General features: G+C 37.4%; 1 pseudogene; it reads right to left on the bottom strand.

Moving 5' to 3' along the window:
* Positions 1-34,556: 34,556 nt before the first annotated feature.
* On the bottom strand, positions 34,557-34,944 carry LOC128587336 (NADH dehydrogenase [ubiquinone] 1 beta subcomplex subunit 4-like; annotated as a pseudogene).
* Positions 34,945-72,089: the final 37,145 nt, after the last annotated feature.

The raw sequence follows: 72,089 nt of genomic DNA on the forward strand, positions 1-72,089 counted from the left end.
TCCACATGCTATGGACCTGGGACCTCAGAGTGGCATCAGCTGCATTTCCCTGGGAATAGACACCGATGGGTCCCTGCTGAGCCTGTTCTTCAGTGCAACTTTACAGGCTCCAAGCAGTTCCCTGATCAATATGGAAACACACAGCAGTAGTTGGTGCAGGGGAGGCTCATAGCTCAAATTGCAGTGTCTTCATGTAGAGGATGAGGCCTTGGGGTTGTCTCTTTTATCCTTTTCTTATGAGTAGGCATTTCCCCAAGGTACCTTCCAGTCTTGGTGAGTGGATCTCCCTGTCCTCCTCTCCCTTATTCTGAGTGCCTCTTACGGCTTCTCTGATGATTTACAGTGCTCTCTCCAAGAGGGTCCATCCATAGGTAGGCACCCACTTGCTAATTTTTTTTTTTTTTGGTTTTTGGCCGGGGCTGGGTTTGAACCCACCACCTCCGGCATATGGGACCGGCGCCCTACTCCTTGAGCCACAGGTGCCGCCCTCCACTTGCTAATTTTTACCTTCTTGAGAATCATGTGTGCAGCCTGCCTCTAATCTGCCACCCTGGCCCCCAGAGTCCTCTAAAACAATTTAGTTTTGCTCTGATCTTTGTTATTTTTTTTTTCTTCTGCTAATTTTGGGTTTAGTTTGTTCTTGCTTTTTTAGTGGTTCCTTGAGGTGAGTTATTAGATTGTGAATTTGTACTTTACTATGCTTTTGATGTAGGCATTTGATGGCATAAACTTTACTCTTTGCACTGCTTTTGCTATATCTTACAGGTTTGGTGTGTTGTGTTTATAGTTTTTTTTTTTTTTTTTAATATTTCTTTCTCTTTTCCTTTGTTGGCCCACCTGTGATTCAGAAGCAGGTTGTTTAATTTCCATGTGTTTGTATAGTTTCCAATTTTTTTTGTTATTTCTTCTTCCTTCTTTTTTTTTTTTAATTGCCGATTACTGTAAGTATGCATACAATTAGGTCACAATGATTGCGTTTGTTAAGGAAAGTCCAAATTGTAGTTGAGCCCTTACCCAAGGGGAGTGCCATATACTCCTACACAATTTTTTTTTTCAATAGTTATTTCCAGTGCTGTCCACTGTGGTTGGAGAAGATAAAATTTGATTTTTGACATTTTGTTGAGACTTGTTTCATGGCCTAACATAGGATCTGTCTTGGAGAATGTTCCACGTGCTGATGAGAATAATGTACATTCTGTATTTGTTGGGTAGAACATTCTATAAATGTCTGTTACGTCTATCTGTTCTATGATGCAGTTTTAGTCCAAGGTTTCTGTGTTGATTTTCTGTCTAGATCTGTTGAGTGCTGAGAGTGAATTTTGAAGTCCCTCACTATTATTATGTTGTAGTCAATCTCTCTCTTCAGGTCTAGTAATATTTTTTCTGAATCTAGGGGCTGCAGTATTGGGTGCATATATATTTGCACTCAGAATCACATATAAAATTGACTTTTATGCCCCTCCATATCGTATTTTATAATGTCGATGTCAAAACTTACATATTTTTTCTACTAAGATGTTTTCCTTTGTTATTATAATAACAAATGATTTAATTTTAGATTGCACATTTAGTATACTAGTCTTTTGTCATATTTAACTAAATCTTTTTTTCAACTTTTTATTTGCTTATGAATTTTATTTCTTAGGTTTCTCCCATACAGAATTCTCATAGTTACAGGTTAAAAATATGTATATTTTCTTGTTGATTATTCTTATTTCTATTTCATATTTATAAAAAGTCCCTCACCTTGAGATAAGTTAGATGTTCTCTCACATTTTCTTCATTTTTTTGGTCTTTTTTACATTGAATTCATTTTGTATTTATTTTATTTTAGAATCCTCTTTTCAAATCATCCAACATAGCATTTCTTATATTCACAGAGTACAATGATCTACTGAAAGGTTTTGAAATCTGAGACATTCTCTAAGTGATTTCACTGTAGTGACCCATTTACTCACTAGGTAACTTCTTTAGTTGATCCAAATTCTAGCCCTGAAGACACTCTTAGTACAAATGTTGAGCACGGATGTGCAGGAAAGAAAATATAAACTTTGTAAAATAAATGTTTTATCTTGTTAGCAATCATTCCACTTCAGGGAAGTGTGATTATTTTCTTTGCACTTACAGAAAATTCAATCAAATGTTTTTCTAAAGTGTTATTTCCTCCATCTCTTTGTGGGGAGCTATAAAGCAATATATTTTACAAATAATTAATACAAAAGACCATGTAATGAATCAGGAATAATGAAAAAATACCAATTGACTATCAATTATCACTGTATGCTACTAGCAAAAAAAATGTGACTTTGCAAAAAATCTGAGGTGTTACTTTGTTCAATAGGCTGCATATACTGACTTGGTGCTAGAACAATCTCATTAATCATTCTTTCTGTAACTTTCCAGCAAATTGGAGTTGTCATCTCACCCGGCACTTTGATGACAAGAAAAAATGCTTTTGGAAATGCACATTTTCAAAATCATTCTTATGGGTGCAAGCCAAACTTTGAATTTTGCTCTTTCTACTGTAAAGAATGAAGTTTTAGAAGTGAATATATATGCTGACTGACCAAAAATCAGCATGTGCTTTGAGCTGTGTTCTGGACAGTGTGATTTACATTGATTCATAGCGTTTTCTGGCCTATTTCCCTGCATGTAGCAATATACACTGTGACTTGGATCATGCAGGGAGTTCAAATCATAGACTTCAACCTTTTGAGTGGAGTTATGGATGAATTTCTCCCTTTTTGCTTAAAAAACAAGTTTAAAAAAATCTTTGTTTTTTTGTAGTGTATATGCACACTAATTAATGAGTATATGTTTTCAATGTGAAGCATTTATATTAGGTAGAACCTTATAGAATTAACATTTTTATAAATTAAAAAGTCTAAGCATTATCAATTTTATCAAGTTTAACATATTTAGCAAGGTTAGTGGCTAAAAAGTGATTATAGTTTTATAGAGCAAAAAATATTCTGAGTATATTCATAAGTGAGCTGCCTCTTTATTTTATTGTCACATGACAGATAAAAATTGTTCTAGCTTAAAGAAAACATGCTACTTGCCTATCCAAAAATACTTACTATTAGATTCCTGTTTTTTTTTTTTTTTTTGTTGTTGTTGTTTGTTTGTTTGTTTTTTGAGACAGTGTCTTGCTCTGTCACCTGGGCTGAGTGCTGTGATATCAGCCTAGCTCACAGCAACCTCAGCTCCTGGGTTCAATTGATCTACCCACCTCAGCCTCAAAGGTAGCTAAGACTACAGGTGCCCACCTCTTCTCCCAGCTAATTTTTCTATTTTTAGTCGAGTCAGGGTTCTTGCTCTTGCTTAGGCTAGTCTTGAACTTCTGAGCTCAAGGGATCCTCCAGCCTTGGCTTCTGCCTCCCAGAGTGCTACAATTACAGGCATGAGCCACCACATCCCACCAGGTTCTTGTTTTGGCAGAAGTCAATGCAGTATCCAGCTAGAAAACAGTCTTTGCAGCTGTTTATAATTATTATTTTTTTTTTTTCCCATTTTTTTTTTTTATTGTTGGGGATTCATTGAGGGTACAATAAGCCAGTTACACTGATTACAATTGTTAGGTAAAGTCCCTCTTGCAATCATGTCTTGCCCCCATAAGCTGTTTATAATTATATAGCATAGTTTTGTGATGTAAGTAGAATCTAACAAGTGGGCTTCTAGGAAAAGTTAGTTTCCTTGATAAAAGAAAAAGACAACTGACATATAGTAATTTATTGAACATAAAGATGAATATTAAACAGTAAGAATTATGGGTTAAAAGGCTACATAGGACTTAGATCATTAATAAGGTCTTTAAGCTGCTGTACCTCCCTTAGGCTGCTTGCCCTCACACTTGCTGCCTGCCTTCACACTTTATGTTATGTAATCAAAATACATCCCATTGGAGTAAGCTATTATCTGAGCTGCTGTCATTTGTAGCTCAGCTGATATTCCTGATTTATTGCCTAAAGTAGTAATTCTCAAACTTTAATGAGCCTTAGAATCACCTGGAAAGTGTTTGTAGCTCTTTTCTCCTCTATTGCTGTCTTCTGCTATTATCCGATGTTTTTGTTTTTGTTTTATTTCTGCAGTGGTATACCTTGAATCTTTTCTTTTTATGTCTTGTGCAATTGCTATAGGTTTTTGTTTGTGGCTACATAAACATTTTATACTTATAGCTCAATATTTTAAACTGATACATTAACTTTAATTTCATACAAAAACTATACATTTACTACCCTCTCTGCCTTATATTTTATGATCTTGATGTGAAAACAAATCTTTTGTAGTTTGTAATCTTTAATAACTTATTGCACCTATCTTTGCTTTTCACAGTTGTGTCTGCTAACTCTCATAAATATTTTTTCTTTTTTGCTCCTGTGACTGGATAATTATAAGACACTCAAATACCAAAGTAATCCTGGAGAGACAAAACAAAGCTAGAGGTTAGACTCTTTACACTACCTGATTTAAAAATATATTATACAGCTATTGTGCTCAGAATTGCATGGCATAGAAACAAACAATGAAAACAAATAAATAATAAACAAATCACTGAAATAAACCCACACATTTACAAACACTTGATTTTGATAGAAGTTCTAAAAATACACGATGGGAAACACTCAGTCTCTTCATTAAATGGTGCTGGAAAAACTTTATATGTAGAAAAATAAACTTAGATGCTTATTTCACACTATGTACAAAAATCAACTCAAAATAGACTAAAGACTTAACTATAACACCTGAAACCATAAAATAACAGAAAAAAAAAAAAACAGAGGAAAAGGTTTTCAACACTGGTCTGGGCAATAATATTTTAGATATGACACCAAAGGTTCAGGTAATAGAAGCAGATATAGACAAGTGGGACTACATCAAACTAAGAAAGTTGCAATACGAAGAAAACATTTATTTATTTATTTATTTTTTGGCTGGGGCTGGGTTTGAACCCACCACCTCCGGCATATGGGACCGGCGCCCTACTCCTTGAGCCACAGGTACCGCCTGCGAAGAAAACATTTAATAAGGTGAAAAAAACCTGTTGAATGGGTGAAAATATTTGAAAATCATGTATCAGATAAAGGGTTCATATGCAAAATATGTAAGAAATCAATGTGACTTAAAGCAAAAAAAAAAAAATGCAATTGAAAAAATGGGCAAAGAAACTGAGTAGAGCATTTTTCCAAAGAAGACAAACAAATGGCTGATGGGTGTATGAAAAGATGCTCAACATCACTAACAGGGAAATGCAAATTAAAACCACAGTGAGATAACCTCACACCTGTCAGAATATTCAAATGATGGAAGACAAGTGTTGAGGATGTAAAGAAAAAGGGACCCTGGTACACTGCTGGTAGGAATGTAAGTCAGTACAACCATTATGGAAAACAGCAAAGAGTTTCCTTAGGAAGCTAAGAATATAACTACCATATGACCCAGAAATGCCACTTCTGAGTATATTTTCAAAGGAAAATAAACAAACATGCCAAAGAGATATGTGTGCTCCCACGTGCGTTACTGTGTTATTCACAATAGCTGAGTTCTGGAAGTAACCTAAGGGTCCATCATCTGATAAATGGATAGAGATAATGTGGTGTATATACTACATATGTATGGGAGAATCATTCAGTGCTAACAAGGGGGAGAAATCCTATCATTTGAGACAAGTTCAATGAGTCTAGGAGATATATTATACCAGGATAAATACCACATGATTCTACTTTTATGTGTGATCTAAAATAGTCAAGCTTATAGAAATAAAGAGTAGAATGGTGGTTGCCAAAGGATGGAGAGGGGTGGGCGGGGTGAGGAAAGAGGGAGAGATTGATCAAATGCTGCAAAATTTCAGTTTTTGAGACTTGTACAGCAAGCTGGCTGTAGTTAATAATGCATTATATAGTTCAAAACAGTAAATTATATAGTTCTAACAGTAAATTCCCAGCATCTTATCACTTAAGAAATGAAAAATAAGTGAGGTGATGAATATGTTAATTTTCTCGATGTAATCATTTCACAGTTTGTGTGTGTATGTGTGTACGAATTTATATATAGATATGTATTTCAAAACATCACGTTGTACCCTGTGAATGTATACAATTATTATCTTTCAATTAATACAGTATTAATAGCATTAATAAACAACCACCTGGAGGGCTTGTTAAAGCAGCTTGTTGGAAACCACTCTCCAATAGATCTGGAAGTGATCCTGAAGTTTGTATTCTAATAAGTTTCCAGGGATGTTGATACTGTTGGTCCAAGGACCATATTTAGAGAAGGATTTAGCAGGTTAGCAGATATGTAAACAATTATAAGGAAATATGAAAAAGGCTTTAATTGAGTTTAGTATCAAGAGATAAAAAAGGAAATCTTCACTAGCCAATTCTTCCTGAGGAAGTCAGAGGAGTCCATGGAGAAAAGATTTGAGTAGAGGAGAGTGAACGTGTGGGCACAGACTCAGCAATGTGCAGATGCCGTCCTGTGAGGAGAAAGTAATGAGAGACGATGTGGAAACAGATAAAATCAGGGCATTTCCTGGGAACTATTGGAGATGCTCATCTGCAAGCTAGATGTGTGTGTGTGTGTGTGTGTGTGTGTAGTTCGGGCAATCGGGGGGATTCTGTCAGTGTATTACTGCAGCCAGACCATTAAAAGCTTTGTATACAAAGCTTTTCATCAAGGAGTTTATACTCTGAGTGTAATAGGAAAGTCATTAAAAAAATCCACGTTTGGGACATATTTGGTATAAAGGATAAAAAAGATGATGGTAGTGGAGTGGAAGAGGAATGTGAACACAAAAGCAGGTGACCAGTGCAGGGCCATTGCCATTGTTTAGTTTGTGTCCATTTTTAGATTCATGGCTTGACTGTAACAGGAAGGTATGGATGCTCAGCGAGAGTATCATCTGATCAAGAAAGATGGATTTGTGAAAAATACCAGTTCTTTGTCAAGTTCCACCTCTCTCTCCCAGGTGCTGTCTTTCAGGCCAAGGCTGGCTTCTTTTTTTTTTTTTTGAGACAATCTCACTTGTCACCCTTGGTAGAGTGTCAAGGCATCACAGCTCACAACTTCAATTCTCTTGCCTCAGCCTCTCAAGTAGCTGGGACTATAGGCACCTGCCACAATGCCCGGCTATTTTTTTTTTTGTTGTTGTTGTTCTTGCAGTTGTCATTGTTGCTTAGTTGGCCCCGGCTGTGCTTGAACCCTCTAGCTTTGGTGTATGTGGCCAGCACCCTACTCACTGAGCTACCAGCGCTGAGCCCAAGGCTAGCTTCTTAATGGTTTCCTTTCTCCAGTATTGGAAACAGAGGCAGAGAATGTGTCTCTTTAATGATTAAGATGTTGCAATCCGGCTGGGCCTGGTGGCTCATGCCTGTAATCCTAGCACTCTGAGAGTCGAGGCAAGTGAATTGCCTGAGCTCACAGGTTCAAGACCAGTCTGAGCTAGAGTGTGACCCCTGTCTCTAAAAATAGCTGGGCGTTGTGGCAGGTGCCTATAGTTCTAGCTACTTGGGAGTCTGAGGCAAAGAATTGCTGGAGCCCAAGAGTTTGAGATTGCTGTGAGCTATGATGCCACAGCACTCCACCAGGGATGACAATGTCTACTCTGTCTCAACAACAAAAACATGGCAATTCTAGGAATCAGGACATTTCTATAAGACCTCTTTAATTTAGTATACATTTAATCCAAAACATACATATTATTTCTTATGGTTTAAATGTTCCCCCTAAAGACTTGTTTTGAAAACTTAAAAACTTAATCCTCAATGCAACAGTCTTAGTGGGAGGTCACCAGGAGCTCATCTTCTTGAATGGATTAATGTTACCTGTGAAAGGGCACGAGGCTGCAAGTGAAACCTCCTGTCCTCTCTTGGCCCTTTCTCTCATGGGATGATGTAGTAGGAAGGCCCTTGGTCTTAAACTTGATCAGCCTCTATAACTATGAGTCAGTAAATTTCTGTTCATTGTACATTACCCAGCCTGTAGTATTCTGTTACAGCAGCACAAAGCAATTTAAGAGAGTATACTACATATCTACATAAGCATTTATAAATCCTTGGTTGTTTTTTCAGTAAGGATAAGTAGGTTCATAATGATATGCCTGAGGGAAGGCCTCCTCTATCCAGATTCATCATCACACCCAAGAAACTCACACATAGAGCCTCAAGAAATATCTTTTATTTATTTTATCCAACACTGAATTTATAAACATTTATTCTACCTGAATCTATATCCATGCAATTTTTACAGTTGTCATTGGTCAAATCAAGTGGCAAGCAGGCCCCAGAAAACATACTAAAGTATCAGGGGTTTGTTTTAGTTGAAATGTCTAGAGATATTGGTAGAAGAGAAGTCAGGAGGCTGGCTTCCCAGGGAAGATTTATTGGTATAAGTTGGTAATTACACCCTAGGTGGTTAGTTTCTCTGGTTTTAAAGCCTTTTTATTCCCCACTGTTCACTTCCGGATAATCAGAACACAGAGAATAATTTCAAGGAACCAAAAAATGAAAAGTAAAAATCAAAATAAAACACTCCCCCCCCAAAACAAACAACCAACAACAACAAAAAAAAGCAAGGAAATGATTTATGTGTGCATGCCGTGTTTAAATTTGTAACTGGAGCAAGTGTGGTGGCAGCTCCAAGGCTCTCTTATCTCCTGGGCCCACGTTTTCTTCCATCAAGATACTGGTGCAATCAAATGATTAACCAGAAGTGTGCTTGGTGAGCAGAGACCCTTGTGTAGTTTTGTAGGACATTAATCTGGACTGGCTGATGTGGAGGGTGATGACTTTCCTCCCAGGTCATCCACTTTCCTGTTGCCTGAAACACAACAGCCTCTTAGATACTTGTGTTGTGCACAGCCCTGGAGAATAACTGATAACATTGTCATCTCTGGCTCTCTTTGCTCCCCAGCTTTATATAAGCTGCCATGTTCCATTATGAAAACATCTTCTGGACAAATATATGCAGGATATTATATTGATATTTGATGCCATTTAAAAGACAAACTTATTTAAGAATTACGCTTTGTTGTTAGAAAAAAATTACAAATAATTTCTTCATACGTAATTGGATCATTTTAAAACTATTAACTTTTCTCCCATTACAATGAAAACATGATAGATACATAAACACAGAGAAACAAAGAACTAAAAATTAAAAAATTTCTAGAATATAATTGAAAATATTTTCTTGCAAATTTTCTTATAAAAATTGCAATAATGTTGATCATGTCATTTTATGTGTTAAATTTTAATCATACATACTGTATTTTCTTAAGGCAATACATAATCTAAAATGGTTTTTAGTCGACGTGTGATTATGCTATATGGAGATATCATAATTTATTAGATGCTATTGATAGAAATTTAGATTCTTCCCCAATTTTTAATATTGTAGATAAAGCTTTAATAAAAGATTATTTTAAAATGTCTCTTAGGTATGGCTTTGGTTCTTTCCTTGCCATCTATTTGTAGAAGAGTTTTGTCCTCTGTGTCAGTATGGAGGATGTATCATTTTTTCCACAGGGCTTGTTTCATTGTAAGTCTGTAGGGTGATATTTTCTGATTATGATCTCAGAATTTGGTTGTTTTGTGAATTTTCAGCCTGTAGTTCCCTATAGGGCACCTTAGTACAAGCAAATCATTAGTTCTATTTAAAAATCCTTCGTGTTATTTTTGTTGTGTTTTGAATGAACTTCAATTTAAGTACCTTGTGTGTGTGTGTTTTATACATGACAAATATATATGTATATATATAAACTAAGAAATAAAGTATATACATAATACATAGTATAAAGTACAGATGGTCCCAAGTTAGGATGACTCAGCTTACAACTTTTCAACTTTGCAATGGTGAGAAAGCTATATTTATTTACTCAGCAGAAACTGTTCTTTGAGTACTCATACAACCACTGTGTTTTTCACTTTTAGTATAATATTCAATAAAGTACATGAACTATTCAATACTTCATTATAAAATAGGATTTGTTTTAGATAATCTTGCCCAATTGTAGGCTAATTGTAGGCTAAGTGTTCTGAGCATGTTTAAGACAGGCTAGGTGAAGCTATGATGTTTGATAGGTTAGGTGCATTACACACACTTTTGACTTATAATATTTTTAACCTACAATGGATTTATCTGGACACAACCCCATTGTAAATTAAAAAGCATCTGTTTACATTTCATTTAGATACATTTGTCATTGGTTTCCTTATTACCCTGTTTCCCCCAAAATAAGACAGTGTCTTATTTTAAGGTGTGCCCCCAAAGATGCGCGAGGTCTTATTTTCAGGGGACGTCTTATCTTTCCTGTAAGTAGGTCTTATTTTTGGAGGATGTCTTATTTTCGGGGAATCAGGGTAGTTCCAGTTTAAACTTTCTAAGTCTTAGTTAAGGGGACCATATTTGAAAAAACTCATATAATTTATACTGAGTTTCATTTTGGGAATGTGATTCTCATTTTTTTTTTTTTTGAGCTCTGCATTTATTTATTTTATTTTTTTTTTTTTTATTAAATCATAGCTGTGTACATTGATATGGTCATGGGGCATTTTTTTTGGACCAAAAATGTGTAATATATTGGGAAATAAATCATGCTAAAAATTCTTTTATTCTCAGCTTGCGATTCTGTTTATTGTTTAAAGGTCTTTGGCTACAAAAAATAGAGATTCTAGAGCAGAATATACACATAGTTCTCCAGATCAAGGTGTGCGTATTTCAGTATATGCATATGTGTACACATGCACCTGTGTCTATCATGGAATTTCCTATACTTTGCATGTGTTTGCAATATTCATAACTAACACCTTAACATTGTAACATGTAATATACAGTTCTCGTGGTATAAGGAGATGGGCATTTCTAACCTGGCCAGCAAGATGAGAGGGTAGAAAACGTTTCAGAACTGCCTATTTTCTTTAGGTGCTTTAAAAATTGTCCAGTCCATTACCTTAATTAAATAGTATGTTCTAACAATAACAAAAAAATAGATTAATGATTAGAAATCTAATTAACTTGTCCTACCTTTAAGATAAGAGTTTTTGACTTGGGAATTGTGATCCCTCTGGAGTTTGTGAATAGGCTTTGTGATGTGTGTGAATGCACCAAGATTACAAAGTCTGAATGTTAAATTTATGTGCATTTATGCATTGTTTTTCCTCTGGTGAGCAGCGTTAGTTTTAAAATCATATTCTTCAAGGAGTCTGTGATACGCAAAAAGGCAAGTTAGTTATACATCAGAAAATGTAAATAGATTATAAATTGAAGATTCAGCAATTTTAGGATATTCACTAACACGATGTATCTTTAAATATGATTTTCTCTGTTATAGTACAATTCAAGTTTTATTATGCTACACAAATTGGGTAGTTGAACAGACTATATTTGTCACACAAAGTGTTTTTTTAAATTGATAAATAATTATATGTATTCATGGAAGGTGATTTATTTTTATTTTTTTATTGTTTGGGATTCATTGAGGGTACAAAGAATTAGCTTACACTGATTTCAGTTGTTAGGTAATGTCCCTCTTGTAATTATGTACCACCCCCGAGAGGTGCCATAGACTCCAACCCCCATGCCCCACTCTCCTTCCCTCTCTCCATCCTTCATTCTCCTCTCCCTTTTGTATTAGATCATCTATTGCCTTCATATTAGAATTGAGTACATTGGATTCTTGCTTCTCCATTCTTGTGATGCTTTACTAAGAAGAATGTGTTCCATCTCCATCTAGGTTAATACACAAGATGTAAAGTCTCCATCTTTTTTAATGGCTGAACAGTATTCTATAGTATATATATACACCACAGCTTGTTAATCCATTCCTGGGTTGGTGGCATTTAGGCTGTTTCCACGTTTTGGCAATTGTAAACTGAGCTGTGATGAACAGTCTAGTGCAAATGTTCTTATGATAAGAGGATTCTTTTTCTTTGGGGTAGATGCCTAGTAATAGGATTACAAGATTGAATGGGATGTCTAATTTGAGTTCCTTGAAGATTCTCCATACTTCCTTCCAAAAAGGTTATATTAGTTTGCAGTCCCACCAGCAGTGTGAAAGTGTTCCCTTCTTTCCATATCCACACCAGCATTTGCAGGTTTTGGGATGTGGGCTATTCTCGTGGGGGTTAAGTGATATCTCAGGGTTGTTTTGATTTGCATTTCTCTGATGATCAAGGACGATGAGCATTTTTTCAAATGTTTGTTAGCCATTTGTCTGTCTTTGTCAGAGAAGGTTCTGTTCATCTCTTGCCCACACGTAGATGGGTTTGTTTACTCTTTTTCAGTTGATTAATTTGAGTTCTCTGTAGATTCTAGTTATCAACCCTTCATCGGATTGATACCCTGCAATATCATTTCCCATTCTGAAGGTTGTCTTTTAGCTTTAGGTGTGTCCTTAGCTGTGCAGAAGCTTTTCAGCTTAATTAAGTCCCATTTGTTAATTTTTGTTGTTGCCGTGGCTGCTGAAGTCTTTGTCATAAAATCTTTCCCCAGTCAAACATCATTAAGAGTTTCCCCACATATTCTTCTAAGCTTTTAATCATTTTGTGTCTTAGATTTAAGTCTCTTATCCATCTTGAGTCAATTTTTATAAGGGGTGAAAGGTGCAGGTCCAGTTTCAGTCTTCTTTATGTGCCTTTCCAGTCCTCCCAGCACCATTTATTGAATAGGGATTCTTTTCCCCACTGAATGCTTTTGTTTGGTTTATTGAAGATCAATCAGATGGCAAGTAGAGACTGGTTTCATCTCTTGGTTTTCTATTCTGTTCCATCTGATCCTTTCACACCAATCCCATGCTGTTTTGATTACTGTGGACTTGTAATATAGGCTGAAATCTGGTGGAGTGATGCTTCCAACTTTGTTTTTATTGGTAAAGTAGCCTTAACTCTTTGGATTTTTTTCTGGTTCCATACAAAATGAAGTACCGTTTTTACCAGTTCTTCAAAATATGATGTTGCTATTTTAATGGGGGTTACATTGAATCTGTGGATTGCTTTGTAGATAGACATGTTGACAATGCTGATTCTTCTCAGCCAAGAGCATGATATGTTCTTTCATTTGTTAGTGTTTTCTGCAATTTCCTTTCTTAGGGTTTCATAATTCTCTTTGTAAAGATCCTTCACCTTTTTCATTAGGTGTATTCCTAAGTATTTCATTTTCTTTGAAGCTACTGGAGTGAATTTTGTCCTTGATTTGCTTCTCAACTTGGCTGTTATTGGCATATACAGAGACTATTGATTTGTGGACATAGATTTTATACCTTGAGACATTACTGTATGTCTTGATGGCTTCCAGGAGTTTTGTGGTTGAGTCTGTGGGGTTTTCTAAGTATAAAATCATATCATCAGCAAAGAGGGACTGTTTGACCTCCTCTGTTCCCATTTGGATGCCCTTCACATCCTTCTCTTGCAGGATTTCTAGAACTATGTTGAATAATAGTGGCAATAGTGGACATCCTTGTCTGATTCCAGTTCTGAGTGGAAAAGTTTTTTTATACCATTCAGTATGATGTTACCTATGGGTTTGTCATAGATGGCTTCAATAAGTTTAAGAAATGTGCCATCTATGCCTATTTTCTTAAGTGTTCTTATTAGAAAAGGCTACTGAATCTTGTCAAATGCTTTTTCTGCATCTATTGAAAGGATCATATGGTCTTTCTTTTTGCTTCTATTTATATATTACCATATCATACCATAAATGTGATTTTTTTTTTAAAGGAAAGATATTGTAGAAAAAAATTTAATCATTATACTGTTTTGGTGGTTTTGCAATCAATCCCAATTTAGATAATTGCCTGTGGTCAAATCTTGGTTCATCTTTTCTTTTTCTTTTAGTAAATGAGGGAGTCAGGATTAAAAGAAATCAAGTACATCAGTGTAACTGGTAGTTATATAATTTGTTTGGCTAAGTAGTTTATATTTAGTCTTATCCATTTGAACCTGTAATGTGAAGGTTACTTTATTTACTGATCATTTGTGGATCTACAAAGACATAAGAAATGGCCCAATTTTCCAAAAACTTATAATCTAGAATGAAAATAAAATTTAAAAGACCATCCCAAATCAAAGGCAATGTATTTTCTGGGCCAGGTACCTCAAAAGCAAGATTATATAATGTCAGGAAGAATTAGGTAGGCCACGATGCTTATCTGCAAATTTGACAAGAGGCTACATTTCAAAATGCAGGTTTTATTATCATTCAGAGATGGTGAGGCCTAATCAGGAGATAATTGTCATTTAAAAGGTAGTTTGTTACTGTTACTTACAGTTTCAAGGGAGAGGGTGCACCCCACCACACAGAGCCATGCAAGGAAGCACTAAGGTCCTACAGGAGGCAGAGGGAACGAGAGAATAATGTGTGCAAGAGCCTTAATTGTGGTTTTCATGGGAAAGAATGGGTGAGGCAGGAAAAGCAGGCTCAGCAGGCTTAAGATGGATTAGCTTGAATACTTTCATGTGGCTCTAGGTTGCCCCTACTTGTCTGCTACCTGACTGGTGTGATTAGGACAGGTGGATGGTGGCCTAGCGGGTTAGAGCTCAGTAGAGGAGGTTAGGGGGCAGGTGGGCTCTGGATTGGTGAGTCCGCATAAGCATGGAATGTTCCTAGGTTGGTTGTTTGAAATCTCTGGGGATTTGCTAACCCCAGGAGGGGCAGTTTCTCCAGGATCAGCCAGGCCCTAGAAGTCAAAACATCAGAAAATACAGAAGACAAAGAAACATGTTTCATACAAATTGTTAACAGACGTGAGGCCTGCTAGGTGTTGTGCATTTGTGTCTCCTCCAAATCCTTATGTTGTAACCCTAATGCGATAGGCCTGGGAGATGGGGCCTTTGGGATGTAATTAGATCATGGGAGTGGATTGCCTATAATAGGATTAGCATCCACATAAGAAGAGAAGAGAGCTAGCCTTCCCTCTGTGCTCTCTGCTATGTGAGAACATGAGGGAATGGCCATCTGGAAACCAGGATGTGAATTTCTCCAGACACGGCATCGTTCAGCATGTTGTCTTGGACTTCCCAGCTTCCATAACTGAAAAAGACATGTTTGTCGTTTAAGTCACCCAGTTAATGGTATTTTGACCCAGCAGCCAAACCTGCCTAAGGAATGACCGTTGAAGCCATTTCCCTCTCCATACTAGTTTAAAGCCATAATGAAGTAGTGGTTCTGTCTACTAAACAATAAATGTTGGGGAAAATAGTGAGAGAAACAGGCCTTTCAGTAGTCTAGGGATTTGTTAACTTATAGTGGGATTAGGTCTTAAAATCTTTCCATTATAAATTAATACTATATATCATATTACCCAAATATGTGAGGAAAACTTTCATTAATTCTGATATTTCTCACCATTTCTCCAACCCACAGTTTTGCTTCAGGAAAGCCAGTGCAAGGATGAAAATACTGGTGAACTCTTAATCTGAGGCAGTGCTGTCAGACTAAAATATAACACTAGCTACACATTTCATCTAAAATTTTTTACTAGCCAAATGCAAATTTTAAAAAGAGTAAAATTAATTTTAATATATTATTTACATATTTAATATATACTTTTAAATTTGTATTTTATTTTCATATGTCTAAAATATCACTTCAACAAGTAACCAATACAAAAATTACTAATGAGCTTTTATTTTTTAATGCTAAATTTTGAAATTTGGTATGTATTCTATTCTTGTTGCACATCTCAGTGTGGATGCTAAATTTTCATTGTAATACATGATCTGTATTTCAATTTCATAAAGCTTATGGTTTAACAAGTAGATTTATATACTGGAGATTATTTAAAATGCACTTTGAACTTTTTCAGTAAGTGAATTGAGTCTTAATTTTGAAAATTTAAATGAAATAAAAAGTTAACTTTCAAGGAACTATTACAGTTTTCTACATAGGTTCTTTTAGGCTGCTAAGTGTATGGGAATTTGTTACACAAAAATCATAAAACAAATTCATCTTTAAAAAAAAAAAAGTTAAAATCCACTTCCTCAGTGGCACTAGCTGCCTGTGGCTAATAGTTACTGTGGTAGATAGCCCAGGTCTAGCACAATGATTGTCAAACTAATCTTTGCATTAGACTTGACCATAGATTGTACAAAAAATGTAGTTGAGCACTCTCCACCTTAGATCTACTGGCTCAGAATCTATGGAATGTTTTATAGTCTACGAAAAATTTGAGGGCCACTAAATCAAACACTCTAAATAAAAATGTCTAGATATAGTGTCATTAGAATAGAAGGAAGTGGAGCATACATTTGTACTTGGGGAGGTAATTCTGACTCTCCGGTGTCACTTCCCACCAATTTCCCCCTTAACTGCTCTGTTCTACCACACTGAATTCCACAGCACGGAGGGAGGTTGTCTTGTGCCCCTCCTCCCCCTACCCAGGAGACCCTGTGTCTCTAGATCACTGAACTGGTAACAGCAGGCAGCCCAGGTGTGCCCCTCCCTGCTTGCCCCGGATTGAATAGGACCAGCATTGACATCAGAGGAGCCCAACACTACCTCCAGGGGATCAGTTAGAAGCTCCACCAGAAAAAATGGTAAGAGAAACTTTCTCCCTCTGTGAAACTGAAAGTCCCTTTCTGCAGAGAAAACCTAAGGGGGCAGGTAAAGCTGGCAGGAGAGAGGTTAAGTTACAGCAGGTAGCCTGGTCCAAAAATCCCTCCTAGAGACATGGAGTAGCCAGGGGCCACTGTTACAGGTTTATGATCCTCTCCCATTAAAACCTCCAGTGACCTTCTTGAGCCTTCAATCAGCTTCCTTAAGTAGCACCAGTAGGGACAAGAGAGAGCCCCGGTGGCACCAGGTAGCTCAAGCAGACAAAGGGACACCCCCAAAGCTGTTAAAATTCAATTGCCAATGGAACCAGAGCCGGTAGATATACTTGCCTGCTAACTCTAAGCAAGGTGACTGTCTGCTAAAACAAAAGATGCAAATGAGACCCAGATCTTCTAACATGGTGCATAAAATGACCAGCATACAACGAAAAATCACAGCTTGAATTAAGAAACGACAACTGACTGATTTCTCTATCCAGTGGAGCCAGATTTGAAATTTCCTGACAAGGAAAATTTTCCTATTCACTAAATAAAAACTTAGTGAATAGACTCAATAGTTAATTAAACATAGACAATTGATACAGAATTTTGCATTCATTTAAGAATTTTTTTTTATTTTAGAATAGAGGAGACAGGTATGAAATCAATCCCCACAGAAACAATTATATTTGTGACAAGAACCATAAAGGAAATACTTTGCATTATAAGTACAGTCATTTTCCATATAAAATGAAGTACTAATTTTCCCAGATCTATAAAGTGTGACAGAGGTGCTTCCATAGGGATTGCATTAAATCTGTAGATTGCTTTGGGTAGTATAGACATTTTAACAATGTTGATTCTTCCCAGCCATGAGGATGTTATATTTTTCCATTTGTTAACATCTTCAGCTATTTATTTTTTCAGAGTTTCATAGTCCTCTTTATAGAGATCTTGCACATCCTTCGTTAGGTACACTCCCAGATATTTCATCTTCTTTGGCACTATTGTAAAGGGAACACTTCTTCACTGCTGGTAGGAATGCAAGCTAGTACGTTCCTTTTGGAAAGAAGTTTGGAGAACACTCAGGGATCTAAATGTAGACCTGCCATTTGATCCTGCAATTCCTCTGCTAGGTGTATATCCAAAAGACCAAAAATCATTTGGCAACAAAGATATTTGCACCAGATTGTTCATTGCAGCTCAATTCATAATTGCCAAGTTATGGAAGAAGCCCAAGTGCCCATCAACCCATGAATGGATTAATAAATTGTGTTGTATGTACACCATGGAATACTATGCAGCATTAAAAAGGTGGAGACTTTACCTCTTTTATGTTTACATGGTTGGAGCTGGAAAATATTCTTCTTAGTAAAGTATCTCAGGAATGGAAAAAAAATCCAATGTACTCAGTATTAGTATGAAACCAATTTATAATCACTCACATTTTCATATGAAAGATGAATCACAACCATAGCCCAGAATGAAGGAGGGAAGGGGAGGGAGTTGAGAAAGGAGGGGATGGTTTCATAGAGAGAGGGTTAATGGTGGGACCACACCTATGGAGCATATTGCAAGGGTACAAGTCAAATCTATCAAGTATAGAACACAACTGTCTTAATACTGTGATTAAGTAAATGAGGTGAAAGCTATGTTAATTAGTAGGATGTAAGCACTCCAATTTGTACAAATAATCAACACATTGAATCCCAAAAAGGCATAAATGTATTATAGGGCTTAATAAAAAAAAGAAGTACAGTCATGGACGGCGCCTGTGGCTCAAAGAGGTCGGGTGCTGGCCCCATATGCCAGAGGTGGAGGGTTCAAACCCAGCCCCGCCAAAAACTGCAAAAAAAAAAAAAAACCTAATAAAAAATAAAGTACAGTCATTCTCAAAGGCATGGAATCTGAAGGAAAGCTGAGAGAAGAGAAGGATATATGAAATCAAAGTTTTCTATTACAGGGAGTTTGCTAATTTTCCTGCACAGTTATTTACAATTTCATTTGGAAGTTGGGTCTGTTGCCAGCTCCCTTCATAAAGTGCATATTATCTAAAATTCTTAAGCCACCTCTGAACATTGAAAGGGGCACAGTCTGTGAAATCCATAGTGCAGGATTATATGAGGTAAGTCAAGGGTAACTTGCAGGTTTCTGGTATGAATGGGTGACTAAGGAACCAATACTGGGGTTGGTTATAGAGGAAGTAGAATGGGTTTGGAACTGGAAGAAAATGAGGCCACTTTTGAATATGCTGAGCTCAGGTGTACCCGCTGTGTCCTATGGGCAGGTGAGTTGGGGGTGTGCAGCTCAGTTGTGATCAGTTAGTGGTATGTATTTTCCAGTCTTTATGATAGATCAAAGTTGATGCATGGACGAAACAAAGTCACGAGAAAGGAGGATGTAGGAGGGGGAAGAGGGTCTGGTACAATTGTAGTGACGGAGGGAGAAGGAGAGCCTGCAAGGGAGACTGGAGGTGGAGAAACAGAGACGGGGAAACTAACGGAAGCCAGACAGTGTCAGAGGAGGAAAGGACGGCCCATGTCTAGTGCTGCATAGATGTTAAGGAGGCAGGAGGTCAAAATAGTTCACAACGAGAATGTGGTGGTGCTGTTGGCAGGAGCAGCTTCACTCATTTTTGAACAGAAAAAATAGACATAGCTCGTGTATACTATATTTCTGGAAATTTGTTGGGAGGTCCAAGATAAAAGTTTTTGTTTTTCATTTTGTTATGATGGTAGTAATTTTATAGGTTCAGCAGAAAGGGAAGACAAAGGAAGAGGTGGGAGCCCGGTAGGGAAGGGCATAACAGATGAATCAAGGTTCCCGAGGGGGTGGGGACGGACATTGAGGACAGGGAGGAAGGGGCACTTAACGTGGTGGGTGAGAGGGACTCCTTTTCCAATGAGGGGAGGATAATTTAAAAAGGGGGCAAATTCGAAGCGTTATTCCCTGGCCCACTTGAATTTCCTTGCTGTGTAAAAGCTTGCTAGAAATAAAATGGAGAAATGATGGATGGTGAAAGTTTGAGCAAAATATTGATTCAAATATTAAGAGAAGCAGAGGAAGAGAAAATTGTCAAGTTTCAGGTAAGCTTTGAAGTACTAGTTGAGGTTAGCATCATCTATCTGATGGACTTATTTGTCTAATTTTTCATTATGAGTATCAGCTTGCATCTGCTAAATCAGTTGACCAATGTTGGGGTGGGAGTTTAAGGAAATACAGGTACTTATCAAAGTTTTCACAACTGAGGCTGTGAGTTTTGCAGCACTGTTACTCAGCATTCACCTTATGGCAAAGCTTATCGGTTTGGTAAAAACATCACTTATTGGTTATTTAAAACGTGTTTTCCTTTCATTTGTTATTCTGTAGCCACCCATCCATTGGCTGTGTTACACACAGTACTTTATACATTTCCTGCCTGCCACCAATTACCCATTTATTTGACAGAAAATGATAAATAGCACAACAATCAGTGAAGAACGAAGATGAAAAGACAAGGATTATTTGTGTCAATGTCTGTGATGTGTTATACACTAGACTAGGTGTTTTATAAATGTTATCAAAGAGGCAGTGTTGGGTAATGATTAAGAACGTGGTCTCTGGAGCCAGATAGTGCCTCATACATGATAGCAATTATGTCATTCAGCTGATTTTCGCAACACACAGGGGATAGCCATGGCTACTCCCATTGCATAAACAAGGAACGTTTAGTTAGAAGAGTTAAATATCTTGTACAAGGTCTCACAATCGAGTAGATTAAGATTCTGGTATCTGATTGCACAGCCTGCATCTTGTTTTATTTAATTTTTTTGCTTGACTCTGCTGCTTCTCGCCTAATGTACAATGTTGTGTAAATTACATTTGCCTTACTACTTATACTTGCAAAGTAGGGGGTATGCTCAGCATGCGGTCACATTAATCACAGAAACTATCCTGATGAAAATGAGTCTTACGGAAGGAGTTGAATGAAGGAGTAGGCCTTAATGAGAGTAACAGCAGTGGAAAGTCTTCACTGAGAGAATAACGTAAGTCAAGCAACAGCCATGGAACTGCCCTTAAAAAAATCTGGGAGATGATAAGGAGGTAATTGTGCTGGAGCTGACATCTGTTCGTGCATTGTGAGTTGAGAGGTTGTGTAAGCGTGGCCTTCCTAATAATTTCATTTGATTGGATTTGAAGCTTTTTGATTTTACCTGCCTTTTTGATATAATAGCATTAAAAAAATTGGAAATAATAATTTCTTTTCAATTTAAAGCCATTTAAACAGGTCTACCTAGCTACACGACCTTTCTTTGCAAAGCACAAATGCATCACATTACACTATTTGTACACAGCAAAAAGTGTAAATTAAATTTGGTTAAATAAATATTACTTTATCACTAACTGCCTCTTATAGGCTAGCTGCATCCTTGTTGAATGATTTTTGTTTGTTTCTGAAGTTTCCCTATTGTTTCCATCTAAGCCCCCCTGCTGACCCACCCTAAAGGCTCCTTTGATAGCTATCATGATTTTCTGAAAATCTTAAGTCAGTCAGGTTACTCTTCTGCTTAAACTTTCTAATGATTTTCCTACTCACTCAAAATAAAATCCAGTGCTAATACTACTGCCTATAGGGTTCTACAGATTTTGTCTTCTATTGGCAAGTTCTCTAACCTTCTGCTTCTCTCTCTCTCTCCTTATTTTTAAAATCTTCCAGAAGGAATGCTGCTTTCTCTTTCTCTTCATGTGGCTTGCTTCCTCACCTTCTTTATATTTCTGCTCAAATGTCATCTAATCACTGGGGATTTTGCTTACTACCTACAACAGTTGAATACTTGTGTCCCTATTTCAACAAACTTCCTATGTTGAAATCCTAGTCCCAATATGCTGACATTAGAAGGTGAAGGCTTTGGGAAGGGATTAGCTCATGAGTGTGGAGCCCTCATGAATGTGATGACTGTCCTTACAAAAGAGGCCCCCAAGAGCTCTCTCGACTTCTTTTCACCACATGAGGATATAATGAAAACTCAGCAGTCTGTACCCTGGAAGAGGGTTCTGGTGAGAACCCTGCTGGCAGCCTGATCTAGAACTTCTAGCCTCCAGAGTGGGGAGGAATAAATTTCTGTTGTTTATAAGCCACCCATTCTATGGTACTTCATCAGAGCAGCCCAAAGTGACTCAGAAACTACCTTATCTAAATAAATGCTACGTTATTTTAACCCGTTTCCAACTGTGTTATAGTTGGAACTCTCCATTTTTACCTTAATTTTGTTCATCTTACTTAGCAACACCTGAGATATCACATATTTATTTGTTTATTACCTCTTTTCTCCCTCTAGGATGTAAGCCCGCCAAGGGTGGGGATTTTATTTTACTCACTGCTCTAACATTGAGAACATTGGCACATAATAAATTCTCAAAAATATTTACTGAAGGGATGAGTAAGTAAAATCATTCTGAATAATGCTAATATCTTTAGCATTTTTAATTTTTGGTGGAAGAATAGTGAGTCTAATGTGGAAGCTGTGCTTCACAGAATTCCTCGCAGAAGAAAGTAATTGAAGAAATCTTGACCTGCGGTGCCAGGTTGCTTTTCTTGTCTGTGCCCTACTCAGTAGAGTGACAGCATTTCCTAGCACAGACACAGACGCCTTCTGCAAAAATAGGAAGCTGTTAATATGTAGTGATCAGGGCTAACAACACAGGTGTGGAAACAAATCAACAACATCAACTAAAATTATCTGCATTTTTCTTTTTTAAAAGTTCCAGAATAATGTGAGGGTACAAACCCTTAGGTTACAATGTTTGCATTTGTTATGTAGAGTCCCTGCTGCAGTTCTGTCCCACCCCCAGGAGGCGTGCCATAGACCCTTACACTGTGCCCATTAGGTGGGAACTCACCAATCCCCCTCCTCCCTTCTCTCTTCTCCCTCTTTCCCTCTTCCCCATCTTGAATTGAGTTTTTCTCTTGTGTGGGTGTGTATTAGATCATCCGCTGACTTCATGTTAGTATTGAGTACATTGGCTACTTTTCCATTTGTACGATACTAAGAACTCCATGTGGAAAGAAGGGAACTTTTACACTGTTGGTAGGGCTGCAAATTAACATAGCCTCTTTGGAAAGAAGTATGGAGAATCCTCAAAGAACTCAAATTAGACTCCCATTTGATCCTGCATTCCCATTACTAGGCATCTACCCAGAAGGAAAAAAAAAATCATTTTATCATAAAGACATTTGCACTCGTTTGTTTATTGCAGCTCAATTTGCACTTTTCTTTTGGTGGCATTGGTATGGAAAATCTGGATGAGTTTATAAATCACAAATCCCACATGAAAATGAGTTGGATTGTGAGCTGTTGCTGGGGAGACTCTGAGGAAGGGAAATAGGGAAAAATGCACTCATAATTAGCCTCCAGTGAAAAGGGATGAGGGCAAAGACTAATAGAGCAATAGCTTTCCCGAATTCCTGTGCTAAATTGTGATCTGTTTACCTTCTTTTTTTCTCAGCATATTATAGCTCTCATTTTATGCTTTTTAAATTGTAAAATGCATCAGATAAGCCATCATTTGTGGGGTCAGCTCTACATAAACTCTATACTTACAAAAGTATGTTATATCTAGTAAGGGGCTCACTTTAACCCTAAATTTTACTGATATGGACACTGTAGGCAGGGTTAATGTGATTTCATGCTTCTTAACCAGCACCAAAGGCTTTGGAAGAAGTGCCAAGAAGTGAGCTGGCAAAGTGGAAGAGGAGGAAAATGTCAGATTCACGTGTTAACAGCAGGACCAGTTCACAAATACAAGTGAGAACACCCCAGTGTCTCAGATAATTCAAGATTTTTTATAGGGAGCTGAAGCTGCTATAGTGATAACACTTGAATAGCAAGATTAGCAAAATCCAGTCATTACTCTTAATATGATCACTTTTTAAACACCCAAATGATATGATCACTTTTTAAACACCCAAATGTGGCTTAGGTAAACCCAGCTTACACAGCATTGGAGCCTGGAGAATAATCCACTTCATCTTATTTAACCAAGAGGTAGAATTGCTGTGTATTTTCACATAGGTCTTTGTCTTTCACTCCAATATCTTTCCTTTGTTTGATTTAAACTGATAATTACTCCTTAATATGTATGTTCATGACCATCTCATTAGATTCTTGGAGAGTATGATTTTACAAAGCACATATGCTCACTTTACTGAGAGAAAAGAATTTTTAGTTACTCACCGTCAACAACTGCCGTGCTCATTTATAAGGAGGCAAAAGCATTTTCTCTGTTCCTGCTACTGTCTTCCTGATGTATCCAGCAGACCTTGACAGGTACAGCACATAAAGCTCATCTCTGTAGTGAAGGGAGTAGTGCTTCACTTCTGCCTAAGAAACCTTTATGGGAAAAACTTCAGTTCCACAAAAATGAGGCGAGACCATCTTACAGCTTGTTCAAAACATGACTCGCTATCTGTGCTTCATTTCCCTGGGATTCTGAACGCAGCACTGAACTACTTGTTGCTTCCAGCTGTCACAGTCCATCCATCGATTAGGGGAATGGTTTTTTGTGGAACACTAGATTCCTTAGGGACCAAGAGAGAAGAATTTGAAGTCAGAGTCTTTCATGCTTGGGGAGAGGTTATTCGTGCTTTTCCTATCCATAAACTTACAATTTATATTTATTTAGGGTGTGTTCATTTTTTATTAAAAAAGAACAGATTTTCTGCAGTTGTTGAGAACCATGAACAGGAGTGTGAATTTTTGCTGGGTTTATCACTAACCTGTTGAGTGACCGTGAGCATCCTTGAAGCAAACACTGTAAGGTTAGGAATGTGATGTGATCTTCAGGCCAATAGAGTATTGTTTGGGTTCTGGAAAGACAGGATTTGTTTCATTTGGCTTGGTAGCTGGTATTGCATCTGACAGATAGTTAAAGTTAGAAAAAAAATACAGTTTCCCCTCTTTCTCTGTCTCTCTCTCTCAAGGCGGGGGGCAGGGGGGACAGAAGAATGAAAAATTTAAAATAATAGTAAAATAATAAATATTAAATAATACCTTTTCCTTCAGATATATTGAATTACAAACGAGGATGTTAGTTCCATTTGGCATTTTAAAATGGATTTGGACATTCATAACTTTACTAAATTGATGCTGAGTAGGGGTTCCCGATGTGTTCTGATCAGCCCCACTCAGAAATGCAAATTTTCAAGCCTGACCTCAAATCTATGGAATCAAAAACTCTGGAGTAAATAGATGCCCAGCCATCTGTTTTAACAAATCCTCCTGATAATTCTTTCTATTGCAGGCTAAAGTTTGAGAATCACTGGTGTAGGATGTGAATCTGTTTTAAAGCCCTTGCAGCTGATTGATTCTTAGAAAAATCAAAAAGGTATTATTCTGTTTCACATATGACCGTAATGGAGTGTGTTTTAAGGGCAGGTCATAGAGATAATCCTGTAACTAATTAATTCCTGTTTCAGAGGTAGACCCCATACATGCGAAAATTGCCTGATTTTGTAGAAAGGTGGATCAGAGAGGAATCTATTGTATGGAAAGAGGGGTATGTGCTAGTTTTAGCTAATACGGACTATATGGACACCTCCTGACTTATGACTTTTTGACTTTAAGATGGTAGGTGAGTGATGCATACTCAGTAGGAATGGTGGTTTGAATTTTGAATTCTGACTTTTTTCTGTGCTGGCGATATGTGACACACACCTTTCATAAGGCTGGTCAGCCAGCTTCAGTTCCCCGTGAGCCATGCGATTGGTCACAACAGGGAATAACCTGTACCCTGCAGAGTGCCCTAAAGGGGCTAATGATAAGAGTTCCAAGCACATTTAATGTAGGCCTGGCTAAGCTGTGATGTTCAATAAATTAGGTGAATTAAATGCACATTTGATTTACATCTTCAACTTATGATGGGTTTACTGGGATATGAACCTATTGTAAGTTGAGGAGCATCCGTACATGTTTACTTAGGGAATTGAGGTGTGCCGTTGTGAGCAACAGTAAAGATTAAAAACAAACACGGGCAATGCTTTTCCTGCAATGTCGCTTCTTCAGTGAAGCCTAATGTGTCACCTTGTTGTGACATGTAAAGGCTCTGCCGCCTCATCCATTTCTTACCCCTTTTTATCAATCTTTCTTTTTCTCCTCCAGAGCATTTATGACTTCTTAAATGATCTCCTCATTTATTATTTTTGATGTTTATTGTCTGTCTTCTTCCAAAAGAACATGATCTTCTCAATGGATGGCATAGTTTTTACTCTCTTGATCATTCCAAGAAGTTACAAAACTGTTTGATAATAAGCATTTAATAAATATTTGTTGAGTTAATAAATATATAATTTATAATCTTGCCATTATAAGAGTGGGGAAATCCAAGGGCATGGTGAGATTTTCTTTTTTTTAACCAAATGGTTAGCTGTTTCGTTATGGTATGAACTGATCAAATTGGAAAATCAGGGTATTTCCCTTTCCTTCTTAAATTCTCATTACCTCTCTATATAGAAGTTACACCTTTGTCCCATTAATAATTGTTATAAGGAGTATATATTTTTCATGTTATTTCCAAATGTATTCTTTACTAAAAAGAATGCGAATGGTTGAAGGGATATATTCGACTTAGTAATGATCTCACTTGTAGCCCAAGGTGAATTTCCTTCAATAGTTAAAGATAACTGTTAAAATTCATCATAGTAGATTCTGAAAAATTAAAAGAAGAGCAGGCTTCTGTTTCTTTGAAGCTAGTTTATGATGTTTTATCCCCGGGCTTTTCCTGATCACAGCCCAGTAATAAGAAACAAAACCATTTTCTCTAAGCCCTGGCTATTCATTTTAGCGCCCTCATCACCCACTCTGGTAAACAAAGATGCAAATGAAAAGAGCCATGTTGGCTTCTGTTGTTTAGCGACTCTAGAGAAAACCTGGCATCTGGCAGATGGAAAATAAAAATAGTGGGTTTATGTTTTGCTAATTATAGATTTCTAAAACAATAGATGTGTCAGGAAAACACATGTTTAAAAAATGCAAATCAAAGCACAGCTATCCACGAGTTATTTCAGAGAAACATTCTCTCCATTCTAGGTGTTAAGCCTAGATGCTTGCTAGAGACATCTATTTTTAGCAGAAGCAACGTGTCTGTGAGTGAAACAAAGAAGAAAAAGAGGGAGGGAAGAGGAAAGAAGAGGAAGAGAAAATGAGGGAGGAGGAAATAAGGGAAAAGGAGGAAGAGAGAAAATAAAAAGAGTCACACTCATGCACACAGCACATGCACAGGGTGGGGGGAGGGAGGGAAGGAGGAGGATGGGTGGGAGGAGGGAGGGTAGAGAGAGATACGTAGATATTGAGATTTCCTTTCTAGGAGATTTGCTTTAATCTCCCTAATGCTCAGGAGATTTTTCCCTGAATGGAGAAGCTCATCTTGGGGAGCAAAGGTTTAGGATTCAGTAGGTCCTGAATCAAGGTTTTGTAGTCTGAGAGGCGAAGTCCCACCTTCCTTTTCTGGGAGAAAAAAGTGAAAATGAGAAGCTTGTGTGTGTCTTGACTATTTCTGTACTGGAAATTTTCCATCCTGTGTCGAGCTTTCTAACAGTAGTAGTGAGTAGGAACAGAGCTCCAGAGTTTGGCTGTCAAAGAGAGAAGTCACTCAGACATCTTTGACAGGTTTGATTAGATCTTTGCGAGATTTGGTCTTGAAGCAAAGTAAAATAAGATGCTCTCTAATTCTTCTCCATAATTAGGCCTGATGGTCTAGCCAACCACCAATGAATAAATGGAAGTATGTGAATTCTGAGCACAAAATGTATGACCTTATCAAAAATGGGGCATTTAATATCCTTGGGAGTATGACCATCAGGGATTCCTCTAAGAGATGTTTAATGAAGCCTTGACTATACGAGTATAAGCTAAATGTTTAAGTGGAGAATTTTGAGCCTAGGCAAGTAAGTCCGGGAGTTGGTAGTGTGTGGGGAACTGAGTAATAATGGGATGACAGGACGCTAAACAAGTCCCATGAAGTGTAATGAACTCTGAGTTAAGTACAGATCTGCTCCTATAACCTGAGATCAGGCCCCAAGAACAGGATGTGGATGGAGGGTCTTTGGATTTGGAATAGGGGATGTCGGATGAGGTCCATCCAGAACTCCAGGACCTGGCTGAGTTTGGAAGTTCCACTTAGACAAAAGGAAGATGGGGTTCCCGCTAACGTGGGAAGAGCCAGGCCTGAGACTAATTGTGGGTCTAATGCACATGGGAATCTTTCTCTGTTGTGTCAGCTAAATTTCTTTTCCATTTTCTACAACTGGTAACTTTTTCCTCCTGGTATTATTGCCATTTTCCTTGGAATATTCCTTAATTTCCGGTGATCATAGAAGCCACAGGTGGAAATCCCTTCAACTTTATACCAGTAAACATACAGACTTGGTTAAATTTGTACTCATTTTCTATTTCTTCTCCCCTGTTACAATAAAATACACCTAGGGATTTCCTGAGATAATCTTCACAGTTTGGCTCTAGATTTCATCTCTTCCCTCGGCAGGGCGCTTATTCTACTGATTATTTGCTCTCTTGACTGTGTCTTCAATATCTCCCTCCTTCCTCCCATGTGGATTTACACAGACCAAAATCTCTTACATCCTGAAAACACAAAATATAAAACTCTACTTCCCTTACTACCTGAAACATTTTTCCAAGCTGTTACTGTCTGGCTTCTGTGTCTATAACTACTGAAATTATTTTCACTGATGTCATAAAGTACATCCTTGCTGGTAGATCTAATGGATACTTTCACACTTTCCTCTCCACTGAACCACTGTTGTTTACTTTGTCCTTTAAAAACCTTCCTTGTTTTCTATGTTATGCACTGTCCTGGTGTTTCATAAATTTTCCTAATAGTCACTAAACATCTGGATTGCAAGGTCCTGTTCTGCCAGGAAGGCCACTTTCTTCCCATTCCCCTCTTCACTGCTCTCTTTATCTGTATAACTCTTCTCCTTCTAGAATCTCAGTTCTGTTCTTATACCCTCTAAAAATTCTATAGAATTTTTTCCTGAATTTTCAAATATGCATTATGTCTAAGTTTATTTGCTTCAAAACCACATTTCCTTGAAATAGCACCCACCACTGCTGGATTGTTACGATGTCTATATTTTACTCACAAACCGCTCACAATCAGCACTACCTAGGCATTCCTTAGAAATGGAGCCTCTCAGGCCAGCGTGGTGGCTCAAGCCTATAGTCCTAGCACTCTGGGAGGCCAATGCAGGAGGATTGCTTGAGGTCAGGAGTTTGAGACCAGCCTGAGCAAGAGTGAGATTGTGTCTGTACTAAAAAAGAAAAATTAGCTGGGCATTGTGGCAGGTGCCTGTAGTCCCAGCTACTCAGGAGGCTGAGGCAAGAGGGTAACTTGAACCCAGGAGTCGGTGGTTGCTGTGAGTGAGGCTGATGCCACTGCACTCTAGCCTGGGCAACAAAGGGAGACTCTGTCTCAAAACAAAACAACATCAAAAAAAAAAAAAAAAAGAAATGCTGGGTCTTGTGCCCCAACTCAAACCGAATAAATCAGAATCTACATTTTAACAACATCCCAGGGTCATCAGAATCCACATTAAAACTGAAAAACTTACTGTCATTATATTAGGTACTTGCTAAATATTTTATCATATTAAATAGAAAAATCCTTAACCAACAAATCTGGACAGAAGAAAGCAGATAGGCTAGATTGCCTTACATAGACATATCTTAAAAATATCACCAAATTGAGAAAGTTCTTTTTCCTCATAGAAGCACTGGCCAGTGCTTCTATGATTAAGCTTGAATTCCATTCATAAAAGTTGAATGCTCATGATTTAGTCACTTCCCAAATGGCCCCACCTCTTAATACTCTCACTCTGGGCCTTAGGTTCCGACATGTGAATTTTGGAGGGAAATAGTCACTGAAACTGTAGTACGAATAGCCAGAAGGAAGTCACATGAAACAAGAAACAGAGATGGGAACACATGGAAGGTGTTAGATCAGTGGTTCTCAGCCTTCCTAATGCTGCAGTGTATTTTCATGTTACAACGGGGTCGCGACCCACAGGTTGAGAACTGCTGTGTTAGATGAATTGTGAGTATTTTGGATTGAATGCGATATGAGGTACACATAGAGAGAATATGGGAAGGTGAGTATTTAACATCAGAATTAGCAAAAAGATAAGTAATTTAGGAGTATATCATCAAATCTATGGCACTGTCAATGTACTCTATGATAAAGTATTTAAGCAAAATCTTCAATTAAATTGACAGTGAAAATTATGTAACCACTTTAGGTAAATTGTTCTAGGTTTAAAAAGACATAATTAATCAAGTAAGTTCCTTAGGTTATATGCAAAATTGCTTCAGACCTAGGAGACATAACTTTGATAATCCTTTTAGCAAACAGTAAAATTCTCTCTTGTATTAATTAGCTTTACCTTTTTCGAATGGAATAAGCTTAGATATTTTTATATCCTCTCAAAGTTAAAATTATTTCAGTAATTTGTGAAATAATTTATTTTCTTCCTTCTCCTTAAACCATAAAAATATTGGGTAATTTAATTTTTAATATATCTTAAAATATTTCTTGATTGTTACCATAGTTCATCAAGAGGGATGTGGTCCAAGACCTCCAGTGGAACTGAGGATAGTACCAAACCCTGTGTTTTTTTCCTTTTCACAACTATATGAAGTTTAACTTATGTTGGGCACTGTGAGAGATTAATAACAATAACTAATAATAAACTAGAATCATTATAATATGCCAGCATCACTACTCCTGTGCTTTGGGGCCATTATTCAGTAAAATAAGGATTAGTAGTTGAACACCAGTACTGAGATACCACAGCTATAGATATGAGAACTGAGCAGGTTTCTAAGTAACTAACAGTGGGTAGTGTATACAGCCAACTAGACAAAGGGATGATTCAGGTGACAGAGTCGGATAATTGAGATTTCATCATGCTATTCACAATGGCATGCAATGTAAAACTTTAAACTTAAATTCACAAATTGTTTATTTCTGGTATTTTCCATTAATGTTTAGACTACAGTTTACCATGGGTAACTGAAATTGCATACGGTGAAACTACAGAGAAGGGGGAGCCAAGGTACTTTTTTAGGCACTATTACACAAGTTACCTTGAACACTTGGGTTGAGGCTTCAAAAAAATACTTCAAAATAATACTTTCAAAATACAGAAAATAATACTTCAAAGTGAAGTCCTTAGAAGAAGCCCCCAAGACAAAGTTTCTCACCTTCTCCTTTGGTCCCTTACTTTCCCCGAGACAAGCCATAGAAAGTAGACCCACTTTCCCCCAAGTAAGGTCACAAAACTCAGAACCCCCAAAGCCAGCCATAATGTAAAAGTATTGCTCTAACATTCTCCTGCCTTTGTGTATAAGAATAAGCCAGGAAGAAATTTTCCAACCTACCTTGTTTGATTAATATGTCTACCTTGTTTGTTAGCAGGTCATAAGACCCCTATTTCCAGGAAGGATCTTTCCCTGTACCAGGAAAAAGAAATGTAGCGCAGAGGTCAAGGAGAACCTGAACAGACAGCCCTTGCTGAGTTTCCTCACTCAGTCTGTCCCCATTAGGTCAGACCCTTCTTGTCCAATCACAATTCCACACAGCTGTCCATGCTTCATTAGACTTCAGCGAAACAATGGCTAGTTTCTCCTGACTTTTTTTTCTTTTTTTTTTTCTCCTGATGTTTTAAGTCTTCATTCTGAAGACTCACATGTCATGTAAAGCTTTGGTCAAATAAGTATGCTGTGTTTTTCTGTTGCTAACCTGTCTTTTGTTATTGGAGCACCAAACCCTTATACAGTGGGGAGAAAGAGATCCCTTCCTTTTGTGTTTCCAGTATATGGTGATGCTATCCTACATGTGGTTATTTGAATTTGCAAAAGAAAATCATGATGAAGGAAGGCAGATGCTCTACTGATGAGAGACTCTGTGTGGACTACTACCAAAATATCTAACCTGTGTCAGTGAGCTGTTTGTCATTTGTGCCTTTCTCAATGGACATCGAAATCATCTATAGAGACAATTATTAACTGCAGAAAATAGAATATTTGAGAAAATATTATAATAAGATTAAAGTGTCATATTAAAGGAATGGTTGGGAAATTAACTCAGACTTGAATTGCTGCTAATTTCTCCTTTTTATTATTTTTAGGAAGTAGAACTTTTTTTTTTCCTTTTTTTTTTTTTATTGTTGGGGATTCATTGAGGGTACAATAAGCCAGGTTACACTGATTGCAATTGTTAGGTAAAGTCCCTCTTGCAATCATGTCTTGCCCCCATAAAGTGTAACACACACCAAGGCCCCACCCCCCTCCCTCCGGAAGTAGAATTTTTAAACTAAAATTTTCTTTGGTGGATTAAAAGAACCATATGAACTAGAAAAAAGATAAGATTCAGGAATCTAGGGAAAAGAAATATTTGTTTCAGAAGATGTATTTGAAGTTGCATTTAAAATTATTTCTAATGTAATACATCTTTTGCCTGCTAATGAGCTTTATTAAGAGACATTTTAATGTAGTAATAAAATTTGCACTAATTATTTTTATCAGAACTCACTTGAGTAGGAATATTATTTTAGAAAATCCATGGGATTTATTTAGAGTTGATGTTTGCTATGTATGATTCTTTTTAACAAGGTAAAATTGGGGGTCTTCCCAGTACTGGCATCATTTCCACTGTATAGTAGAAAAATACATTGTTTTCCCTTACTATACACTCAGCATAACATTTTTGGTCTTCAAAAATGTGTGCAATTTTTCCCCCTCACACTTGACCAATTCTTTGATACCAATTGGGTATAATTCAATTCAATTCAATTTTGACATTATCTACCTGGAGTTAGAGTCAGATCCCACAGGTTCAGGACTCAGTCCCACAAGATTGCCCCCGCTTCTTTTGGGGGTAGTAATCACAAGTCTGGACCTCCAGGACTTTAGACTCACCACCTATAAACTGGTGCCCAACACCCTCCTCCACAGTTCTGATTACCTACAAATGGCTCAATAAACTCAGGGAAACACTTTACTTGCATTTGACAGTTTTTCATGAAGGATATTACAGAGATACAGATGAAGAGATGTACAGGGTAAAGGATGTGGGAGGGGGCAGGGGGCTTCTGCACCCTCTCTGGGTGTGCTGCCTGCCTAGACACTCCACACGGTCAACCATCAAGAAGCTCTTCATGCTCAGTAGTGCAGGGGCTTTCACAGAGGCTCCATCACACAGGCACGAATGACCATTAATTCACTCTCTACCCTTTTTTTCCCTTTCTAAAAGATGGGAATGGGGGTTAAGGCTGAAAGTTCTACATTTTTAATCATGGCTTGGTCTTCATGGTACCAGCCCCCATTGAGGAGGAGACAACCAAGAGTCACCTCATTAGGACAAAAGACACAGCCATCCCCCAGGAGATTCTAAGGTACTAGGAGCTCTGCCTCAGGACCTGAGGTTACAGGCCAAATATTGAAACAAAAGATGCTATTAGCATCTCTATTGCTCAGGAAATTTCAAAGGTGTTAGGATCTCTGTGCCAGGAAACCTGGGAAAAAGACCAAAACATATATTTCTTATTACAAATTATACCATCACATGCACAAAGCTGCAATAACACAGCAATTGCAGATGCATTTATTATAAGCCAGTACTAAGAATTTTACTTACATCAAAGGTTAGTGGCTTAGCTGAGTAAAGGCAGGTAGTTAAAAATAGTAATGCCTTAAATTTGTATCAATAATTATAAGTATTAATTGTATATACTTATAAGTATTAATATACTAATATTTATATCAATGCAATAAATAGTAAGTATGGGGCGAAGACAATTTTCCTTCCCCTGTGAAGGTTTGAGTCTGCTAAAATGAACTGACAATAGACTAATGGGAGAGAAAGCATAGGAGAGGCATATAAAATATGAGACTCAAAGAAGGACCAGATGGCTGAAGCTTAAATAGAACCCTCTTTATAGGGGAAGAGGTAAATGGGCGAACTTGGGAAATTTGGGGAAGTACTAAATGATTTTTAGAAGAATAAATGAGCCCAAAGAACGGACAAGGTTTGTAAATGATTTACTTTGGAAAATGAATGGGACCAACAAATTACAAGAAGGTGAGGGGCAAAACTGAACTATGAGCAAAATTGCGTCTTATTGTGCAGATAACGTCTCCCACGTAATCTCCTGGAGCTTCCCTCAGGAGAGTAGATGAAAAGTCTGTCCTGTGATGGAGATTGAGTCTCTCCTAGGTCCTTCTCTCCTCCAGTCATTCATTAATCTGTCCTGGTTATTTAACAGGATTCCTAGGGTAGGGGTTTTAAGACAGTTGCATTGCTTTTGGAAAGAAGTTTCCTTTGTCAGGTAAGGAAATTCCAGGGAGAGCCTTTCCCTGCATGTGGTAGGGAGAAACAAGAGAAGGTTTAGAAATTCTTTGACTTTGGGGCAGATTCTGAGGTCCTCCTCCTCCTCCTCCTCCTCCTCTTCCTCTTCCTTCTTCTTCTTCTTCTTCTTTAATGTTGGGGAATCATTGAGGGTACAAAGAACCAGGTTACATGCTTGCATTTGTTAGGTAAAGTCCATCCTATAATTGTGTCTCACCCCCAAGAGGTGATCAGTTTGCCAAGGCACAGTACTTTAGGGTATCACTTTCTGAGCTCCAACACAAGTATCAGAAAACAAACAATATAATATTTACATTAGTGTGACAGATAATATTATAAGTAGTAATTTGTGATTTAGAGTGATTACTAAAATGTGAAGAAACTGAGACTCCCAGGGATTAAGAAACTTGATGAATTTACAAGGTTAGTAAGTGTAAGAAGAGAGAGTTCAACCCAAGACATTTGCTTTCAAAACTTGTGCTCCTGTTTCTTCAGCAAAATATGAGTTATCCTAGGAAATAACTATACATGATCTACTTAAAAATTGCTGATATCAAATCCTTTATTCCATTTTTTTTAATTAATAGAATATTTATTTAAGCAAGAATATATCCCATCTTCATTGCCAGACTTAATATGTAATGTTAAATGTTCTATCCAATTTTCCTTCCTGGATAAGTTTTTCTTTCCTATCCCTATCAGTTTTGAAAACATACCAGAAGATGAGGGGCCCAAGTCTAAACAGAGCCCCTAACAATGAGTTCTTGGGAGTGGGTCTAAAATTGAGACAGACATTTGCTGATTGTGCATAGGTCCAAGGAATCAAGGCAGGATCTTTCACGAGCCCTCCATGGTTGGGATGGTTGTACTGAAGCAGGTACTCCCATTTAAGCTGGGCATTTACAACCAACCACTCAGCTTGCACCTTCTAGGTTTCCAGAGATATGTTGTATTTGGCTGGGTGAAGGGTCTGGGGCAGAGTAGAAAGGGATGATGGTGTATTCTTTGGGAATGACATCTTGGCACCCCCACCAGCACACAACTCTATTCTATTTTCTTACACATTCCAGTTAATTGCATGATGTCAAACATGTGAAAACTAAAACATCCAGTCAAAAGTTCAAACATTTTTGTCTCTGTGATGTCCACTAGATATTTGGAAAACCAGAATTAAGAAAATTCTGAACTAATAGTTTAGAAGAATATATCACGTAGCTTCATTCCGCAGATGACACAGTGAGTTGATAGCTCTTTTCACAAAACACAGCAGGACTCTCCATGAACTCCATGAAAACAAGAAATTATAATATTATAGTAGTGATATTTTTGGAGGAAATAGTTTTGCTCTTTTGGGTTTTTCATTTATATAGTCCTTTTTATATTCAGAGAAAGGAAGCATTTTGTCACATCCCAGACTATTTGTGCCAGAGGAAGGAAGAGGGCACATAACTCTATCTTGAAGGAAGTTAACACTTGAATTATTTGGTTCACTCTTTTTACTAGATTGGTTTAAGATATCTAATAGATGTCACAATGATAATCGTCTGGCCTAACAAGAAAGATCTTTTGAAACAAAAATATGCTATAGAAATAAATCACTAAACAAATAATTGGTTCCTTTCCTTGTATTATTTCTTCACTATTTGAAGAGACAGAGCACCATTTCCTTACCATGGCAGAGTCTGAGAGCTTATAAAGAGCTAAAACTGTTCTGAAATGACATCAGTAGATCTTGTGACTCCAGGCCACTAATGAAAAAGAAAAAAAAAGCAAGGATTTTATTTTACCACAGTAAAGTTCTTTCCCCTTATTTGCCATATTTCATTGAATTTCAGATGACATAATGATGCATATTAAAGCTTGATGGTATTATCTAGATTGTATTCTTTCATACCAAGTTTATTATTCTGGCTTGGAGTAAAAGAAGCCAGAAACAAAGTAAAAAAAAACAAAAAACAAAGTTTATTATTCTAAGCTGTGTGAAATTTTTTCATAATAACATAAAAATAACCCAGGATGAAAACATTATTTTCAAGCTTCTATCAATTTATCAATACTCAAATAAAAATTAAGTGCCTACTTCTGCTCGAGGGAGTGCTAGGCACTCTTCAATAAACATGACACACCTGGGGTGTGCCCTCAGAGAGCTTACAGCTAACCATGAATTAGTAGCAGTGAGGAATAAAAGCAATAAAAGGTCATAATACCTAAGAAAATATTTCCCCTGTTGGAATATAAGTAAGGGTCATGGGTCAAGACTAGTACTTACAAACTGAGTAAAAGTTTTTAATAGTCAATTTGTTGGTAGACATTTAAATTTAGTATAAGTATCATCTCTGTTTTTTTAAAAAGTACTCTATTTCAGTTCACAATCAAAATACAGCAGTTATTCATAATTGCTAGTGATAATGATGTAACATATATTGTTGCTATTATATGATGAATATTTTTCTGCCTCTTTAGTTGGCATTAGCAACAAGAATCCTCTCTTTAAGAGTAATAACTACTAGTATTTCATTCTGAATGAGGTGCATTTTTTTTGGTAAGTTAAAAACAGTTGCATATTGGCAATTTCATGTGGCCCAACTTGTACATCTTACTAAGTGGAAGAAATATCCAAAGCGACTCTTTCAGGTTGCCATTTTGTACAATACCCCACTACTTTTGTTTGTTGATTAGATCTTATGGGAAATACAAAATCCGTAATTTTTTTTCTTTTTAATTTTCTTTATTTCAGGTTGTTTTGTGAGGGTACGAACAGGTCACATATTTGAATTTGTTAGGTAGAGTCAATCTTGTAGTTGTGCCCTGTACCCAAAAGGTGTGCTATACCCTCCTCCATCGTACCCATTAAGTGAGAACACACCAGTCTCCCCTCTTCCCCCTCCCCTGTTCCTCCTCCCCATAACTTAAATTGAATTGAGTTTTACTCCTATGTGCGTGTGCATTAGATTGTTTACTGGCTTCATATTAGTATTGAGTACATTGGATTCTTGCTTTTCCATTATCGTGATAATTTATTAAGAAGAATGGGCTTCAACTCTATCCAGATTAATGCAAAAGATGTAAAGTCTCTGTCTTTTTTATGGCTAAATAGTACTCCATGGTATACATATATCACAGTTTGTAGTCCATTCCTGAGTTGATGGGCACTTAGGTTATTTCCACATTTTGGCCATTGTGAATTGAGCTGTGATAACCAATCTAGTGTTTGTTTATTCTTGTGTTTGTTTATCCTTGTCCAAATGTCCTTATGGTAATGATGTTTTTTTTTTATCTTCTGGGTGGATGCCTAGTAGTGGAAATGCAGGGTCAAATGGGAGGTATAATTTAAGTTCTTTGAGGATTCTCCATATTTCTTTCCAAAGAGGCTATATTAGTTTGCAGTCCCCTGCCAGTGTAAAAGTGGTCCCCTTTCTCCACATCCACACCAGCATCTGCAACTTTGGGAATTTGTCATATGGGCTAATCTTACTGGGGTTAGGTGATATCGCAGGGTGTTTTTATTCACATTTCTCTGATTAGAGACAATGAGCATTTTTTCATATATATTTTTTTTAGCCATTCATCTGTCTTCCTCAGAGGAGGTTCTGTTCATGTCTCTTGCCCAGTGATAGATGGGATTGTTCGTTCTTTTTCTGTTGAATAATTTTAGTTCTCTATAGATCCTAGTTATCAAGCCTTTGTCAGATTTGTAACATGTAAATATTTTTACCATTCTGAAGGATGTCTAATTGCTTTAATTCTTATGTCCTAGCTCTGCAGAAATTTTTCAGTTTAATTAAGTCCAATTTGTTTATTTTTCTTGTTGCAATTGACACTGAAGTCTTCCTCAAAAAATCTTTCCCCATGCTGACATCCTCAAGAGTTTTTACCCACACTTTCTTCTAGGATTTTTATTATTTCATGTCTTCAATTTAAATCTTTTATCCATCTTGAGTCAATTTTTGCAAGTGGTGAAGGGTCTAGGTCCAGTTTCAGTCTTTTACATGTTGTTGTCTAGTTCTCCCAGCCCTGTTTATTGAATATTTTCCCCACTATATGCTTTTGTTGGGTTTATCAAAGACCAGATGGCTATAAGAGATTAGTTTCATTTCTTGGTTTTCTATTCAGTATCATATGTCTAGTTTGTGCCAATACCATGCTGTTTTAATCACTGTGGACGTGTAATATAGCCTGAAGTCTGGTGGAGTGATGCCTCTGGCTTTGTTTTGACTACTAAGAATAGCCTTCGCAATACAGGGTTTTTTCTGGTTTCATATGAATTGAAGAACTATTTTTTCCAGTACTTCAAAATATGATGTTGGTATTTTAATGGGGATTGCATTGAATCTGTAGATTGCTTTGGGAAGTATAGACATTTTCACAATGTTGATTCTTTCCAGCCAAGAGCATGGTATGTTCTTCCATTTTTTAATGCCTTCTGACATGTTTTTCTTAGGGTTTCATAATTCTCTTTGTAGAGTTCCTTCACCTCTTTTGTTAGGTATATTTCTAAGCATTTCATTTTCTCGAAGGTATTCTGAAGAAATTGTATCTTTGAGTAGCTTCTCAACTTGGCAGTTATTGGCATATACACAGGCTACTGAAAATCAGTAATTTTCAGTTTTGATGCAGCGCCCCCTTTCCCCAAACACCAGAATTTATGATTTTTTTCTTACATATAGTTAGGAACCAAAAGAAAGAGGTTTTGAACTAAAGTGGTGAATTTAATTTAGTTAGTGATTTGAAAGAGAGTTTCTGAATTCCCAAGATGTCATGAAATACTATTCATTCCATAAAATAAGACCAATTTTGCCAAAGTTAATTAGCACTGGACATGAACATTATTGACATCTTTATCATTCAATCAGAAGGATGGTTTACACATACTTAAGGAGGCTCCAGAAGGATTTTCCCTTGGCTAGTTTTGAAGGGCATGCTGTTGAGAAAATTAAGATGCGGTGGTTCTCCTTAGGTGAACCTAGTGAAATGCAAAGTATTTCTGTATCAGATCATGAATAAGGGATTTATGTAAATATGACTATAAGCCATGATCTTATCTATATTCTCAATTTGTCTATTAATATGTCCATTTAGAATAAGTTAATATTAAGCAAACTATATTAGAAAATAAAATTATCTTTGTTATTTTCTTATTTTTTATTTTTTTATTAAATCATAAACACATAGATCATGTATACATTAATGCATTTATGGGTACAATGTGCTGATTTCGTATAAATTAGGAATGCTTATATCACACTGGTTAATATATACTTCATCTTGTTTACTTAATTATTGTGTTAAGACATTTATACTTTATACTAATAGATCCAACATGTACCCTTGCATTATGCAGCATAGGTGTGATGTCACCCTCCCTTGATCTGACCTCTGTCCTACCCTCCCATCCCCCTTCCTCCCTCCTTCATCTTGGGCCATACTTGTGATCTATTCCTCATATGAAAGTGTGAGTGATTGTAAAATGGTTTCATAATAGTACTGAGTATATAGGATATTTTTTCTTCCATTCTTGAGATACTTTACTAAGTAGAATATGTTCCAGCTCCGTCCATGTAAACATAAAAGAGGTAAAGTCTTCATCTTTTTTTAAGGCTGCATATAGTCCATGGTATACATACACCACAATTTATTAATCCATTCATGGGTTGATGGGCGCCTGGGCTTCTTCCATGACTTGGCTATTATGAATTGAGCTGCAATGAACAATCTGGTGCAGATATCTTTGTTATAAAGTGATTTTTGGTCTTTTGGATATATACCTAGTAGAGGAATTGCAGGATCAAATGGCAGGTCTACTTTGAGTTCCCTGAATATTCTCCATACTTCTTTCCAAAAGAGACATATTAGGCTTGCACTCCCCCCAACAGTGCAGAAGTGTTCCCTTTTTTCCATATCCACACCAACATCTCTAGTTTTGGGATTTTGTTATGTTAGCCACTCTTATAAGAGGTAGATGATATCTCAAAGTGGTTTTGATTTGCATTTCTCTGATGATTAAAGATGATGAGCATTTTTTCATGTGTCTATAGGCCATGCGTCTATCATCTTCAGAGAAGCTTCTGTTCAAGTCTCTTGCCCACAATGAAATGGGATTACTTGTTCTTTTCTTATTAATAAGTTTGAATTCTCTGTGGATTCTGGTTATCAAACCTTTGTCAGAAGCATAACCTGCAAATATCCACTCCCATTCTGAGGGCTGTCTGCTTGCTTTACTTACTGTGTTCTTGGCTGTGCAGCTTTTTAGTTTGATTGGATGCCAGTAATTTTGGTGTTGCTTCAGTTGCCCAGGGGGGCGGGGGTCCTCATAAAGTATTCTCCCAGGCCAATTTCTTCAAGTGTTTCTCCTTCACTCTCTCCAAGAATCTTTATAGTTTCATGTCTTAAGTTTAAATCTTTTATCCAGAGAGAGTCTATCTTAGTTAATGGTGAAAGGTGTGGGTCCAGTTTCAGTCTTCTACAAGTTGCCAGCCCATGCTGCCAGAACCATTTGTTAAATAGGAACTCTTTCCCCCAATTTATATTTTTGATGGGCTTATCAAAGATAAAATGATGATAAGTGTTTGGGTTCATCTCTTGGTTCTCAATTCTGTTCCATACATCTACCTCTTTATTTTCGTGCCAATACCATGCTGTTTTGATCACTATAGATTTATACCAGATATCCTCAAACTTTTTAAACAGGAGGCCAATACCCTGTCCCTCAGACTACTGGAGGGCCAGACTATAGTGTAAAAACAAACTATGAACAAATTCCTATGCACACTGCACATATCTTATTTTGAAGTAAAAAAACAAAACAGGAACAAATATAATCACACTGCCTCATGTGGCCCACGGGTCGCACTTTGAGGACCCCTGATTTATACTATAGTCTGAGGCCTGGTAGTGTGATTCTTCCTGATTTGTTTTTATTTCTGAGTAATGTCTTGGCTATTCGAGGTTTTTTCTGGTTCCATATAAAACGAAGTACTATTTTTTCCAGATCTTTAAAGTATGACAGTGGTGCCTTGATAGGGATTGCATTAAATTTGTAAATTGCTTTGGGTAATATGGGCATTTTACAATGTTGATTCTTCCTAGCCATGAGCATGGTATGTTTTTCCATTTGTTAACATCTTCAGCTATTTCTTTTCTCAGAGTTTCATAATTCTCTTTATAGAGATCTTTCATGTCCTTTGTTAGGTAAATTCTCAAATATTTCATCTTCTTTGGCACAACTGTGAAGGGAATAGAGTCTTTGACTGTTTTTTTGGCTTGACTATTGTTGGTATATATATAAAAGCTACTGATTTGTGAATATTGATTTTGTATCCTGAGACACTGCTGTATTCCTTGATCACTTCTAAGAGTTTTGTGGTTGAGTGCCTGGGGTTATCTAGGTGTAAAATCATATCATCTGCAGAGAGTGAAAATTTGATCTCCTCTTACCCCATTTATATAACTTTGATCACCTTCTCTTGCCAGATTATGATGGCTAAAACTTCCATTACAATGTTAAAAAGCAATGGAGATAATGGGCAACCTTGCCTGGTTCCTAATCTGAGTGGAAATGTTTTCAATTTTATTCTATTCAATATGATATTGGCTGTGGGTTTGCTGTAGATGGCCACTATCAGTTTAGGAAAAGTCTTTTCCATACCTATTTTCTTACTGTTCTGATCATGAAAGGATGCTGGATATTGTCAAAAGCTTTATCCGCATCTATTGACAGAATCATATGGTCTTTGTTTTTTATTTTGTTTATGTGATGAATTATATTTATAAGTTTATGTATATTGAATCAGCCTTGAGACCTTGGGATAAAACCCACTTGGTCATGGTGTATAATTTGTTTGATGTGTTGCTGGATTCTGTTTGCTAGGATCTTACTGAATATTTTTGCATCTATGTTCATTAAAGATATTGGTCTACAGTTTTCTTTTCTTGTTGAGTCTTTCTCCTTGTTTGGGGATTAGGGTGATATTTGCTTCATAGAATGTGTTGGGACATATTCCTTCTTTTTCTATGTTTTGGAAAAGGTTAAGTAATATAGATACTAGTTCCACTTTAAAGGTTTGGTAGAATTCTGATGTGAAGCCATCTGGTCCCGGACCTTTTTTTTTGGGAGATTTCGTATAGTTGATTCTATTTCAGTACTTGATATAGGTCTGTTCATCATTTTCAATTCTTTCTGATTAAGTCTAGGAAGTTGGCATGCTTCCAAGTATTGGTCAATTTCTTTCAGATTTTCATATTTCTGAGAATAAAGTTTTTTGTAGTATTCATTAAGGATTTTTTGAATTTCTGCGGAGTCTATTGTTATTTCACCTTTGTCATTTCTGATTGATGATATTAGGGACTTTAATTTTCTAGTTTTGGTTAGGTTGGCCAAAGGTTTATCAATTTTTTTGAATTTTTCAAGAAACCAACTTTTTGATTCATTTATACTTTGAGTAATTCTTTTGTTTTCAATTTCATTTAATTCTGTGCTCATTTTAGTTATTTCTTTTCTTCTGCTTGGTTTGGGGTTGGAATGTTCTTTCTTGTCCAGTTGTTTAAGATGTCCCATTAAGTTATAGACTTCCTCTCTTTCTGTTCTCTTGAGAAAGGCTTGCAATGCTAAATTTTCCTCTTAGGACTGCCTTTGCGGTATCCCAGAGGTTCTGATAATTTGCATCTTCATTATTGTTTTGTTCCAAAAATTTGGCAATTTCCTTCTTAATCTCATCTATGAACCAGCTATCATTCAGCATAAGGTTATTTCATTTCCATGTCTCTGTATGAGTATGTAGATATCTGTTATTGGTGAGTTCAACTTTTATTCCATAATGATCCGAGAAAATACAAGGAATAATCTCTATACTTTTAAATTTGCTGAGGTTAGACTTGTGACCCTAGATGTGATCAATTTTGGAGGATGTCCATGGGCTGATGAGAAGAATGTGTATTCAGTTTTGTTAGGATGAAATGTTCTGTAGTTGTCTGTTAAATTCAATTGTTGTATGGTGAAGCTTAAGTCAAAATTTCTTTGCTTAGTTTCTTATTGGAGGATCTATTGAACATTGCCAAAAGGGTGTTAAAATCTGCAACTAGTATGGTGCTGGAAGATATTAAATTGCTCGTGTCTGTTAGGGTCTCCCTTATAAATTGAGGAGCATTCTGGTTGAGTGCATAAATGTTACTAATTGACATCATGTTGAGTGTTTCCCTTAACAAATATGAAGTGACCAACCTTATCTTTCCTTACTTTTGTTGGTTTAAAGCCTAGTGTATCTGCAAATAAAATTGCCACTCCTACTTTTTTCTGATTTCCGTTTGCATGGATTACAGATGCCCATCCCTTCATCCTGAGTCTATATTTATCATTTAAGGTAAGATGAGATTCTTGTATGCAACAGATATCTGGCCTGAGTTTTTGTATCTAGTCAGACAACCTGTGCTTCTTAAGAGGACAGTTTAAGCCATTCACATTAGTTGAGAGTATTGATAAGCCTGGTAATATTTTGGTGTCAAGTTTTTCAAAATTCTAGTGGACATTTTGAATTTTTTCACCACTGTAGAAATTGGGTTTTGGTCAAGAATTTCAGAGTGAGTTTACTTTGGTGGTAGAGCATTGTGCTGGTCATTATGGAGGATGGATCTGAGGATGGCCTGAAGAGCTGGTTTGGTTATGGCAAATTTCTTCAACATGTGTATATCATTAAAGTTTTTAACTTCTCCACCATAAATGAAGCTCAATTTAGCTGGACACAGGATCCTTGGCTGAAAGTTGTTTTGTTTTGTTTTGTAGAGACAGAGTCTCACTTTTTTTTTTTTATCGCCCTTGGTAGAGTGCCATGGAATCACACAGCTCACAGCAACCTCCAGTTCCTGGGCCCAGGTGATTCTCTTGTCTCAGCCTCCCAAGTAGCTGGGACTACAGGCACCCGCCACAATGCCCAGCTATCTTGTTGTTGCAGTTTGGCTGGGGCTGGGTTTGAACCCGCCACCCTCGGTGTATGGGGCCAGCGCCCTACTCACTGAGCCACAGGTGCCACCCAAAAGTTGTTTTGTTTTTAGGAGATTGAAGGTTGATGACCATCCTCTTCTGGCTTGAAAAGTTTCAGCAGGGAGATCTGCAGTCATTCTAATATTCTTCCCCTTGTAGGTTATGATTTTCTTACATCTGGCTGCTTGCAGGATTTTCTCTTTCATATGAACTTTGGTGAAGTTAATTACTATGTGTCTAGAAGATACTTTATTTGGGTTGAGTCATGCGGGGGTTCTGAAACTGTCTGCTATCTGATTTTCAGCATCTCTTGCCATGCCAGGGAAGTTCTCCTCAATTATCTCTTGGAGTAGAGTACCTCTGCCTTTTGGACCATCCTCTTCTTCTTCAGGGATTTCTATGAGGTGAATGTTTGCTTTTTTGGAGTGGTCCCACAATTCTCTCAGGGAATGATCCATTTTTGCTCTCCACTTCTCTTCCTCTTTAGCATTTGGGAGTGTTCAAAAGCTTTGTCTTCAATGTCAGAGATCCTTTCTTCTGCCTCCTCCATTCTGTTAGTGAGGGATTTTCTGTATTTCTCAGATTTTTGAGGGCTACAAGTTCTTGCCTCAATATGTCAAAATCTTTGGTGATTTTTGTCTTTGAATTCATTGAATTCTTTTTTTTATTTTTTTCTTTATTTATTTTTTTAATTCATTGAATTCTTGAGACAACTTTTGAATTGCTCCTTGAATTTCTAATTCCATCTTTACCTCCATTCTGTTAATCTTATTTGCAATCCAAATTCTGAATTTGATTTCTGACATCTCAGCTATTTGTTTATGAATGGGATCTTCCTTGGGGTAGTTGATCTACTCTGATTATTCATGTTGCCAGAGTTTTTCTGCTGATTCTTCCCCATGATTATTTTTCACTGTTTTGCTAGAGAAGCTGGCAAGGTGAAATTGAATTGAGGGCTCCTGGAGTTGTAATTAACCAGTCATTTACCAAAGATCTGGGACTGGCTATTGTGGCTTTTCCCTTAGAGCTTTACAAAGACCCATTCAGAACTACTGCCTGAAACTCTGAGGACCTGCTTGGTGTGCTGGGGCTAGATGGCGCTGACTGGTACTCAGCTAGTCTCTGTCCAGTCCTAGTGAATCAGTTGGGCTGAAATCTCAGATGTGGTGATATATAAGCAACTAAGACACCCCACCACCCACAGGCAACAACTGGAAGGGGAGAATCCCAGACTCCCACAACAACACAACCAGGGTACAACCTTGGTAGGTCCCTGGGTGATCGGCCCAGGTCAAGAGTTCCAAACCACTTGTTCTGATGGACATAAACACTGATCAGGTGGGAGAGTACAAATTGTCTTCAGCATCTAGGCAGCTCAATTTGACCCCAGTTTGAGGGACTATGGAGCTGCCACTGTTGGGGGTGCCATGGTCTGGGGTACTACTGTGTGCAGGTCGCAGGAGTGGGTGGGGAGCTGGAGGGCATTGCACAGTAGCAAGGGTCACAGGAGCTCAGTGGGGAACAGGAGGGAGGAGCCCCTGACCCCTGGTCTCCTGCTGCAGGGGCTGGGTGGGAAGCCAAGGATGGAGTCACCCGCTTCACACGTGATTCAATATCCTCAGGGGTCACAGGAGCTGGGCAAGAGTTGGTGGCTATGGGCCGCAGGTCGCAGGAGCCAGATGGGGAGCCAGAGGGTGAAGTCACCAGCTGTGGGCTGTATGGGTCATAGGAGCCGGGCGGGAGTTGCTGCTGTGGCCACCAGTAGCTAGAGCTCAGCCTATCTTTGTTATTTTCAACGTTAACCTAGAGTTCTGTTTCTGCATGTGTGTATGACAAAACAGATGTCTGCAATCAAGTATAGATTGAATAACGGGTTCAAAAGTAATGGACTGAAAGAACTGGCTTTCATTTAAGTGAGGATATTGAATTGTTGTTTTTATGTCTGAAGACCTAAATTCTCCTACCTCAGGGGTAATACATGAAAGCAGGAAAACCCAGGAAGAAAAAGAAATTTAACTTTTAAAATTCCTTAAGCAGAAATAGTGAAAAGTTCAGTCTGGTGCTCTATCTACCCAGTTATTCATTTGCAGTAGGATTCCCCCTCTTACTTTTCTTTCTCTTCTTTCCCCTTACATGGTTGTTGAATGCTATGGGGGTGTCTTGTTAGATACAGAGGATGTAAAAAGATAAGTAGCCTCTATCTTTAAAATAGTTTCAATCATAACTATAACATAGCATAAACATTCTGGAAAATTTAACTGCATTTGAAGAAACTAAACTCAAATTTAAAGGAAGAAAAGTCTTCAGGGACAGCACACATTCAAGTTTAATTATTAATATATATGCATAGTCTCAAAAAAAAAGGAGGCGATCCTACCATTTATTACAACATGAATGGATGTGGAGGACATTATACTAAGTGAAGTAAGCCAGACACATAAATAAACACTGCCTGCTCTCACTTCTATCCCACACAGTGTATATACTGTACACGTATGTGTATATCACAAATACACAGAGATAGAGAGTGAAACAGTAGTTACAATGGGCAAGTAGGATGAATAAGTTTAGAGATGCAATGTATAATAGGAGAACTAAGATTAGTAAAATTGTATTACACTGGGGATTTTGTCACACACACAAAAAGTAACCATGTGAAATGATGAATATATTGATGTACTTTACTATAGTCACCATTTTACTGTTTTTCTCCCATAACATCGTGTTGTGAAACACAATAAAATAGAATATCAGGGACAAGATATTCTTTGTCTACTGTACTGTGCCTGACTCTATTAGCTTAACTAGGAGAGCTGTGAATGTGCTGAAATGAAACAGGCAGCCTTGTTTCCTCCTCCATTTTGGAGGGAGTGGGAATGGAGGACCACAGAGGGTAGATCCTCCAAACTATTTCTCCGATGTGGCATTAATCATTTTTCTAAACATTTTCTAAAGTAAAAACTAAAGCCAAAAGGGCATAAAAAGAAGGTATAGTACAAACATTTTATAGTTTTTATCTATCACATAATCTAATGATTTCGGAGAGATGCTTGAAGATTCATTTCTTTGTCTTGTGGGTATGTATCTTCTCCAAGTTGGCAGAGTTTAGCAACATGCAACATGACAGGTGGTGTGAAAGCCTCTCCCAGGTGATGGGCTGCCGATCTAAGCCTGCCCTGCAAATCCTTGTGATTATTCCCACTTGCTTCCTTTATTATTTTCTGCCACCTTATGCTGTTTAAAGGATCCCTTTACTCAACACTGCAATATAGCATTTTTATAAAATCAACTACCAACGCTAATCATGGAGGCACAGCACATAAGCATTAAGGGGAGACCTCAGGGAAAGCATCTTTATCTTAAGATTTATAGAGTCCAAGACTGCTTTTATCTTTTAATTCTCTGTGCCACAGCTGAACTTATCTTATCATTCATGGACAGGTTTGAAATATAATGAAAATGTTAACAAATTCATCAGTACATACCCTTTTCTTTCTAGTATCATTAAAATTGGAATGAGTCACTCATTTTCTTATGTTTTCCACATGCAATTGTGGTCATTACTGACCTTCTAATTATAGTTATTAACTGCTACAAAATTTCAAAGTGCTTTGCAACCTTCCCATTTTTTGCAAACCAAGTATTTTACTGCAGAGATGCCAAAATTGCTGCTCCAATATTGAAGCATATCTTTAATAGCTAAATTTGGTATCATTCGACTCATAGAGAAGTCGATAATACCAATGAGGAAATCTATCAAGTATATCACATCCTCACTCTCCTCACAAAATATTCACATTTCAATAATGATAGTAATGTAAAGAAGTATAAATAAATATACACACACTTATATTTTAAGTCCAATGCCTAGAAGTCAGATTCCACTATAGACACACATAAAATCAATGATCAAGTATCAATATTCTGTTACTTAGTTATTATTTGATTAACTTTTTTGTAATTTCTATTGATATTGGAAATACCCAGATGAAAATTATCACTTTCTATCAACTAGGATGAGGGTGGTAAGAATAGATACATTTATTTTGTGTTTGCATTATGAATGTATTATGCTGTCTTGTAATATTTCATTAATTCACACAGTGATTATAATATCTCCATTTTTATACATGAGGTTAACTGATTAACACCAATTTGCATAGGTAGAAACTGACATAACTAGGATTTGAAACCTTGTGTTTTTGAGTGATTCTATCTAGCTCCTCTCTGTTCACATATAAACACTATACTATAAATTATCCCTCATCTAGCTATCTAGGTGCCTCCAAGGAAAACAATAAATTGATACATTAGAATTCTTAGAGTCCTGTTTTGCCAGTTCATCATTTTCTTTATATTCCTCCATTTGTGACTTTATTATCTATACATAAGATCTAATACATCTAATGCATTTTCATGCAATTGTTTTTTCTGGTGACATAGTTACTTACCTCTGTATTTCCAGTGCATAGAACAGTTTCAGGTAAATAGTTGACATGTAGTAAATATATACTGAATAAATAGATTTACACATTATTTTTATTTTAAAATCAGATAGAACTTTGTATATTATTTTGCTAATACCTATTATCAAAGAACAATTTGAAAAAATCAATCAAGAATATTATCCTAAATCAATAAATCCTATTCTGATATACCAGATTTGATTCCTCCATCATATTCCTTTGTATATTTGCACTATAATTAATTTACTAAGTCCCCTATTTTTGAAATTTTATTTTTTATTTATTTTATTTTATTTTTTTTTGTAGAGACAGAGTCTCACTTTATGGCCCTGGGTAGAGTGCCATGACATCACACAGCTCACAGCAACCTCCAATTCCTGGGCTTAAGTGATTCTTTTGCCTCAGTCTCCCAAGTAGCTGGGACTACAGGCGCCTGCCACAACGCCCCGCTATTTTTTTGGTTGCAATTCAGCCGGGGCCGAGTTTGAACCCACCACCCTTGGTATATGGGGCTGGCGCCCTACCGACTGAGCCACAGGTACTGCCCTATTTTTGAAATTTTAAAGGGTTTTTGATTTTTAACATTTGTTCTCAATGTTTGGTGGCATATCCATGAACTTAATTCTTTATATTATATACAAGGCCAGACAATTAAGTTTGCAAACTCATCCTAGAAAAAGTGCTATCCTTGATGAATATGACTGTGGTCACCAGATCTAGAAGTTTGCAAACCTAATTATCAGACCTTGTATGAGGATGCCTCTCATGGCCATTCCAGAAAAAGAGTTCAAAACTTGCTGTGAAGAGTGTACTTGGTGCTAGCATTGGTGCATAGCTTCCCAAGGAAAGCACCCTTTAGATGACCATAGTGAAATTCAGCAATGAGGTATGTAGCACTTTTTTAAGGACGAGTTTTCAAACTTAATTGTCTGACATCATGTAGCTCTAACTAAGAAAAGGCATTGGAGCAAAAGGAGATGCACATTTTTAAGTTTTGATAGATGTTATTACATCTCCAGAAAGTGAACACCAATTTACATTCTCACCAGAACAAGATGAGAGAGAAAAATACCGTGATTAGATAAAATGTAGAAATTTTAATTTCTACAAAAGGTTTGTTACAATATTCTCAGCCAGCCACCTAAGTTGTGTTTAAGATTTTTTTGATAACATGCTGGATAGAGATTTCAGGCCTGTTCTTGCAATTCAGAAGTGGTCATAGGATGTATAAGAACCACACAAAACTCAAAAAATAAGAAAGCAAACTACTCAATTAAAAATGGTCTTTTCTTGGGTCCAGGGATACCCAAGTCTGAAGGAGCTCTTTGGAGTTCAGTCTGGTCAGAACTCAGGACACCAATTTCTCGCTTCCACTCTAGGCTTTGGACTGAGTCAGATCTTGGGATGCCTGATTTCTGATCATATCTCTGAAGGTCATCTGAGTCCAGGATACTCCTTTGGGTCTCTCTTCCCTCTACGTATCAGGGACCTCCCTTTTTTTCTTTCTCCTGATTATCATCACAGGCAATGGTTAATTGGCTTTATCTGAAGATTTCCCATTGGGATATCTCTTTAAGAATTTTTTTTTTTTTTTGAGACAGAGTCTCATTGTGTTGCTCTGAGTAGAGTGCTGTAGCATCATAGCTCACTGTTACCTCAAACTCTTGAGCTCAAGGGATCCTCTTGCCTCAGTTTCCTGAATAACTAGAACTATAGGTGCCCACCACAATGTCGGCCTAGATTTTCAATTTTTAGTAGAGATGGGGTCTTGCTCTTGCTTGGGCTGATCTTAAACTTCTGAGCTCAGGCATCTACTTGTCCTGGCCTCCCAGAGTGCTAGGATTACAGGCATGAGCTACTGCACTCAGCCCTCTTTTTAAGAGTTAAAAAACTTTGGGACTTACTGATCTCCAGCCCAAACATTTAGTCTTATGTTGTAATATAGCCTGCCCACAATTTAAGTTAGGTTTGGCCAGGAGTTTTGGCCTGAAAGTGGATCACTTAATTATAATACCATCCTTTAACTGGACTTTTATTGTCTGCTTGACATCCTGACCTTTGCCCTGCTTGCCTCATGCCAGTTCTTACCCCTCCCTTTCTCCCACCACCCTCTTCTGATCTGGATGATGTTTCCATTTTGGCTCTTTCTGTTCTCCCTCTGTATCATTTCCATCATTCAACTTCTCCACCTTTATTTCCTCCTACGTCACCCCCTTCTTCTTCTCCACCATGCTCATCCAGCCATACTTGTTCCAACTGGTAGGTCCAAAATCCTTCCACACCTGTACCCCAGCTCCCTCTTTGGGAGGTTGCTGGGTTCGAAGACATTATCTGTGTCCCTTTCTCTGGGTCTGATTTGTCTCCTTTGGAAACCAAACTATGAGCTTCTCAGAGATCCTTTGAAGTTCTCTAAAGAATTAGAATATTTCACCTTTTCTGTGACCTATCATGAAGAAAGAGCCATATAATTTTTTTCCACCTGTCCCACTCGTTCCTCAGGACACGGGCTGTATTTGGTCTGAGGTTAGGGAATACACAGATCTTCATTGAAGACAACCTGACACCTAGGTTTCTGGCTGTGCAGCTGTCCTGGATCAGGACCCGAGTTGGGATTATCAACAGGGATCTCTTCAAATCTGGTGGCATGACCATATGCTTTTAAGTCTCATCTAAGGGATAAAAAATGGCCACTGTTAAGTATGTTAATTATTATAACATTAAAGAAACTACTCAAGCCCAGGATGAAAATCCAGCCTTTTTTCTTTCACAACTATCAGAAGTCATTTGGTTCGCCCAACTTAGACCTTAACACTAAGGAGGGACAACTCATCTTGGCAGTGAACTTTATCTCCCAAGTCAGCCTTCAACATTCAGTGTAAATTCTAAAAACATGAAAAGGGGCTTCAACTACTGGTTAGACCCTTGGTCTGGCATCTTCCATACCCACAGATCTTCTGAGTCTGCTCTAGTCTGACTGATAGACAATGGCTTCACAACATCAAAATTACAGGTGAGCAAGTTAATTTTCTTATTTATTCAATAGCCACTTTTTCTGCTCTTCCTGAATTTTTGGGACTCCTCCCTCCCTCCCCTATCTTTATCATCAGAGTTGAAGGTAAAATACAAAATCCCCTGTGTACTCTATAGTTCCTTGGCTTGCCAAGAGATCAGGTTTTCGCTCATTCCTTTTTAGTGCTTCCCAATAGCCCGACCCCACTGTTGGGAGGAGACCTCATGGTCAGGTTAGGCATTAAACTTCTTCTTAGGCATTATTAGACTATCCACAGGCCTCCCCATTTCTCTTCCTTTTGAATATCTCAACAGGTGCCACCTGAGTTATGTGACACTAGTGCCCTAGGAAAAACTCAACTTACAAACCTCATTTCTATCTCCTTTAAAAACCCTACTCATTTACCTTGCAGAACTCAATATCTACTTAAGCTATATGACCTAAGGGGACCCAAGCATCTTATCACCAAATTTCTTCAGTCTGGGCTTCTTTGCTTCACCAATTCTCCTTATAATCCCCCATCCTCCCAGTTAAGAAACCTGATGATTTTTACTGCCTCATCCAAGACCTACATATTATTAATGAAGTTGTTATCCCCTTATATATAGCAGTTCCCAAATCTTACATCTTGCCTAATACTACACCACCCTATACATGAGTTTTCACTGTTCTTGACCTCACATATGCCCTCTTCACCATACTTTTCTTTCCTGATTCCCAGGACCTTTTAGTTGTCACATGGACTGATGCAGACACAAATCATTCACAAGTCACTTAGACTTCATTGCCCAAGGGCTTCCTAGATAGCCCCCACCTCTTTGGATAGGCTGTAGCCTAGGATATATCCACACTTTCTCTACCTGGCAGCTCACTCCTCCAGGTGGTTGGCGATCTCCTCCTTTGTAGTCCTCATCAGCCTACTTCACTCAACAACACTATTACCCTTCTTACAAATTTAGCACATAGAAGATACCAGGTTTTGTCAGGAAGGCTCAATTAATAAATCCTTAGTCGCTTACCTGTGATTCCTGTTACCTCCCAGGAGGTGAGCTATCACTGCCCAGTACAAACAACTTGTCTCTTCTACGGAGCCCTTGATAACCAAAAGGATCTTAGAGCCTTTCTTGGGTTAACAGGCTACTTCTGCATATGGAGCTCCCTATATGGTTCACTGCCAAACCTCTGAAGGAGGCCCTCTGGGGCTCAGAACAGGAGCCTAGATTGGAAATCCCCTCTTCAACAAGCTTGTGAACCCTACATATGGCACCAATAGAGGCTCCTACTCTGGCCCTTCCTGATCTTAATAAACATCTCTATTTTTACATTCATGAATGGGGACAGTTGCCTTTGGAGTATTTGGAAAGAAGTCAGGCCCTGATTATTTTAAAGCTATCACTTATTTTTCTAACAATTTAGGTAATATCATAAGGGATGGTAATCCTCTTTAAGGTCTGCAGGAGATGCAGCTTCCTTGCCTGAGAAGCTAACCAGCTTAATTGTGGACAACCAACCCAGGTTTACCCCAGCAGGTTTTTTATATTTTTGACAACAGAGCTTATTACTGTCTAACTTCCAGCCACATTACTCAGTACCAAATCTTACTTATAAATAACTCTCTATTCCCCTTCTCCCACGATCAGCCTTAAATCCTCTTATTCTGCTTCCCATTTCTCTCAAGCCCTGAGAGCGGGCTTAGAAATTTTGGAACATTCTATTACAGTTAGGCCAGACCTCTTTGATTCTCCACCACCTCCCTCAGATTATGATTGGTGCAATGATGGGAGTGGCTACATCTGAGATGGCCACCAAAAAGCAGGATATGCCATTGTCATAGCTACTCATGCAATTGAGAGTGTGCCTTTGCCATCTGGCACCTCCGCTTAAAAGGCAAAGTTTATTGCTCTTGTTTGGGACTTATAACTAAAAATCAAAGACTTACCTTTATGCTAATGCTAAATATGCTTATCACTATATATACACTATATATATATATACACATACATACACACTCTCATGCAGCTGTTTGCAAGGGGCAGAGACTCCTCACTGCTCATTGCACTTCTGTCAAACATGCTAATCATATCACACATTCATACAGGCAGCTCAATCACTCAATCACAGCTTGTCCACTGTGGGGCACGCCAATCCTCTCAGTCCCTTGAGACCCTAGGACACTGTTTATCAACCTTTTGAATCTTACGATGTACTTGAACCTATAGTTATACTTCCATGGCACACTTTGATGATGTTGATCGAATAAAAAAATAAAAAAATAAAAGAATATACTTACTGTGCTTTGAACTGCTTTCAAAAATAATTTAATTAATGATCTTTAAAAATTTTTGCAACATACCTAAGATCCTTTCATGGCACACCAGTTGAAAAATCGTTGCTCTAGGAAATAACAGAGCAGATAGGCTAATGGGACAGCAATGGTTAGAAGCTTTCCCCACTGACACAGTGTGGGCTGAGTTCTTCTGCAAGAAATAATTTCCCAACTGGGATGACTCCTACTTACCTCCAAAGTGATAATGGCCCTGCTTTTACTTCTCAAATCACCCAACAGGTTTCAGGGGACCTGGGTATCTCTTATAAATTATACTCAGCCTATCACCCCCAGTTCTCCAGAAAAGTAGAAAAAGCTCATTCAACTCTCAGACAATAGCTTAGAAAGCTTTCCTCAGAACTCTGCCCAAGCTGGATAAACTTCCTTCCCTAAGCTCTTTGCAGACTCCGCATTTCCTCCAGAAGGCCTTCGATTCTTAGCTCCTTTGAACTTATGATAGACATTCAGTCTGTCATTTTTTACCTCAATTTCCTTACTTCTGCTTCGGACTTACTTGCCAGCAAACATACTCAACAACTCCTTCGAGAAAATGCAGATACCCACCTTCCTCAACCATCCCTTAATCTAAAAAATTCTCCACACTTACAGCCTGGTGACTGGGATTTACGTAAAGATCTCTCAGGACAAATGAGGTCTCTCCAGCCTTTGTAAAAAGGTCCCTTTCAAGTAATTCTTACTGTTCCCACTGCTGCTAAGCTTCTGGGAATTCTATCCTCGATTTACCTCTTCCAACTCAAACCCACTTATCCTCCAGAGGAACCTACTTCCAACTCACCAAGAACCCATAAGAAATCCAAGAACCTATACCAGCCAGTCCAGCACTGATGCAGGCTTCAGTTTTCTCAACAGAACTCCCAAAACCATGAGCTTCAATAATATACTGTAATATACCCAGCCTCTTATTTACCTTATCTTTCTCCTTAGACTTCTCCTGTCTTTCAGTGAATGTTGTTACAACCTAGCTTACCTCCCGGCCAATCTCTTTTCTGCCTATGCTAAAAACTCCAACAATGATCCTATTCTCTACATCCCCAGCCATGAGTATTCTGTAACACCCTTATCTACCTATGGTTCAAGAAGCTCTTACATTATTATAGTAATCTAGACATAATTAAAGTAAATATTCTAATGCTGGATATGTACCAGCACCTACCTCCCTTGAACAAGGGCTTGTGGCCATGTCTATCTCCCCTACATACTGGTCTCAACTCAAACTATGGCTTTCACCACTTATCCCATCAAATTGGATAGAACCATTCTATCTCCCTTCAAGCCCAGATAGACAAAACCTTACTTTGACAATTTCCTAAGGTGCCAGTTGCTATTAAAGGGTCCATCTTTTCTGATGTTCAGCTCCCAGCTCTGCTTTTTTCCTTTAATCTAAACCACAGCCAAGCTCTTCTTTGGGCCTGCAATCCTATTTTCTCTTTAAACACTGCCAGGCAGTGTATTAAACTCCTGACCTCCCCCCAGGGAGGGGACACTACCCTACTGAAACCCCAGTCTCCAGCACTCACAATGTGCATCTCCCCACCCCTTATAACTTTCACTACCTAACTGGACAGACTTATCTTAATGCTGCTCCTTATTACTCTGTTCATTTTGCCTCCAAGCTAAAAACTCTTATCAACCTTCCTTCTTTTACCACAAACACTTACATGCCCCAGCTATGTCAAATACCAGAGTACTTTCTCTCCTGGAGAACTTGGATTTGACTACTCTTGATTACTCCTCACTTGGGGACATGACACTTCCATCTTCCTCTAACAGCCCCCTGCCTCAACTGCTTAATTGTGGCCAGGTTGGCTTCCACCTGCCTTGGGGGGGGGGGGTCTAAGGAAAACACAAGTGATTTAACTTTACCCTTACCCATTGCATTTCCCCAAATAATAAAACTTATTTTCTATGTGGACCTAACTCATATCTTTGCCTGTCTGCTAACTGGACTGGCACTTGTACTTTAGTACATATCATCCCTAATTTAAACTTTTCTCTTTATCCCATCCCCCTTTCCTTGTCTATCTCTGCTTATAGAACTGAATGAGGAGTGGTGATGACCTTAGAAGTCCTTGGAATGATTGCCAAAATTGGTACTGGAACCAGAGGCCTTCTTAACTGTATCTTCACAGCCCAAAAACCTTCCCTAGAAATTAGTTATTTAGTCACTGACCCAGTAGAAGAAAGTAATATACTCCTTGGACTGATCATCTCTCTAGCAGGGTAGTGTTACAGAAGAGCTATATGCTTACTAACTGCCAACCAGGGAGCCACCCGTGCCTTCTTAGGAAGAAGGTATTTTGTTGTTAACAATTTAGGAAAAATTCAAACCAACCTCCAAGACATTTTAAACAGAGTCACTACTCTTAGTGAACAAGGAACTTCTAGAGGATTGGATTGGTGGGACTTCAAACTCCACATGTGTGGTCATTGTTTTCTGGGTTACCACCTCTCTTAGGACTATGACCGACTATTTCTAATACTCACTTTTGGATTCTGCATTTTCTATTACTTGATGGCATTCATACAAAACCAAATTCAAACCCTTGCTGTTTCCCCCCAACAAAATTCATATCCCACCCCTACCCTGGCTTTTAAGACTGTCTGATTTCACCCTTTCCCTCCCACACCCATTGATTAGACTCACAGGCAGGGAAAACTCTAAGACCTTAAGTCAGCAGGAAGTAGTTACAGAAGAACTGACTATCTTCCCAACACCCCCGTCGGACTGAAAAAACAGCACTGGTAGAAAATCACCTAACACAAAAAACTTTGCTGCACACAATCGTGTCTTGGCCCCCATTGCTGGCTTTTTGCTTGATCACCTGTGGGTTAAGTTTTTTTTTTTTTAAAGAGCTTGTTTTGCAGAACTGGAAAAGTACTAAACAGAGAGAAAAGGTCACATTGCCCCCTCAGCATTTGCCAGACCACATTCCGAGAAGTCAGATAAAACCAGCCCAAGAGAAAACAAGTGCTCTGGAAAATAACCACCTTCCATTATCATTGTGCAACTACAGCTGCTTTGCTCTTTATAACTCCAGTAAAAGCCTGAGCCGCTCATCCTCAGTGATGGTATTCCTTCCTCCTTTCATGCTGAGGCCTTTCCTCCGTTAGAAAGTAAAATAGACTCCTTGCTTTAAGCCCATTTCTATATTTGAATTGAGAATTCTTTCTCATCCTGTTGTAGGAGTCCCTCTAACAGTTGAAAATCGATTTACTGGATAATGTATTATTATTTTCAAGAAATGGTTCTAGAATAATTGGACACCTGTATGCCCAAAGCAAAATAAGACAAAAAACATGAACTTGCATTCATACTATGAACCATATAAAAAATTAACACAAAATGGATCATAGAATTGAATGTAAAATATAAAACTATAAAACTTCTAAAAGAAAATATAAGTCAGTTTGGCTGGAGTATTTAGGGTATTTCTTTTTTCATTCTGGAACTCCATTTGTTTTCCTGAGGCTTTCAGAAGCAGGGAAAAACAGTCCTCCTAGGGAGAGAAAGTAATAGAAAAAGGAATCTAAAGACACTGGAGACAAATTTGCCTTAAATAACAATTTTTCCTGGGACAGTCCACATTTACATTCAGTTCTAACCCGTAAGTGGGAGCATATATTTTGGTAGTGCCGAAGGCAGTGCCTTACTTCTGGTTGGCAGTCAAGGTGTACAATTCCTCAGATAAAGTGGAAAATACTGTCCACAGTAGTGAAGGACAAGTACACTGGACAAAGTTAAAAAGGCAAGGAAGACTTTATTTAAGACCATGGCAATAGGGAAAAAGTATTAAACTCAACGTTCATGGACAAAAGGCTGGGGAATTTTTAAGCCTTGGGGTGAGCTAATGAAATAGTTCTGGAGGATTTAAGGGGGAAGGTTGGTCAGTGTGGATAATTAGCAAGCACAGATGGCCTAAAGTTTGCTAATTGGTGCTTAGTGAAGTTAGGCTCCTGCCTTCCCATGGAAACTAGGAGATGGGAGTATTATCTTTCAGGCTGACTATGTTTCAATGTTGTATCTTCTATATCCTTGAGGAAGACATTCCTGGGTTGGTAAGAGGCTGGGAGAAATACTTCTCAAGGAGGCAGTAAAAGAATTTGCAATTGAAATCTTTCTAAAAAGTACCTGCTCTAAAAGAACAGAGATCAGGCTCTCATTTTCTGGAAGAAACTTGTTTAACATTTGGTTAAACTGAAGGAAACTTTAAGATTGTCCTAGTGAACAGACTACTGGGTGTATTTCCTGGAAGTCTAGAACGTTTCACCTTTGTTCTTTGTCATGAATATAGATTTTATTGCACAAAAAAGATAGAAGAGTTAACCAAGATCCGAGGATGAGTCTATGTTTTTTTTGTTTGTTCGTTTTTTGCAGTTTTGGCCAGGGCTGGGTTTGAACTTACCACCTGTGGCATATGGGGCTGGCGCCCTACTCCTTTGAGCCACAGGTGCCGCCTGATGAGTCTATGTTTTTATATGAAAAGACATGTACTTTTACTGATTCTAAGGACCTGGAATACTGCTACCTATCATTAAGACTAAGTTAATACTTTGACTTTTGTATTTGCTTAGCAATGGTTTTGTGTTAGCACTTGCTTAACACTCATTATGATTATTTACAATGACTTCATTTTATGGTGATTCTTTGCTTTTGGTAGACAAATGGACTCTATTTTTTTTAATTTCTTTTTTTTATTGTCATATACACATAGATCATGAATACATTTATGCATACGTGGGGTACAATGTGTTGATTTTTTAATACAATCTAACGTGCTTACATCAAACCAATCAACATAGCTTTCGCCTCATTTACTTGATTATGGTGTTAAGACATTTATGTTCTACACTTGACAGATTGGACTTGTATCCTTGCAATGTGCTCCATAGGTGTAGATGCTACCTAATTTCCATAGAAGCTGTATAATTATATGTGTTTTTTTTACATATTCTTTTCTCAGTAAGTTTTCTCATATTGCTTGTAATTGAAAATACCCTTAATTATGAAGTGAGTGTATGATGCCCCATAATCATATCATTGTATACAGTTATGATTTAATAAAAAAAATTAAAAAAAAAAAAAAAGAAAATACCCTTAAAAGTATTATTAGTAGTCGGAATAGTAACATAGAAAATGAGCAACAGAAAGGTTAATCATCATATAAAGTTATTTTTTAAAGAATAAAGACCAGATTAATATCTTTATAGACATTGAGAGCGTGTCAGAAAGATGTGTCTGCAGAACATATGAAAATGATACCTAGTATTTCTAGCGGAGCCACAAGCAATTAAGAAAATCATAGAAGTACGATATAAAAGCCTGAATCAGAATTAGAAAAACTCTGACATATAATTGAAGAGAAGGACGATTTTAAAAGAGAAGTGAAAAAGCTCAGGAAAGAATTAGAAATGAAAGGTAAAATCATTTCAGGAATGAAAAGTATGCTAGAAGGAAGGAACCAAAAGGCAAATAAACACAATGGATAATACCTTAAGAAAAACAGAATGCAGATGGGAAGAAAGACTTACTCATGATAGCTGCAAGCTACAAACAGCCCAAATACCCATTAGTTGGTGAAACTATAAAGAAAATTTTATTCCTTAAGGAATACTACTTGCAATCGAAAGAATGAACTCCTTATACATGTATCTATGTGAATAAACCTCAAAAACATTGTGCTATAATAATCAAGAAAGACTACATGCTGTGTGAGTCCATTTAAATCAGCGGTTTTCAACCTGTGGGTTGCGACCTCTTTGGGGGTTGAACAACCTTTTCACGGGGGTTGCCTAAGACAATGAAAATACATCCTGCATATCAGATATTTACATTACAATTCAAAACAGGAGCAAAATTACAGTTATGAAGTAGCAACGAAAATCATTTTATGGTTGGGGGTCACCACAATATGAGGAACTGTATTAAAGGGTCACAGCCTTAGGAAGGTTGAGAACCACTGATTTAAATGATATTCTAAAAAAGGCAGAATACAGAGACAGAAAACAGATTAGTGGTTGCTAGAGAGGAAGATATGGATATATGGGGAAGGGGGTAACAGCTGACTACAAAGAGGCATGAGAATGCCTGGCGCCATGGCTCATGCCTGTAATCCCCACACTCTGGGAGGCCAAGGTGGGTGGATCGCCTGAGCTGAGGAGTTCAAGACCAGCCTGAGCCAGAGCAAAACCTCGTCTCTAAAAATAGCCGGGTGCTGGGCGGCGCCTGTGGCTCAGAGGAGTGGGGTGCCGGCCGCATATATGGAGGTGGTGGGTTCAAACCCGGCCCCAGCCAAAAAAAGCTGCAAAAAAACAAAACAAACAAAAAAAAATAGCCAGGTGTTGTGGTGGGCACCTATAGTCCCAGCTACTTTCCCAAGTAGCTGAGGCAAGAGAACTGCCTAAGCCCAAGAATTTGAGGTTGCTGTGAGCTGTGATGCTACAGCACTCTACTGAGGGCTGCAAAGTGAGACTCTGTCTCAAAATAAATAAATAAATAGGCATGAGAGAACTTTTTGGGGTGATGGAAATGTTCTATAGGATGAATTGTGTTGTATGTTAACTACACTTCAGTTAAAAAAAGAAAATAAAGACATAGGGTGGTTGCCTGTGGCTCAAAGGAGTAGGTCGCTGGCTCCATATACTGGAGGTGGTGGGTTCAAACCCGCCCCGGCCAAAAACTGCCAAAAAAAAAAGAAAGATTTGAGAAAAAGTGATAGACATGGGAAGATTGCCAAGAAGCATACTAGGAATTCCCAAGAAAGAAAACTAAAACAGTAGAATAGAACTCTATTAACCTTTCTATTTCATGAAAATGTTACTGAAATAAATTTTTAAGATTGTCACCAGAATTTTTTGTCAGTTGATATTTTTTCCCCAGAAGACAATGGAGTAGCATATTTAGGAAAATGGGAGCTAAGGGCTCGGTCAAATAGAACTTCAAGTATAAAGGCCACAGACAAACTTGGAAGAAAGTGAGGTATATTGTTCCTATCAATAGTTACTGAGGAATCTCCTGGAGAATATATGTTAGGTAATCAGAATGACTGGAGAAACCTCTGTGTAAGGACATCTGGCAGTGATTGTCATTGGCTGATGAAAACCACAAAAATAGATAATCATACATCTCAACAAAATCACACAATGCTGCTCATGAATTAGTCTTGCCAAAAGAAAAAAAAAGAAAACTGAATGTAATCCTCCCTCCATTTTTTTTTTAATTGCAGCATTTTGGTTCATGTATCTGACAATGACTGTTCACTATATTTAGCTTTACTATAACATAATAAATTCAAAATATTATAACATATTTTGTGGATTTTTTCAGATATAAAATTTCAAATTACATATTTATAAATCTTAATACTTTTATACTGAATTTTGCTAAATTATATTAAAATTATATATTCTAAAAAAAGTAACTCTTGTCAGTTCGTCTAACAGAAAGTGCCATATGTTGCTTTCATAAAGATCATGAGCATGAATTTTTTTGAAATAGTTGCATTGATTAGGTCAATTTAAGAATTAAGAGATATGGTCCATTAAAGGAATTGCTGATTATACATAGCTTTTGTTACTTGTGAGTATGAAGAGTGTAAAAACTGGATGGAGAAGAGGCTGCTTTATGCAACATCTTCAGATACAGTACTTGTGATAGTAGTGATGTAGGAGGAGTCCAGGCGACCCAACGTAGTCAAACAGCAGACACCTGAATGAATAAAACTGTTGTTGTTCCCAAGCTCTCTGAAAGAAAAATTTTGTGAAGAGGTTACCATTTCCTGAATTAAAATGTCTGCAGAGATTCACAGGCTCACTTTGGAACTCTTATTCAAGGAAAAAGAAGCTGCTGTAATTAATTTAGTGATGAGAAGCTAATACAAGTCATATTTCCTTCATAGCATTTTCTTATACATTTTGCCACAAACTAAAAATAGAAACATAGAGGCTATGATCAGGGAGATCTATGGAAAGAATTTCTGCCTCACCACTGCCACCACCCAAAGACTGCCGAGACCCTGTTTGTCCACTGCCACCGGCGTCTGACACAGAATATGCAGTCGTGGGTAAAACCAGTGCAGGAGGCCAAAGGGACCAAGCAATCTGAGAGATGTGTTGATGTGATGGACTGCATGACCTTTGAAGCTGGTCATGGAATTGAATTAGCTGATGAGGAGAGTAATCTTCTCTCAATTGCATATAAAAATGTTGCGGGAGCTTGTAGGTCATCTTGGAGTGTCCTGTGAAGCCCTGGGAAAATGAGAGGGGGAGCTGAGAATATTAGCAGATGGCTGAATACAGAAGAGAAACTGGAAACTGATCTGAGAGGTATCTTTAAACAACATATTTTCTCTTTGGGGAGAGTTTTTGATCCCGAGCACTTCACAAGCACAGAGCAAAATCCTCTCTTTGAAAATGAAAGGAGACTACTACTGCTATTTGGCTCAAGTTGCTGCTGGCAATGATGAGAAAGGGATTGTGCATACTTACAACATCGACTTCAAATGTACAAATGTAAATTATGAGACCAAATGTGTACGCCCCTGTAATACTCTGAAATAAAAATAAATAAAAAGGAATGTGGACCTATCATAACAAGCATATCAAGAAACTTCAGAAATCAGAAGAAAGGAAATGCAATTAACACTTCCTATCAGATTGAGTCTGGACTGTAAATTCTGTGTTCTGTTGTGAGATTCTGAACTCCCTAGAGAAAAAGAAGCCATTGTTAAACTCAGTACATTAAGTAGTCATGCAAAGCTAGCATGCTAATAATGCAAATTCTCGAGACAACTTAACATTTAGCCCATCAGATCCCCAGGGAGACAAAGCTGAAGCAGGAGGAAGGAAAAAAGTTACCTGGCCTTTCAACTGTGGCCTGCATCATTCTCAAACTTACACATTGGGCTATGTGTCATCAACAGTGCACCACCAATAGTTTTTTTGGTTGTTTATAATTTATGGCAAGAATCCTTACTTCTCCTTGAATTTCTGTTATTTTCCTTTATGATGTTTGTGTTTAATATCAGGAGAATGGAGCCAATTGAGATTTAGGGAGGTGCATTTTTCATCTTGAGGTGGCCAATATGGAGATGTGGTATTTTCATACAAGCTATAAATATTTGACGGTATACTTCTACTACATAGTACCTCCCAAAGACCTGTGCTAGAAGAACTTCTATGCCTAAATAAGGAAAGAAAAGTGCCAATGTAATATTTTGTTTTTTTCCTGGTATGGGACAAGAGAGATAATTGGTTCTGTGGATACTGTAAGGGAGGAAAAATTTCCCTCAAGCCTCATAGGGTTCTTGGCTAGGTCCCAAACAAAACTGACAAAGACAGATTTACAGGAGAAAAATGTGACAAATTCATTTAATCAAACTTTAACATGACAAGAGCCTTCAGATCAAAAACCCAAAGAGTCAAGAGAATACTACATTTTTTATACTATACTTACTTTCAAAGAAGAGTAGACATTCATGTAGAAATTTGGACAAAAAGGGACTAATCTTATGCTAACAGACTGACTGGGGAAACCCAGCAAGGGATATCTGGAACTTCTTGGCCTTTCTGAATGGTATTCCTTTCTCTCAGATATAAAGATTGCTTCTGAAATGAAGGTCTTACGATCTGCTATCAGACAGCGCAGTCAGGGAATTCTTTCACGGCTAGCTCCTATATAGAAAGGTCAGTATAGGGCAGCACTGTGGTTCAGTGAGTAGAGTGCTGGCCCCATATACCAAGGGTGGTGGGTTTGAACCCAGCCCTGGCCAAACTGCAACTACAACAACAACAACAACAACAACAAAAAACCTATGCTTCCCCACAATAGAAAGGTATAGGTTAGAGTAATATTTCTAGGTTTTGTGGTTAGCTTTGGGGGAGGAGGAAAGGATTCTGGTTTCTATGATTTACCTTGGGGAAGGGGAATTGCAGTATCTATGGCCTGGGTTGGTGTGGAAAGGGGAGTGGCAGAAAAAAGGGTGGGAGAAGTTCAGAAGATCTTGTTTCCAAGCACCTTTCCTTCAGTTCAATGTATTCAGCACACCAAGGCATCATACTTGGGGGAATTATGTTTTGAGCCCCAACACTGAGAATACTTACAAGGCCATGGTAGAAATCGATATCCCATAGACATTATGTGTGGAACCATATGTATCTGTAGAATGCATTTTAATGTGCGTTCATTTTGTCAGGTCCTAGATAGATGTCTACATCCTTGGTTCTTGGGGTGCTCTTGGCCAAAGAATAACAAGACCCTCAAAAGTAAGGCAAGTAGGCAAGCTTGAAATGACAAAGTTTATTGAAAAAGAGATAGGTTTACAGAATAAGAGCAAGATATAAGTTCACAGAGCAAGACATGTTCACTATAGACGGTGAATGGCTCCTCCATTGTCATAACAAGAAAAGGGTTTGGATATGGCCGGGGGTCTGTGGTATGCTGTCTGGATTGGCCCAACCTTGTGATTTAGGCCTTCAGTCTGAAGGCTCTTGTCACATAAAAGCTTGATTAAGTAAATGTGCTATACCTTTATCCTGTTAATATCAGACCGACCTCATAGTAAAAATAGTTTTATAATGAAATGTATATATATCTGTGAGAGCCCGAGTACAAGGTGTGATAATTAAATTCATCAACTCATTGTAGAAAAAGTGCTACAAATGTCATTGCTGAATATCATTACGGTCACCTTTGGTGTACTCCCCGGGGAAGCTATACACCAATGCCAGCACCTCATCCACCCTTTAAAGCAATATTGGAACTCTTTTTCTGAAATAGTCATCAGAGCTGTTGTCATATTACCCTTGATGTCCTGAATATAATCAAAATGTCTTCCTTTCAGTATTTCCTTTATCTGTGGGTAAAGAAAAAAGTCATTGGGGGCTAGATCAGGTGAGTAGGAAGGGTGTTGGATATAGTTATTTGTTTACTTGCTAAAAACTCCATCACAGACAATGTTGTGTGAACTGGTGCATTGTTGTGATGCAAGAACCATGAGTTGTTGGCCAAGATTTTTAGTTAAGATTTCCCTGTTTCTCTGTCAGTGTTTACTTGGTCTGCCATGCTTCTCACAGTCAGCTAATGAGTCTGACACACAATTCAATGAAGTTTTGCAATGTTTTCATCAGTTCTGCTTGTTATTGGCCTCTCCAACCTCTGCTTCATCAGTGATGCTTTCTCTCCCCTCAGAAAAAGTTTAATTCATTTGTACACTGCCATTTTCTTCATGGCATTATCCCCATAAACTTGGATTAACATGCCCCAGATTTCACTTGTAATCTTGCCAAGTATAACAAGGAATTTAATATTTCTTCACTGTTCTAATTTAAGCTCCAACATTCTCCTGACAGCACACAGAAACATGCAATGACAAAAATGAGCAGCCACTCAGCAAGACACCACCACACATCAACACAAACACAGCTGTGGGACACTGACATGCCAAGGTTATAAATCCTCACCAAGCTGTCTGTGCAGTCTACCAATGTAAGCACACAGTGACAAGTTCATGAACTTAATTGTCAGGCCTCATGTAACTGGACAATGATCCAGGTCATCAACAAAAATAGACCTCTGATGCATAATGTCTCTGACAACCAGGCCTACAAGCCAAAGCACAACCTCTGTAGCAATCAGCCCAGAATGGGCAAGACTTTGTCAATAACTGCCAGCTTCCCTAATTTTTGCCCTGTTATAACTTATGATCAACCAGGGAGGGAAAAATTTGCTCCCCTATAACCAACACAGGATGTTCCACTTGTAGTTAGCCAGCCCTCAGCATTGCTACTTTGACAAGCTCCAATCTGGGCATGCTCAAAGTGCCCCCCTTTTTCCACTTTAAGGCTATTTTCTTTGTCTTTTTTTTTTTTTTTTTCACTTTAAGGCTTTTATACCCCTCACATGGATCCCTCCCTCCCCCAACTGCTTCTGAATTTCTGCCAGATGTAAGTGATGATGTCTCCCTGGCTATAGTGAGCTCTGAATAGATATCCTTTGCTGTGTTCATTTGGGTGGTATTCATTGATTTTCACATCTGGAAATATAAATGTATGGGATGTTCAAAGTTATAAAATCCAAACAATCTCATTTGAGAGTTCTAAATAAGGATTTTAGGGTATAATTGACTTAAAGTTAAGTAGCTCATGACAGGCAGTAAAAATTAGGTGAAACTCAGCTAGAAATTAAGAAGCAGTCGATTCTAATTCTAATTCAGACACTAATTTTCCATCCATTTCTTGATTTCACAATATAGTTTTTCAGATTCGTACTTTGAAAGGTAACCAAGATCATATGAAAATAATTTAAATATTTAATTTATAGTCGGCCGTTGGATCATTAACCCAGGATTGTACCTGATAATTTAAAGTTTTATCCAGAAAAGAATTTTGACTTTCAGTTAGTTGGTGAGGAATATCCAATATTTAGATAAGAAATTCAATTATCTATCCACAGAAGCCAAGATGATTAGAGTTCACAGAGCCACAGGCACTAAGCTGTTTCATTTTAATGTATAGCTGAATCAACTCAATATTTAGAAATATTTTTTGAGAAAGTGGATCAGCCTTAAAAGCCATTAAACTCACACTACTGCATACATATTTATTGTATGAAACTAATTACATTACTACTACATTCATTTTGTTCTGTTATAATAACAGAAGCCATTAACTTTATAAAAATATCCCTAGGGTTTTCTCTTGGGCTATTGTACAGTTTTGACCAAATACAAATTGTGTCAGTCAATGGCTTAAAAAATGAAGCAAAAATGAAAACACCTGATAATGTACTTTTCAGTCAGGAAATTGAGGGATTCACCAGTAGTTCTCTTTATCTCTTTATCAGTGTGAACACTTTATCTAGTGTTCACAATAAGAATAAATACAAACATGTACATGGATCAGTAAAACCTCTACTGATATCTAAAGCCAATCTATGGTTTTACCTTGAGAATAAATGAGACATTTTCACAGGTTTGATTAGTTGAGGGAAAAACAGCCAATCCTTTTGCCAATTTTATTAAAAATAGAGATCCTAGTTTTTGTGGATCTCTGTTTTTCAATAAAGCTTATTGAATTCAATTGGCCAATTGAATTGATTGATTGTTTACTTTTTACCTTTTGTGGTGGTGCCGTGAAAACACAGTGAAAAAAGTACGAACAGAAATACAAAGAAATGAAGGATCCATGCCTACTAGCCTATAAAATTTTCAAATATATGTTTTGCACACTGAGCAGCAAGTTTATTTTCCTCATGCCTTCCTTTACTTACATGGATTCTTAGGTTGTAAGCCAGCATTGGCATCCCCAAAGTCCTCGACTATGACTTTCATATCATTGTACCCTGGGGAACACGAAACATCACATTTCCAATCTGAGAAAATGCTATCTGTAGAGAGCATAGAGCATAATCTGATGTTTTCTGGGAGTTTGATTTTAAGGCCATATTACTTTGTTGTTTAGTTGCCACTTAATTTTTTAAATTAATTATCACATAACTCTTTGGTCTCTAAGAGGGATGTATTTTTTATTCTCATGGATACAATGAGCAAACTAATTATAAAGACTTGCAAATTCTATATGTTGGAATCAGGAAATCACTAATAAAATGAATCAATATCAAAGTGTATGTTATTGATTGAATAGAGTTGGATGGTAACTCGACTCTGCGTAGAGATAAATGTTCACTGAGAATAATCCAAGTGCTAGTTAATATTTCATTGATTTTTGAAAAATAATGCAAATAAAGCCATGTCCTCTGCTTTTAAAGAGGATATTATTTCTGGGGTCATTATTTTGATTACATTAACACTTTAGTGAAATTAAACAGAAAATAACTGATTATGTGGTTGATCAACTGGCAAAATCCTGCTCAAAAATACCTGAAACAGTATTTTGAGTGTGTTGCTATGGAAATATCAATTAGGACAGGTTGATTTATTTAGTGATTGATATACAGAGTTAACAGAGGAAATGACCCTAACAAAAATGGTTTTGTGCTGCATAGTAATAATGTGTTTGATATGAGGTACCTCATTTTATTAAAAAAATTAGTTTAAAGTAATTTATAATGAAATGTATTCTAGTGGATTGGAATATGGCCCCACAAAAGTTATGTCCCATTACCTGTGAATGTGATCTTATTTGGAAAAATAGTTTTACTAGACGTTATTAAGTTAACAGTCTCAGGATGAGACCATACTGAATTACCCAAGTGGGCCCTAAATCCAACGAAACGTGTCCTTATGAGCCATGTGGGATGAAGCCACGTGAGGGTGGAAGCAGAGACAGGAGTGGTGTGTCTACATGCAAGGGCTGCCAGGAAGCTGGGCAAGGGTCATGGGACAGATTCTCTTTCAGAACCCCATGAAGCAACTGATCTTCCCGACAATTTGATTTTGGACTTCTGGCATTTGGGAGAAGATAAAATTGTATTTTTTTTTTTTTAAGCCATCAAATTTTGGTAATTTGTTAAGGCAGCTAGCACTAGTAAGCCAATATACTTACGTATAAATGAAAATGTCACAAGATTGGAAAAAACTAAAATAGAAAAGTAGTTATACCATATTTATTCACCAACAGCTAAAAGGAGGATTAACTCTAAATTATGAGTCATTCTTTTATACCTATATTCATAGTCTTAAAGTAAATTATTGAATTTGTAACAGCTCTTGATTATATGTTATCTCCAATACCACTGAAGATAGAGGGATAATATAAATGGACATCATGAAGTCAAAATATATAAGCAGAAACTGAGTAAGAAGTGAAAATTTAATATAGCCAGAGAAAATTCTTCCTGAGACTTGAATATTTATAGGAAAAGCCATATGGGAAATTTTTAAATGCTTAAACAGTACATGAGAGAGATTAACCAAATGGTGTTAACAGCTGTGAGATAAAATAGATAATACAACAACGATCTTTATGTCCAATGATTTCCTGTGCTTTAATCAATGATTGTGTAATTAGTTAGGAATTTTGTTAACAACAGTAGTTGTTTTAAATCAATTCAAAAAGAATTCTATTACACTCTTGGGAGATTGTTTTAATACCGTAAGTTAGGCTGACTCATAGAAAAATGCTATTTAGACCTACCAAATTCATCTATTTAAAAGGTTGACTAACATAGTTTAGTTCAGATACTTAAATCTCATAAAATGGGCCTTTAGAACAGGAATCAGTAGCACTTTTCTATAAAGTTTATATAGAATTTACTATCACTGCCAACTACTATCGTAATAAATGTTTGTAACTACATGCCAGAATTTAAAATTCTTAATCATTTAGTAGAAGACAGAGTTCTTATTAAAAAACAAAATGTGAGATCAAGCAAATTGAATGAAGAGAATTGAAATCTCACTATGGATAAATGTCTAATTAATCATTGTTGACTAATTCAACCCTTTTATTTCTAGTCTAAGCTTTTCTTGATATATTAGAACACATAATAAAGGGAGCTTCAGAAATACATTTTGAAAGATGCTGTGTTAAAGTAAATGTTATCTCCTGATGAGTTTTTTAATTAATTAGAGAGAAGTTCAATAGAGGTGTAATAAGGAAAAAAATATGTTGTAAATATGTTTGGTAATACTATAATTTGTTCTGATATGCTACTGAATAAAGTACTCTTGAAAGGCAATATGGAAATATATTTTAATAACTGAAGCTTCTTATCAAAATATTGTATTTAGCTTATTACAAAACATTGTATTTAGCTTATTACATTACAGCTTATTACATGAAATTAGAGATGTAAAAAAAGCATCAGAGACGTCTTGTAGTGGGATGTCAGTTCTGGGTGGGATTCCTTGCTCTGAAACCTACAGTATCGAACGAGCTAATGTGTGTAAGACACACCACACAGTAAATGAAGCACATGAATACTCCACAAATGCTACTTGTTATTGTACTTAATTTTTTTATTTTTCCTTCATTCATCTTTACCAGATTTTAAAAATGTTTTTGGTTAATATTCATCCTCTCATTTTAAAATCTGGACTAAAGTTGAAGATCTTAGTGTGTTTTCATTAATGTGTTGATTATTGAAAATCTATGCTTTTATTATAATTATTAACTATAAAATTAGCATGGAATAGAGTTTATATGTGCTCTTAAATGAGGAGTAAGGAGCTATTTTTTATATTTTCCTGAGTAATATCAACATCAAACTGTGGATATTTATGAACATTTGCCTTAACCTTCCCATTCTCCTCAACTCTATTAACCCGCACCTTCATGCCATCTTAACTGTCCAGCCCCGTTATTGAATAATGGACTTTGTCATCATTTAGAAGTGCTGTTTTCCTAAAGTTGTGAATAACATAGTTTTCTATTCAGCTACCCCTTTTACTGCTTTTTTCTACTTGACTCTTTGATCTGATGGATATTCCTTAGCTCTTGATCAATTAAATGCTTTATTTATTTATTATTACTAATTTGTTGGGTCCTTCCTATCTGTAGTTTTTTCTCATTTTAAACCATATCATATGGTCAATATGAGACATGATTATTCTGGTTACAAATAACAACAACAACAAAAAATTCAGTCTAAGGTAAAAAAAAAAAAAGTGAAATACCTATAGAGGGGCAAAGGGTTAGCTGGTCCTTATAAAACACTCGAAATAGATGGTTTATTCAATAATTGTTACTGAATTGGCTAACAGATGGTTTATTCAATAATTGTTACTGAATTTGTATTTGTGGGAAAACAAATACAAATATTTTTCTCGTCCACAAAAATTAACTGAAGACCTATTTAGAAAAGCAAATCTATAACTCTAAAAGTAATTATAGGAGAATATTTTTATAAAATTAGGGTATAGAAGAATTTCTAAAAAGGGGGCAAATATTTAACATATTTCACAACTTTAAATGACATCTATACCTATATATTTCTTTTTTTTAAAATTTTCTATTTTTATTTTTTTTATTGTTAAATCATAGCTGTGTACATTAGCACAATCAAGGGGTACAGTGTGCTGGTTTCATATACAATCTGAAATATTCTCATCAAACTGTTCAACGTAGCCTTCATGGCATTTTCTTAGTTATTGTATGTAGACATTTGTATTCTGCCTTTGGTAAGTTTCGCCTGTACCCATTCTAAGATGCACCGTAGGTGTGGCCCCAGCCATTACCCTCCCTCCACTTTTACCTCCCCCCTCCCTTCCCCTTCCTTGGCCCTTTCCCCATAGTCTTGTGCTATAGTTGGGTTATAGCCTTCATGTGAAAGCTATAATTTAGCTTCATAGTAGGGCTGAGTACATTGGATACTTTTTCTTCCATTCCTGAGATACTTTGCTAAGAAGAATATGTTCCAGTTCCATCCATGTGCACATGAAAGAGGTAAAGTCTCCATCTTTCTTTAAGCCTGCATAATATTCCATGGTATACATGTACCACAATTTGCTAGTCCCTTCGTGGGTCGATGGGCACTTGGGTTTCTTCTATGACTTAGCAATTATGAATTGGGCTGCAATAAACATTCTGGTACAGATGTCTTTGTTATATTGTGATTTTTGGTCTTCTGGGTATAAACCTAGTAAAGGAATTATAGGATTGAATGGCAGGTCTATTTTTAGGTCTCTAAGTATTCTCCAAGCATCCTTCCAGAAGGAACATAATAGTGTACATTCAACGCCAGCAGTGTAGAAGTGTGCCCTTTTCTCCGCATCCACGCCAACATCTCTGGTTTTGGGATTTTGTTATGTGGGCTACTCTTACTGGGGTTAGGTGATATCTCAAAGTAGTTTTCATTTGCATTTCTCTGATGATTAAGGATGATGAGATTTTTTTCATGTTTGTAGATCGTGCGTCTGTCTTCTTTAGAGAAGTTTCTCTTCAAGTCCCTTGCCCTCCCTGAGATGAGATCACGTGTTCTTTTCTTGTTAATACGTTTGAGTTCTTTGTGGATTTTGGTTATTAGACCTTTATCGGAGGTATAACTGGCAAATATTTTCTCCCATTCTGAGGGCTGTCTGCTTGCTTTACTTACTATGTTCTTGGCTGTGCAGAAGCTTTTTAGTTTGATCAGGTCCCAATAGTGTATTTTTGATACTGCTTCAATTGCCTGGGGAGTCCTCCTCATAAAATATTCACCCAGGCCGATTCCTTCAAGAGTTTTCCCTGCCCTTTCTTCAAGTATTTTTATAGTTTCATGCCTTAAGTTTAAATCTTTTATCTAGTGAGAGTCTATCCTAGTTAATGGCGAAAGGTGTGGGTCCAGTTTCAATCTTCTACAGGTTGCCAGCCAGTTCACCCAGCACCATTTGTTAAATAGGAAATCTTTTCCCCATTGAATACTTTTAATTGGCTTGTCAAAGATCAAATAACAGTAAGTAGCTGGATTCATCTCTTGGTTCTCTATTCTGTT

Source organism: Nycticebus coucang, chromosome 6, assembly GCF_027406575.1.
Source record: "Nycticebus coucang isolate mNycCou1 chromosome 6, mNycCou1.pri, whole genome shotgun sequence".
Classification (NCBI taxonomy): Eukaryota; Metazoa; Chordata; class Mammalia; order Primates; family Lorisidae; genus Nycticebus; species Nycticebus coucang.